General features: G+C 39.4%; 2 protein-coding genes across 3 annotated transcripts; both read left to right on the forward strand.

Moving 5' to 3' along the window:
• Positions 1-19458: 19458 nt before the first annotated feature.
• On the forward strand, positions 19459-20571 carry LOC123314148 (involucrin-like). Its single transcript, XM_044899269.1, has one exon. It carries the CDS (start codon positions 19459-19461, stop codon positions 20569-20571), a length of 1113 nt encoding a protein of 370 aa, XP_044755204.1.
• A 444-nt stretch (positions 20572-21015) lies between these two features.
• Positions 21016-60464, forward strand: LOC123312796 (homeobox protein Nkx-2.5-like). 2 transcript variants are annotated; one of them, XM_044897295.1, is made up of 2 exons: positions 21016-21909; positions 59788-60464. In XM_044897295.1, the coding sequence occupies exons 1-2, from the start codon at positions 21159-21161 to the stop codon at positions 60144-60146; spliced, it is 1110 nt and encodes a 369-aa protein (XP_044753230.1). In that variant the 5' UTR covers positions 21016-21158; the 3' UTR covers positions 60147-60464. The 2 variants fall into 2 exon arrangements, with proteins under 2 accessions (XP_044753230.1, XP_044753228.1); XM_044897293.1 differs by lacking the exon at positions 59788-60464 and adding an exon at positions 58866-59574.
• The last annotated feature ends 5255 nt before the right edge of the window (positions 60465-65719 follow it).

A 65719-nucleotide genomic window follows, 5' to 3' on the forward strand; every position in this document is an offset into this window, starting at 1 on the left:
ATATTCATCCGCAATCATTAATGCTGATCCCATAAATTCCATGTAAACGGTCGTTTCTAAACACCATCTAATCCCCCTTCTAATTTAACGTCCGACCGCTAACACTAATTCGAAAATTATTTATAAGCTCCATAAAATTAAAAATCCATTGTTTCTCGAAGAAAGCGAACCGGCCGATTTATTAAGCAAAAACAAGACTAATAACATTAACGCCGCTATTAAGTCGATTGAATTCGGCTTATATTATATGCTCTCACACGTCGGAAGCTCCACATTGCCCGGTGAAATTATGCTAATCGAGACGTATTATGCCGAAAATTTATCGTAATTATATTTGGCAATTTGCTGCTGAATTAACGGTTCCAAACTTTTCTCCTATTTATACGACCCGCGTTATTCTCGAATTTGTCGGGAGTATCAGGTGGAAAATTCGCTGTTATCGCGAAAAATTTTTGATACAGATTCGAAGAACTTGAAAATTAGGCCACTGTACTAATTTTGGAATAAGTATCATGTATGTACGAGGATGTATTGATATCTAGTTAGCCTAGACCAGTTCCATGCATAAAAAAAATATTGCGTTACCATAGCAACGAACAATAACTCATTAGAAGTGTCAGTGTGAAGTTTGAGGTTAAAAAAGTTTATCAGAGTTACGCAATAAATTAAAAAAAAGAAGATGTCCAACGAAATTGTGAAAATCGAAAAATTGTAGTATCTGTATTTAAAAGGGTTAAGAGGTAAGCAGATTTACGAAAATATGCCTAATACCCTTGGTGATCAATGTCCTTCGTATGCGACCGTGAAAAATTGGACTGCAAGCTTCAAAAGAGGTAAATTTTCCATTGAAGATGAGGACCGATCGAGAAGGCCAGTTTCTGTGTCAGTCCCTGAAAATATCGATGCAGTTCATGACATGATTTTATCAGACCGTCGAATTGGGCTAAAACGGATATCTGAAGCACTGAATATTTCATACGAACGCGTTCATCATTTGGTTCACGTCAATTTGGACATGAGAAAAATTGCTGCACAATGGATCCCCAAATGTTTGAATGTTGACCAAAAGCGTGCAAGGGTAGAAGCATCGCGTTCGATCTGTGCTCGATTTGAAAACAATGTAGACTTCTTAAACCGAATGGTTACTATGGATGAGACTTGGGGTACATTTCTACGATCCAGCGACAAAGCAACAATCGATGGAATGGCGAAACTCTGGTTCTCCAAGACCTAAGAAGTTTCGTGTCCAAAAATTTTGCTGGAAAAGTTCTTGCTTCAGTTTTTTGGGATTGCCATGGATTAATCATCATTTGGATAAGGGTAGAACAATAATCGGAGATTACTATTCGACATTAATGACCACTCTACGGGAAAAAATTAAAGAGAAAAGGCGAGGAAAGCTATGCAAAGATGTTTTGTTTTTGCAGGACAACGCCCCTGCTCACAAATCTCATGTTGCCATGCAAATTATTCGTGATTTAGGGTTTGAATTGCTAGAACAACCCCCTCATTCACCAGATTTGGCTCCATCCGACTATCATATCTCTTCTCAACTGAAAAAAAGTTTAAAAGGTCGTAAATTTTCTTCTAACGAGGAGGTTATAAAAGCATTGGAGGTCTGGTTTGCAGAGCAAGACGAAACAGTTTTTTTGAAAGGACTAGAGACGTTGCAGGTTCGCTGTAATAAATGTATCCAATTAAGAGGAGAATATGTTGAGTAATAAAATATTTTGATATTGAAATTTTGTTTGGTTCTATAGTAGGCTAAGAATTTTTCAATATATCCTCGTACATCGTGTAGACCAAACACATTATTAAATTTTCTCTTTCTTCTTAGGGTTGCATTTTTGTAGAATTTTGATGGATCACTTACCTAACCCTAGGAGTGATGTTCAGAAGAAATTTTTGTAATGAATTCATTAATACTGGGTGATTTGAGAATGATTTACCTAAATATAATTATTCTTGTCGTGGTCGAAGGTTGTTTTTCAGATGTAAAAAGCCAATGAACGAAACCACGCCTTTATAATTGTGATCCAAACTCGTATTGGTAGACTGAAACGTTCAACAATCGCTCAGCAACGTTTTCGTTCGAAAAATAAAAATAAAGTATCATTCGAAAAGACATACCGCCCTGCGGCTTGGTCACAGGAGACGATGACAATAGTACAAGTTGGTAAGTCTCCGTTTTGCAGTAATATTATAATTTTATTACCGGCACTTTGAGTTCAGCGACAATATATCGTTAAATATTTATTGTCACCGTTAAGGCTACGAGCAATTTCAAACAACCATTATTTAGAGCAATTTGTGTTCACTTCGCGCAGTTTGTGGGGTTTCAAAGCATGCACTCCTCGACGACTCCTAAGTCGTAAGATATGAGGACAAATGGGGAATTTCAAACTTTTGTTGTCGACATGTAATTCCAGGGGAATTTACAGAAAGGCACTTGAAGTTTTGTAACTATGATTCTTCTAAGGTCATACTCTAAGAGAGCAACCCTTCTGGTAATAAATCTCTAAATTTCATCGAGCTTGGTGCCATACCTTTCGGAATTGACGAATTTTTAACTGATCCTAACTTTTTTGAGAATTTTTTCCCAGAAAAATCATCGTAGATCTGAATGATACAAGGATATATTGAAAAATTCTTAGCGTACTATAAAACCATACAAAATTTCAATGTCAAAATACCCTTATCAAAAAAATCAATCATATGATTACTCCATGGCAATCCCAAAAACTGAAGCAAGAACTTTTCCAGCAGATTTTTGGATAAGAAACTTCTTAGGTCTTGGAGAACCAGAGTGTGGCCATTCCATCGATTGTTGCTTTGTTTCTGGATCGTAGAAATGTACCCAAGTCTCATCCACAGTAACAATTCGGTTTAAGAAGTCTACATCGTTTTCAAATCGAGCACAGATCGAACTCTATGCTTATGCCCTTGAACGCTTTTGGTCAACATTCTAACATTTGGGGATCCATTTTGGAGCAGTTTTTCTCATGTCCAAATTGACGTGAACTAAATGATGAACGCGTTCGTATGAAATATTCAGTGCTTCAGATATCTGTTTTAGCCCAATTCGACGGTCAGATAAAATCATGTCATGAACTGCATCGATATTTTCGGGGATTGACACAGAAACTGGCCTTCCCGATCGGTCATCATCTTCAATGGAAAATTTACCTCTTTTGAAGCTTGCAGTCCAATTTTTCACGGTCGCATACGAAGGACATTGATCACCAAGGGTATTAAGCATATTTTCGTAAATCTGCTTACCTCTTAGCCCTTTCAAATACAGGTACTTGATGAGGCCCGATATCCCAATTTTTCGATTTTCACAATTTCGGTGGACATCTTCTTTCTTTCAATTTATTGCGTAACTGTGGTTCACTTTTTCGACCTCAAACTTCACACTGACACTTTTAATGCGTTATTGTTCGTTGCTATGATAACGCAATATATATTCTTTATGCATGGAACTGGTCTAGGCTAACTAGATATCAATACATCCTCGTATGTTCATTAAGACATTCGCGGTTGACTACAATTATTGTTTCCATGATTGTTGATTCGATTTAAGCATCCCAGCCAACTAAAAAAATTCTCTTATCATATTCCCTCCCCCTTATCCAATACCAAGAATCATCCACTCGAAATAATCCCAGATTGAATCAAAACAAATCACGAAATACTGTCGAACGCCGAATCGGAAGCCGTTGCCTGTTCTTTCTCCACAACAATAGGGGTTGTTTTCGAATGGATTTAGTGGAGGGCTCGTTCTGTACGGCCTAAAGAGCAACAATATAATAGCCCCGGAGAATTAGTCACACCGTACCTTACAAAGCAAACCTCTAAATACAAGTTAATAGACTGCCGAACAATGCTTAATAGAGACATTGTGAAGATTTGACGTGCAACACCCGGTATACAAGGCTGTGCGGTCCTTTTGGACGTGTGAAAAACCACTGTGAACGTGCGTAACTAACAACTGCTCTCATTTATCAGGTAGGCTCAGTCCGCGTCATCTACAACTGTCACACCTAATAATGCAATAATTATTGGAATATTTTAATTTCGAGAGGTATGACTGATCGGGCCGGTCTGAAATCGCTTCCGCATTCAAACGGTTTTTTTCGGTTGTTTTTTTCCTTTGGGAACTGATTTGAGGCGAGATTTAGGAGGGTCATACGTCATTTTGACGAGGAGAGATTTTCATGTGATCAATTCAATGAAAACTAGTTAACAGTTCAATATGCTACGTAGTTTTTCTCCTAGCGGACGAAAAACTGTAACAAAATGAAGAAATGAGTAATAGATTGAAAAACTTAATCAACAAATGAAGCTTGAAAATTACACTTTGAATTATAAAACCAAATGGATCAGTCCGCTGGCCATTACAAACCAAAATTGTATCAAAAATGTCTGTTCTGCGATGTCACAGCAATAACACCGATTCTTGACCCACCGCAGACATGTTGTTGATCGTAAGCAGTCTTACTGTGGCCATTTAAGACAGTTTAACAGTATGAACATCTTAATTCATCAGTACACCTACAAAATCGTTTAATTTCTTTTCATATACAGGCTGAGTCTTCGACTCTTACAAATAACAGCAGATTCTGAAGGTCAAAAGAAACACTTTTTTCCTTTACCAGGCTGTGAAGTAGTAGTTGCAATGGCTGACAGCTCAAATGATCTGTGTATTTCCTGTGAGCTAAGTTATAAACTTTTTCTTTAAATGCGGTAAACTTTCTTGAGTGTTCTTCTTGTTTGAAATGTTTTAATGACAATGGAAACCCAGACATGATCTGTAACCTGAGTTGTCAGCCTCGTTCACAAGCGTTAATTTCTCCATATGTGGAACTAAAAATACTGTAGAAAAGTAGCGTACATATCTCATTTAGAAAACTCGAAACACGTGCTTGAAAAGAGGACCTGGCGGGGGGATGGTCCAGGAGCAGCGCATCTAAATAAGAGTTGAGATAGCAACGATTAGTTTAAATAATAATTCAACTAATTGGTTCAAAAACAAGAAACAGATTACCGTCGTCGGGGGATTACAGACAGTCGGCTGTGACCGCCAAGAGACAGTCATTTGTCATATTAAATCGGCCATAGCGTGCTTGGGTCTCCTGTCTGTTCAGCTGTTTAGTGATGCTCGTATGTCACTCATTTCCGACACAAGCCTTCTCTGTGATCTCTCGAGTTGTCGTTCGTTGTTCGGACGTTTCTTCGGAAGCTGGATAATCCGGATGATTAGCGGAATACGCCTATAAATTGGGGGCCATTCGTTGTACCGCGTGAGGCAACGAGGTCTGTCGCCGTGTGTGGCATTGCGATCGCAAAAAGTCCTGCCGTAACGGCCGTGTAATTCCGATCACGGTCCTGGATGTGTGCTTCCAATTTACCTGCGGCCTTAAATTGATTGAAACTGCCAAAATCCATCGGCGCAATTTTGTGAGGTTATGGGGACATTCCAAACGTCAAGATTGACGTTTCACTTGGTTGCTTTTGAGACGTTGGTAGACCCAAATCAATTTGATCCCGTATCTTTATCTACGTAGCTATGATATAGTTCGCGAATCAGGTTTTCTAAATTATATACCGTGGGTTACATTGATCGCCTTATAATAACCGTATAATCCTTGACGCAATGAGGAACGTCATACGATGTGGTGGTAATGTGAGGTAAGTACGAAGACTGGCGAATTAAAAGTATGGCGTAGTACCCTATTATGCAGCTATTCGAATCACCTATCTAATAATAGCCACCATCAATCTGCTTGAAAGCGATTGCTTTTAAGCGAAACCTAAATTATTATTAATTAATCCATATACAAGCCTTTAGAGTCTACTCTGATTGGAGCAATTAAGGACATAGTTGTCTCCCATAAGAAATTTCATAATATAGCAACGAAATCATACTTTCAACATAGAAAAACAAATTCATATGCTCTTTTTCTTCACCAATCAGTCCAAACCATTATCGACACCCTGTATATTCCCATCAAGTAATGACCCGGCAAAATTCCATACGGAATTCCGTGCCGTCCACAATAAAACAGTTAAGAATAGCACTAAAACGGAAAATAACAAATAAGAGCTCGTACAGCGACTTCAAATTTTCCAATTTGCATGCCGGCCGCCATTCTGGTAGGAAAATAGATCGTTGAAAGGTTTTACTGTCGGTACTCACGAAACCCAAGGAGTGATCGTCAGGGAAATTGCGGGAAAACTGTATTTTCACGAGAAGTTCCTGAATAATTCGATAAAGTAACGATGGAAAGTTGGGGAAAATTGTTTGGTCCTTATGCCGAGATTACACCGATACAAGGTTATAGGTGGATAGCACAGGTTTACACCATTTGACTTCGACAGAATAATGAATCCTAAAGATTAATTTATCAGCATGAAGGCACTTCTTATGTTGCAGTTTCATGTCGTGCAGCTTATAGTTAAAACGCTATTGAGATGGTTTTGAATTTCAATAGTTTATTCTCAGTTCAAAAGAAAAGGTTGAACAATAATTGAAAAGAAATTGAAGTTGAATCAAATTCTTGATTCTTAATTAATAATTTCGACTTGCATGTGGGAATTCTGAGATATAAGTCATAATTCTGAATTGCAAGTCCAAATTCTGAGATATAAGTACGAATTCTGAATTGCATGCAACTTGAAATTCTGAGATATATCAGAATTCACACTTGCAAGTAGGATTTCTGAGATACAAGTCAGAAATATGAGTTTGCAAGTCGAAATACTGACATATAAGTCACAATTCTGAGTTATAAGTCCAAATTCTGAGATATAATTACGAATTCTGAATTGCATGCAACTTGAAATTCTGAGATATATCAGAATTCACACTTGCAAGTAGGATTTCTGAGATAAAAGTCAGAAATATGAGTTTGCAAGTCGAAATACTGAGATATAAGTCACAATTCTGAGTTATAAGTCCAAATTCTGAGATATAATTACGAATTCTGAATTGCATGCAAGTTGAAATTCTGAGATATATCAGAATTCACACTTGCAAGTAGGATTTCTGAGATACACGTCAGAAATATGAGTTTGCAAGTCGAAATACTGAGATATGAGCCACAATTCTGAGTTATAAGTCCAAATTCTGAGATATAATTACGAATTCTGAATTGCATGCAAGTTGAAATTCTGAGATATATCAGAATTCACACTTGCAAGTAGGATTTCTGAGATACACATCAGAAATATGAGTTTGCAAGTCGAAATACTGAGATATGAGTCACAATTCAGAGTTGTAAGTCTAAATTTTGAGTAGCAAGTCTTAATTATGATATACAATTAGGAATTCTGAATTCTATTCTGAGATATAAGTCAGAATTTCGACTTAAAAGAAGGAATTCTGAGATATAATTCTGAATTGCAAGTCTAAATTCTGAGATACAAGTAAGAATTCTGAATTGAAAGTTAAAATTCTGAGATATAAGGCAAACATGTGAGTAAAAAGTGTGAATTCTAAGATATGAGTAGGAAACCTTAGTTGCAAGTCAAAACTCTCAAAAAAAGGAATCGTTTTATTCCAGCATTTATACTTACATCTAAGAATTCCGACTTGTATCTCAGAATTTCAACTCTAAAGTCGGAATTTTGACTTGTATCTCAAAATTACGAAATATAATGAAGCATTCAACTTGTGGGTAGAAATTATTCTTTGAAACATTCACACTTTCAACAATTGAATACACCAAAACAAATATCATTCTCAAACTCCTGTCTCGTATCTCAGAATTCCGTCTTGCAAGTTGAAAATTTGTTTTGTATCTCAGAATTTCGACTTGGAACTCACAATTCTGACCTGTATCTCAGAATTTCGTCTTGCAACTCAGAATTCTGACCAGTGACTCAGACTGAAATTGATTTTCATGGTCCATATACATTGGGCCACATAAAGCCTCATCTCGAAAAAGTTTCTTCCGTCATCTTTGTCCCTGTCAAAAGATCCATCTCCCGATCCAAGATGGCGACTTAGAATTGGCATCCGGACCAATGGAGGATCGGTTTCACCAAGCCGCGACCACACCTTGTGTCAGAATCAATTACGACACATCTGTCAATACTAATATTCAATTTGGTCGATTTGAAAGTCAAATTTCTACTCGGAAGTCGATTCGAGGTGCATCAGATCAACCATAAAGCAAAGGTGCCGTCTGTTCGATTATTTGGACGGTGAGATGGACTGAAAAAATTAGTGGGGGGCAGTGTAGGTACGTGTGGGCAGAGGCGCATCTGCCAGGCGGAAAAGGGGGTCAACGGAGACAATGTTTGAAAGAAAGTTTGGATGGTCGTGATGTCTAGGAAGTCTAGATCTATTAAATAGATAAAGAAAATGTTGCAATATCGCCTCAATTTAATTGTTTAATGGCATTGGTTAAAATTTCAATCCTTCTTATCTTGGTCGCAGCTTCCAAAAGGTAAAACTTCTCCCAGCAAACATCCAGAGAATTTCAACCGGCCGCAACTCGTAAATCCGCCAGCATCATGCCATCTTAATTGTCCCGCGAACACAAGACCGCGTTGCGTTAACTCATATTTATGTGACGTCACAACGAGCGACCGTCAATTATTTCAAAGACGCCGCCAACCCCATCTGGGTGTTCCGTTAATAAGATCGCCCACTCCGTCAAAGACCTACCGTTCGATGTTGTCGGATTTGCGACGAAGCTAAAATGCGAGATATTGCTGATCTTTAATTTGCGATGACACAGGAATAATGTGGTAGAGGAAACGAGTTGTGAGAGCTGGTAGCAGAGAGTTTTGGTTGAAGGTAAGTTTCGGGCTAGGAGGACCTTTATCAGAGACGGTGCTTGATTTTCGTAGCAAATTCAGTTTTTTTACATGTATATAAAGGGTGAGTCTTTGACTGGTACATGTAGTTCAACAGTAGATTCTTCAGGTCAAAGGAAACACTTTTTTCCTATACCGTTTTTTCCGATTCGGTCCTGATAAAAAGATATAGAGAAAGTGTTTCTTTTGACCTCAAGAATCTACTGTTAAAATATTTGTACGGAAATCACACTGTATAATTATTAAAAATATAAAAATTTCAATAATTTTCGTCCCTTTCTTATGGAAGTGATTTCTACAAAAATGAGGCAAGATCTGACAACGGTGCACCAAAATTTTCCTTCACATGACAAGCCTGGAAAGAAAGCACTATACTGAGTGAGAACGTCCAGAATTTAATTATACACCATACTAACTATGCTGTGCGGCACAGAGGTTTGGTAAATGCGCTGTCATTGTTTGAAGTTTCTTCGACCTTATGTCATTTCATTTTCAACATGGCGGTACGGCGGGGCTAATTACCGTTAATGTGTCGAAAAATCTCACCCTCCTCGAGATGTTATCGACCACTTGGGGGGTGTCATTGTGAAAATGTCCGCCGGCCTTTAATTAGCGACGGGATTTGGCGTGAAAAGTGGCAGTTTGGTTCCCATTGACTCAGCAGAAAAAAAAGGAGATGGAATTGAGTGGATAAAGATCTACTCCGGATATCTTGAACGTTTTGATCCCGCGGACAGAAGATAGTAATTTGATCAACGCCGGCCTCAACAAAATAGTTTGGACCAAGAATGTACAGGGTGTTCATGAGAAGACCATCAAGTTGAACATAATGAATTATGACTTTCGAATTATAACCTATATTTTTATTATCTTCGTCTATTCTTTGTGAAAAAAGAGGAGGGGTTACCTGAATACATCTTGTACCTGATATAAAATATTTTAAAGTTGAAGGAAAAACTAGAAATGGGGAAAAACAGCAATTTCCAAATACTTCAGTAGTCTGTGACAATCAGGAACCACAAAAGGAAATGAATTGCTCAGGATTTATCGATGATCTCTAAGATTCATGAGATACAATTCATGAAATGTCAAAATTATTAATTGAATTTGAGTTTTTTTGTGGTTCCGGAGTCACAGACTGATTCACTAGTTCCAAATTACTATTTTGCATTATTTCAAGATTTTCTTTCATAACTCTCAAAGTTCTCATGTTAGGAACAGGGTTTTCTTGGGTAATCCCTATATTTTTCACGCACGAGCATATATTGAAAAATTCTCAGCCTACTATAGAACCAAACAAAATTTCAATGTCAAAATATTCTATTTCTCTACATAATTCTCCTCTTAATTGGATACATTTATTACAGCGAACCTGCAACGTCTCTAGACCTTTCAAAAAAAAATGTTTCTTCTTGCTCTGCAAACCAGACCTCCACAGCTTTTATTACCTCCTCGTTGGAAGAAAATTTACGACCTTTTAACCTTTTTTTCAGTTGAGGAAAGAGATGATAGTCGGAAGGAGCCAAATCTGATGAATAAGGGGGGTGTTCTAGCAATTCGAACCCTAAATCACGAATTTTTTGCATGGCAACATGAGATTTTTGTGCTGGGGGTTATCCTGCAAAAACAATTTGCAGCTTCATAGCTTTGCGCGTCTTTTCTCTTTAATTTTTTTTTCGTAGAGTGGTCAGTAATGTCGAATTGTAATCATCAGTTGTTGTTCTACCCTTATCCAAAAAATAAATCATGATTACTCCATGGCAATCCCAAAAAACTGAAGCAAGAACTTTTCCAGCAGATTTTTGGACACGAAACTTCTTAGGTCTTGGAGAACCATTACAGTGTCGCCAGTCCATCGATTGTTGCTTTGTCTTTGGATCGTAGAAATGTACCCAAGTCTCATCCATAATAATCGTTGAAAAATCAACACTTTTCACGTGAGGTATTCATTACTTTCAGCTCTACGATGATTTTTCTTGGAGATACGCTTGTCGAAATTTGATCTTCGAAAAATTCCCCAAAAAGATGAGGTCAGCTAAAAATTCGTCAAAACCAGACAGTTGCACTAGATGGAATTTCGAGCTTTATTACGAGAATAGTTGCTTAAGTGTCATAGTTACTTTTTGGGCATTTGGCTACCTTAAGTCTTAAGTTCACCTGCTTGAACAATTCTCATAATCGTTAAAAAATCAACAATTTCCAAAGGTGAGGTATTAATCATTTTTAGCTCTACGATGATTTTTCTTGGAGATACGCTCGTAAATCGTCAGACGATTTCACTGAGGTCCATGAAATTTTTAGAGGATAGAGTAGTTCATCTAACTATGCTGACCTAAACAAATATATTTAAAGTTTAATAAATTCTACTGAACTCATCAATACTACGTGCTCTGTTTTGCGTTCTAATTTAAACCAAATGTACCTATGTGTTATTTTTCAATTTTGAGCTGACAATTGGTCTACAACAATTGGATTAGGATTGTGGGACGCATTGATGTTGGTGGTCATATGCAATTCGGTTAGTATGTAAATTAACCATTCCAAATTCGAAGAAAAGAACCAGGAGCCCAACGTTAAATTTTTGTGGGTAACCATCCTCCTATTTCAGCCATTCATAGAGCAAGTGCTTTTTTAAATTAAAAAAAATTTGGAGATCAATGGAGAAAATGGACAATGTTGTTCACCTACTAATCGAAAGACTCAACAGAAACTTTAATAATAGGTAATAATAACAATAATAACAGACTTCAATGAATACATTTTGGAAGCAAGTAAAAATGAGTTTTTCCTTTTCACACTCGAAAAGACGCCTCAGCAACATGTCCCCTCAATTTCCTCCCCCATGAGCGGTGGGCATCATCATCAGCATTTCCGGCCACGTCCCAAAAATTGTCACCATCTTCTCACCGGCTGCAATATCCGGCCCAATCATCGGCTCCAAGAAGAACGGAATTTAATGGCGTTTTTGTGGATTTTTATACGGGGTCGACAATGTCGCACATCCGCGTCGGGATTGAGATAATTGAGGCGTTTTAGGAAGTGCCGTAATTGAGATATTAACGGCCGTATAGCGTAGGTGTAGGTGGCCCGAAGATAAATTGATTTCCTAAATGATTTTATAAACGTCTGCGTTTTGTCAGTTCTCGAACCGAGAAACCGCAGTTCTGTGCGGGTGGCGTGAAAGAAGAATGGATACGTAGGTAGTCACCCTTAATCCTTTGTTCCCTGGGGTTCCATTCAAGGGTTTTTTATGGGGTGGACGTCATCACGCGAATACCAAATGCTTTTTTTGTACTCTTTGTTATGTATTTGAGTGTTGAAACAAATATAATGGGAAAACGTCTTCATATCGAATATTTTGGGAAAATTTTATGAACATTTTCCACTTGACAACATTAGAAGCTGCTTTTTAATTATTATTCACTGCCTTGAGAGTCGTATCTGCTCTGATTGAGAAAAAGTTAACTTTTTTGTTTTGGGTTAGATGTATGCTATACCAACTGTGAGTTTAACCTCAACGGTTCATGAATTATAAGGATTCTTATGAAGAAAAAGGGTGAAAATGGGAATTCACACATTTTTCAATATTTCTGATGAGGAGGTTTCAAAGAAACCATTTTCAATATTGCCAATACGAGGAAGTATTGATATCTAGTTAGCTTATACCAGTTCCATGCATAAAAAAATAATGCGTTATCATAGCAACGAACAATACCTCATTAGAAGTGTCAGTGTGAAGTTTGAGGTAAAAAAAGTGTCCACCGAAATTGGGAAAATCGAAAAATTGGAGTATCGAGCCATCATCAAGTATCATCAAGCAGATTTTTAAAGATATGCTTAATACCCTTTGTGATCGATGTCTTTCGTATACGATCGTGAAAAATTGGACTGCAAGCTTCAAAAGAGGTAAATCTTCCATTGAAGATGATCGATCGAGAAGGCCAGTTTCTTCAAGGGGACTGTCCCCTTGAAAACGATGTAGACTGAATTATTACTATAGAATTGTTCAAGCTAGTGAACAATATTTCTCGAAAAAATCTGCAAATGCCAAATGACCAAAACGTAAATATGAATCTTTATCTACTTTCGACCATTCTTGACTCAAAATCTGTCCAGTTTTTATCTGATATCTACAGAATGGTTTTTGTGTTACTGTCTGCCCCTCACAGAAAATTCAGTACGAGATGATTGTGTCTTCTGGCCCAATTTTCAGGAAACGTTCGTGATCCTGCACCAAACACCAGTGGCACATAAAACCATCGGTACATGTTTACCACGTCCCAAGCGACAATATTTGCAGATCGGAAACGATCCAATATTTACAACCTCGTTATATTTGGCTCGTACAGAAGTCGACTTCCAGAAGGACACCCTTATCGAGGTACCGAAAACCCCGTCGACTTGTTGACTGTTCTCCGGCAAATATTGAAACCGAGGCCTCTCGTTAACTGCCCTGGCGGCTACCAGACCTCTTTGTCGGCTTTTCGGCACCATTAGCTACCCGGGATGAGCTAATTGTCACGTCGTAAACAAATTCCCGACTTGAATCGGAGGAGAAACGGACCGATTCCAGCCTATGACCACCTATGAGTGCTGCGTAATAAACTGCAGGAATTTTAATGATTCCGAATTTCGAGTTTTTCCACCGGGGTTTTTTCACGAGGGGTTTTATGGTTTGTTTGGCGTTTCACGAGTCCGGAGGCTTTATTGCCGCCACTGGTAAAGTTTTATTTTATTGTGGGTCTGGTGGATTTTCGACTGAGATGGGAAAACTGGTATAGGACGAAGGGGTAATCTTTGAAGGAGATGCGAGTGAATCAGAAACAGGATAACACTAATTTTAATATATCTAGCAAATATAAGTTACAAGTCGGTAAGCTATTAGGGCCATAAAGGCTAAGGAAAAAATTAAAACATTTATAGAAAGCCCATACAGGTCGTGTCTTTGAATCGTATAAATATTTTAACAGTAGATTCTTGAGGTCAAAAGAAACACTTTTTCCTTTAGCATTTTTTCCGAATAAGATTGGTTTAACAGATACAAACTGTTGAAAACACTTTGAATGAATACTGAATACAACTCTGAGAGATCCACAGATGTCGTGTGTGGGTATTTTGATCGAGCACAGATCGAACACGATGCTTCTACCCTTGAACGCTATTGGTCAACATTCAAACATTTGGGGATCCATTTTGCAGCAATTTTTCTCATGTCCAAGTTGACGTTTTAGCCCAATTCGACGGTCTGATAAAATCATGTCATGAACTGCATCGATATTTTCGGGGACTGACACAGAAACTGGCCTTCCCGATCGGTCATCATCTTCAATGGAAAATTTACCTCTTTTGAAGCTTGCAGTCCAATTTTTCACTGTCGCATACGAAGGACATTGATCACCAAGGGTATTAGCATATATTCGTAAATCTGCTTACCTCTTAACCCTTTTAAATACAGGTAATTGATGATAGCTAGATACCCCAATTTTTCGATTTTCACAATTTCGGTAGACATCTTCTTTCTTTTGATTTATTGCGTAACTCTGGTTCACTTTTTCGACCTCAAACTTCACACTGACACTTCTAATGAGTTATTTTTCGTTGCTATGGCAACGCAATATTTTTTTATGCATGGAACTGGTCTAGGCTAACTAGATATCAATATATATTGTTGGGATCTTGGAAAATCTCTAAACAATTAATGAAATGTGGTTCCACAGTCGAAATTGCTGTTTTCCCTTAGTTTGGGTCTAGACGAAATCCTGCATAGCTTTTCATTAATATTTTGAAATCTGCATGATCAAAAACGTGAGCATTTCCAAAATATTAATCGAATAAAGACCCATTTTCCACCGAATCGATAGAATAACGATAAAACACAACGTTTACTTTTTATCGGTCAAATATATCTAGTTATGAAAAGACATTCTGGTTATCTCCTGCAATAATCGGAAAATCGAATTGTTTCCATCGGGCGTACATAGATGGGGTAGATAATTAATAGGTAGAGTGTACAAACACAAAAATACACGTGTAGAATTAGTGGGTAATCTATATTGAATTAGTGCTAGTGTACAATTATCCAGAACGCTCTAATCGCGTCCATTTTTGTCGTTTTATACGGTCCCCGATGAGGTAATGTGGTTTTTTTTCAATACCCCGTAATTGATTACTTCACTCCGATACGGATCGCGGGGTCAATCAGATCATATCTGCCGTTTATGGATACTATTTATCTTCTTTTGTTCTTTTGTGTCGGGGCGGAATCAAGGTTCAGCAAAATGATGGAAACGATATGAAAAATGTGCATCGTTAGTTTATGTTTCACTTCCCGATTTTGTCCTTTTTGAATTGGTGGATTGAAAGGAAAATTTGGGAAGATGATTTCTTGCCAAGCTTCGTTGAGATACCCCCCTGTATTTTCCAAGGATAGGCTTGGTCGAAGAGTTTTAACGTAAATATCGGATACAGTAGGTATATCTGGCAATTATGTTTGCTAACTGCAAAAGCCTTCGAGAAATTATGGTTTTTATTTTAGGGTTGCCATATGCCACCGCTGTGGGCTAAATTTAATAGAATTCTTCAGATCATCTGCTAGAAATTGTGCAATAATTTGTCGAGGGAGGCATTGGTTAGGTCTAGGGAAATTAAACCCAAGATACTTTTTTTTCGGAATTCAATTTAAAGGGTGTGAATTGCGAAAAAATTCGAGGAACGGTTCCTTATCAAAAAATAGTGTGTTACTTTGATATATTTTTTGAGCAGCCCCTGCTTATACAGGGTCTTTGACTACTAGGTATAAATATTTTAACAGTACATTCTTGAGTTCAGAAGAAAAACTTTTTCCCATACAATTTTTTCGATTCGGATAAAGAGATATAGCCTTTTTGAGTTTTCATAATGAGCAGTGCCATTTCTGGAAAAACAAAATTAGCTTCAGAATAATTGGCTGAATCTCTGACAGTACACATCTGTGGATCTTTTAAAAAGAGTTGTATTCAGCCAAAGTACCCAATTTTCCGAATATCACTTATACTTTTAAATTTTTGAACATCAAATTACACGAAAACGACGCATTTTACAAGAAAATATGAAGAACACTTTCATTTCACAAAACGTTCAAATATTCATTAGATATTGTCCAACTTAGTTACAAGAAATGGGTTATTTGAATTTTTTACGTATTTTATGGTACGTAATGGTCATGATGAGAAAACTGGAAGACATGGGTGATATCTTGTGTTCGATGAAGATTAATCAATAAATAAAAAGCTATATTCCGACATTTATGACATTCGAGAAAACCTTTTGGGAGAACTAGAACTAGAAATCATTATTTTCATGGTTTTTCAACAGCCTGTATCTTTTAAACCGAGCCGATTCGGGAAAAATGGTGAAGGAAAAAAGTGTTTATTTTGACCTGAAGAATCTACTGTCAAAATATTTATACGAGTCAAAAACTCAACCTGTAAAAACTTTATACCTATGTAGGTATAATGATAGCACCTGAAAAACCTGTTTTTTTTCCTTATATGGAACTAAAACAGGAATGAAATTGAGCTGACATTCCCTGCTACCGAGGAAATTTAGGAAAAATATTTTGACGAACATATATTTCCATTTTATAACTTTTCCTTGCCAATGTTAGGAATTAACAGATTTCAAAAAAGTCCCATCGTTTCGAATAACAACAAAACCATACATCGCTCCCTTTGTGCGTGCGTAGCCCCATCACGATGAAGTCGTCTCTTAATTTCAATCCTCCTGATGGTCTTTTAATTCCACGCAGTGCTTCAGTGTCAGCGTCCAGAAGGAAACAAAAACGGATCGACTAAACGACTTCCGCCGTTTCGGATCTTCCTCCCCCAATAATTAAACTTTTAACAAATAGTATTTCACCCGGACGGATCCCGAAGTGGAAGAAATGAGGCTAATAAATAATCCTTGATCCCATTAGTCCCATGTCGCTTCGATCTACGACGCAGAACTCGCCTACTGATGAGCTTTTGATGATCGTGTTATTTTTCTCGCGAGTTTTCGGGACGTCTTAGGTGCCCCCATGTGACTTGTGAAGCTGACTAGAGAGCCATCGATGAAACTGTTTGACGTGAGGACAAGACAGGGGTGGATTTATTCCACAAAGCGTGTCCTACAAAATATGGTCCTCATGACACATGGTTTAATGAAAAAACCACGAGTAACTCATTTCTTGTAAGTGTTATGGTGTATGAATTTTACAGCCGAATGAGTTGATCCTCATCTGACAAAATGAATGAGGAATACAATAATTAAAAAAAAAAATCCGAGTGAAAGCATCACACTCTGATATACCCGAAAGCTTGATGGAGATACAGCCGGAAACGTTGTCGAATACAATCTCTAAAATCTAGATTAGCCAGCAGCAGCAGCAGCATCTACCTCTTCGTCTATATACGGTTCAATTAAGTCGATCGTAGAGGGCGCTCGCGGGCCGACGACCAATTGGACGATCCGGCCCATGACATATAAATAATGCCCAGCTAAGGCAAAGGTAGGGTCTGCTATAGGCGTGAGCTAAGTGTGAGGTCTATAGGGTCCGTATATAATTATCAAGACACCTTTGTATGCAGCTGCCACCATGATCGCTTGTGGACAACGGAACGAAAGAAGGTATTTACCGCATTGCCTTAACGCGTAAGGTAATCATATTAGCCTTGCGGAATTTCCCCACTCCTGATGATGGTCCATCCGAAGAGGATGCTTCGAGAGTTGGACAAATCCCACGTTTCGATCGCTTTCTCTCAACCGAATTCATAGGGAAGAAAAGTATATGTTTATCCTAGGTTCTTTAGGAAGAAAGACGGGATTTTCTTGAAATTGCAACGTTTATCAATCGTTTGTTGAAAAATGTAGACTGGGGCTGGTCTTGACAAGTATGCTCTTAAGAAGAGAGAAATGTCTACGTCCTAAGCTCGCTCCTGACTTTTCACCTTGCATACGTACAGGCTGTTCCTAAATTGGAGGTAGATTTGCTATCCAATTTGACATGTCACATGGTGTAAACTCACAATTCTTGTAATTCCCTCAATTCCACACCCCGTATCTCGAAAACGAAACGCTTCTCCTTAAAATTACTTAGGGAATGTCCCCTCTTCGTTTGTCCCTCCAATTTAGGGACACCCTGTAGATCAGATAAGCGAACCTAACCATATCTTGAAGATAATAATGGTACCATCATGAGTATTCATTTCACTCGTCAGTAAAAACGCGAGCTAAAAAATTACGATTCCTCTCACGCAAGTAAACCTTCAATTCAATCAACAATGAAAGCATGATAACGTCACAAATATACTCACCCTCCGCTTTCCTAATTTAATTAACCATATTCATAAACAGATTAATATTTTACCAGTCCTATATATCATACCCTTGAGGACTGGCCCACCCCTCGAACAAGGGTTTCTCGTGGTGGGTACAGAAGCTTTGTTTTCTGGAGAATACGGGCGATAAGATAGGTTATGATAGATTGCGGCCCTGAAGGTGTTACCTCCTTGGGGGTTGTTAATAACTCATGGAATCTATAGGTGGATAAGCCAGATGTTTCAGGTGTGAAATAATGCGATTATTCCCAACACAAAACTGCTAAGGGGGTAGGTAACAACTGCATACGAAACACACAAATCAGTTCGAAGGAATGTAACAAAAACTAAGACACTTGAAACACATCACCACAGGGTGTGCCAAACATAATGCAACAAACTTTGGTCACATATTGTTTCCTGACAGACATGATGATTTGATGGTCAGAGAAAATGAGGTGCACTTTGACAATCGATGTCAGATTAAGATTTATAGGTTAACGTCAGTTTTGTCGGGAGTTAGGTTAGCAGCGTTCACAGAGCGTAGTGTTTCATATCGATAGGACTTGGAATACTGTTTTTGGTCTCGATATTATATACAATAAAATATTTGAGAGCGAAACGCAAGGGCCTCAAGCCCGAGCACGGTGAGAGAACAAAACCCGAGGGCCGCAAGCCTGAGCCCAGTCAGAGAACAAAACGTGAGGGCTGCAAGCCCGAGCCTGGTCGGAGGGCTCATCGGGAGGGCCGCAAGCCCTAACCCGGTGAGAGAACAGAACGCGAGGGCCGCAAGCCCGAGCGCAGTTGGAGAATAAAACATGAGGGCCGCAGGCCCGAGCCTGGGCGTAGATTCAATCGGGAGGGCCGTAAGCCCGAGCCCAGTGAGAGAACAAAACGAAAGGGCCGCAAGCTCGAGCCCAGTCGGAGAACAAAACGTGAGGGCCGCAAGCCCGAGCCCAGTCGGAGAATAAAACATGAGGGCCGCAGGCCCGAGCCTGGGCGGAGATCTAATCGGGAGGGCCGTAGGCCCGAGCCCGGTGAGATAACTAAACGCGAGGGCCGCAAGCCCGAACCCGGTGAGAGAACTAAAGGTGAGGGCCGCAAGCTCGAGCCCACTCGGAGAACAAAACGTGAGAGCCGCGAGCCCGAGCCTAGGCGGAGATCTAATCGGCAGGGCCATAGGCCCGAGCCCGGTGAGAGAACTAAACGCGAGGGCCGCAAGCCCGAGCCCGGTGAGAGAACAAAACGAGAGGGCCGCAAGCCCGAGCCCAGACGGAGAATAAAACATGAGGGCCGCATGCACAAGCCTGGGCGGAGATCTAATCGGGAGGGCCGTAGGCCCGAGCCCGGTGAGATAACTAAACGCGAGGGCCGCAAGTCCGAACCCGGTGAGAGAACTAAAGGCGAGGGCCTCAAGCTCGAGCCCACTCGGAGAACAAAACGTGAGGGCCGCGAGCCCGGTGAGAGAACTAAAGGCGAGGGCCGCAAGCCCGAGCCCGGTGAGAGAACAAAACGCGAGGGCCGCAAGCCCGAGCCCAGACGGAGAATAAAACATGAGGGCCGCAGGCCCGAGCCTGGGCGGAGATCTAATCAGGAGGGCCGTAGGCCCGAGCCCGGTGAGAGAACTAAACGCGAGGGCCGCAAGCCCGAACCCGATAAGAGAACAAAACGCGAGGGCCGCAAGCCCGAACCCGGTGAGAGAACTAAAGGCGAGGGCCTCAAGCTCGAGCCCACTCGGAGAACAAAACGTGAGGGCCGCGAGCCCGGTGAGAGAACTAAAGGCGAGGGCCGCAAGCCCGAGCCCGGTGAGAGAACAAAACGCGAGGGCCGCAAGCCCGAGCCCAGACGGAGAATAAAACATGAGGGCCGCAGGCCCGAGCCTGGGCGGAGATCTAATCAGGAGGGCCGTAGGCCCGAGCCCGGTGAGAGAACAAAACGCGAGGGCCGCAAGCCCGAGCCCAGACGGAGAATAAAACATGAGGGCCGCAGGCCCGAGCCTGGGCGGAGATCTAATCAGGAGGGCCGTAGGCCCGAGCCCGGTGAGAGAACAAAACGCGAGGGCCGCAAGCCCGAGCCCAGACGGAGAATAAAACATGAGGGCCGCAGGCCCGAGCCTGGGCGGAGATCTAATCAGGAGGGCCGTAGGCCCGAGCCCGGTGAGAGAACAAAACGCGAGGGCCGCAAGCCCGAGCCCAGACGGAGAATAAAACATGAGGGCCGCAGGCCCGAGCCTGGGCGGAGATCTAATCAGGAGGGCCGTAGGCCCGAGCCCGGTGAGAGAACTAAACGCGAGGGCCGCAAGCCCGAACCCGATGAGAGAACAAAACGCGAGGACCGCAAGCCCGAGCCTGATCGGAGAACAAAATGTGAGGGCCGCAAGCCCGAGCCCGGTCGTAGGATGAAGCCGTGAGCGTCATTTTTCGCCCTGCCCGAGCAAAACCCTCCGATTATCCAGAAACCTAATCTTTGCGTCTCCATCCGAACGTGCAAAATCGGGAATGCCCGGGAACGGGTCCCCGGCATCCCGGCCCTCCATTAAATAATCGAGATTTATTCGAGCAATAAAGAAGTCGGCACTCGTAAAACGAAATAATTCAAAGTGAGGACATGCTAAATCTCTCCCCTAAACAAAATCTCATTTATTCCCGGGAATAAATGATCGCCAGGGACTCCCCCGGCACAAATTAGACAGATGATTGGTGGGACGTTACGAAAGACGTGAACGCCCTCCGACCAATGGCGGACCACGGCGGCTTTTTTACAAAGAAACGTCAATTTCCTGCGGGGGTTTCATTGGGGATAGAAGTTGACAGATGGGCGGGATCCGATCCGAACCGCTCCTCGCAGCGATTGGAGTGCAGACATTCACTCGTGTCCAGATCTGTGAAAGATAGGGAGGTGTGATATGTGCAGGTAGTGCGTCGCCTAGTGCTGTGTGATTGAACCGTTGCCCAGTCGGACGACTCCAGATGCGATGACGTATTTCTAGCTTCTTTCATGTTGTGGACCCTGGACAGATACTTTAAGATGCAAGAAATCGAGTGTTCGAGTAAGACTGACAGTGAGATGCCGCCCTACCTTGCGAAATACGAGAGTCCCATGTCCTCCAGATCCGCCAGTCCTTGTGTGCCGGAAAAAGACGCCCAAAAATACGCTTCGGACGACGAGATCAGCGTCGGTTGTCCCAGTCCCGTCAACAACTCCTCGTCCCACTTCCAAGAGTCCGAGAACGACGACCAGAATTCCCAAGAGTGCCGGTGTCCAGAGGCCGAAGTCGAGGACTATTTCAAACCCTTAAAAAAGCTCAAAATGGCGGAACCGGACAGGCAGATATCGCCCACGATGGAGGTAGACGAACACTCGAACAGTGGCGTGAAAAGTTTTTCGATAATGGACATCTTGAACCACAAACCGGCCAAAACGGCGCCCACTAGGATAGTCCGACCGTGGGACATCGACACGGACATGGACGCCCAGCAGAGGCTGGAGTCCTTCCACAGACAGTTGACGGTGCAAAAACTGGCCCTCTTGAGGCCCGAGTTCGCGAATTTCAACGCGAGCTACACGTCCGAAACGGCGAGCGACAGGTCGTCTAGCGTCGCGAGCGACTGTTGCTCGCCGGATATTGTGTCGCCGACGGTGCAGAGGCCTAGGCCGCAAGGGAAGCAACCGGGAGCGACGCCTCTGGACGCCCTCTTCCAGATGACGTCCAAGACGTTCGATTCTAGCCAGGGAGAAAGTAGCGCAGGTAGGTTCGAAATTTTCCGATCAGTATCCCTATAAACCATTGATATTGCTGCAAACTCAAGTTGCACGCGACCCAATCAAGTATCTCAAAGTTGTTTGAGCACTGAATATACTTCAGATCTTTTAGTCGTCGAATCCTACTCTACTTCAGTCTAGAATCCTAAGAAAATGTGATCTTACCACTTGTAAATATCATGATAACCTCGATTTTACCTTACCATATTCGCTGTTCTATTATTTAAGGGTTAATCTATCGAAAATAGGGGTGGAATCAAGCCTCAATAGACCCCTCTGTAATGAAATGAATTATGTGAGTACCTACTTATGTATAGCGATAACAGACAGATCAATATTTGAAATAACCACGAACAAACATAATTCATTGGGTTTCACCAAATAGAATCCAAGAAAACACAATAAAAGAATAAAATCTGCTTTCTTCAACATTCTTTTACTCGAACTCAAATATTCTTCTTGTTTTTTGCTATCTCATCATTGAATTTCGTTTGATTGTACAGGGTAATTGATTATTAATGCCTTCCCCCCATCTTTGACTTTTTGTGCCACTGTGTAGTAAAAAAGTTTCGGATTTTTTTTAATCATTACCAATTTCCGAAAAAATCTTTTTTATATATCATAGCTTTCCAGGAAACCTGTGCTTGACCAAATGGTACCCTATTTCCCATTCTCCTGGAAATTGTAAATCTTCTTTATCTGACGTATCTATAGGCACTTCATACATGGGTATAACAAATAAAAAGATATTATCAAATAAAAATCAAATCAACATCATCAAAAATCTTCCTACTATTTCTCGTGTCAATATCTTTTCAAACGTAAAATCATACATATGAGATATGTCACATTGAAAAAAGATTCAAAATTCTCTAAAGAATAAAAAAATCGAATGAAAAATAGAGAAAACATTTGAAATAAGCAAGTAGGATCATTTACTTAGACTTCTTGACCCAGTAAACCTGTATAAAATAGGTGTTTTCATAGTTTTCAAGCATTTCTATGAATTATGAAACTTTTTCACTACATGGGGACAGAAAAAAGTTAAAGGTGAGGGAGGGCATGTGACCCTATACCTTTGAAATAAATGTTTCTTCCATTAAAAATTGGCTCATCATCATGTTCAAGTTCGGAAATACACGGTTTGGTCACTCGGTTTCAAAGCGTGAAAATTCTTGACAACCTTTTGTACCTACGTGAATGGTGGGCAGTACAGACAGTATAAAGTTCCTTTCACGGTGCATTATTACCTATTCTAAACCTCCACTGATCTGTGTTGACATTTGATATGCTGATTTGTATACAAAAAACGTCGAACGAAGTAATATATTTCACTAAATATGCTGTCATCGCTATCATAAATTTTACCTTTTCTATTTAGTATCTATTAATTCGATTTTCAAAACTTGTATAATAAAGGTTTTCAGTTAAAGAACATTTTTCAAAATGATCATCGGCATTCCCGTTCTCACGCCGTGACGTTTCGTACCCGCTAGGAGTCCCCAGAGACCAATTTTCAACGGTCCGCCCCTTTGCCCATTCTCCCCGGTCATTTATCCGCTGACCCCCACCAAGATGATCGACTAATCGATTTCCATTTTTCACTGGCGAAAATTAGGAAAGCGGCATTATCCCGTGCGGGTTCCTCTTCATTGTGGATATTCTTCGCCAGTCACACGCATTTATACCGACACTTTATTCGTGCCGGTCTACGCCTCCTCGTACAATAATTTACTATGATAAATGAATATTAGTATTATACACCACGTTACCTGTTCCGAGGTGAGAGCAGTTCGTCTTTGTCCTTTGTTGTCCGTCCATGCCGCCGCGGTTTGATTAAAACTTTATCAGACCTCACACGGCGGTCTTGCGAGAGAGCCGTAGGAGGCGTTAACGGGCACACCGGAAAATTTTCGGTACCGACCTGTGCGTATCGGGGCTAAAGGTGAGTACGCACTATCGGATTAACCGGACGATTGTCGATGTAGTCGACGTATGTGAAGTTGTATTTGTCCTACTCAAAGGTTGCAAGGTCTGAATACACAGAGCTCACCGAAAAGCGTGATTCTCGTCGAGTATACAGGGTGAGTCTTTGACTCGTACACATATTTTAACGGTAGATTCTTAAAGTCAAAATAAACACTTTTTTCATCCACCACAGCGCAAGCGTTCGATTTCGAGGAAGTTTCAACCATTCGGTTGGTTTTAACTGAACCCAACTTTTTGGGAATTTTTCGCAGATCCTCTTTCGAGTCGATTAATCTTCCAGGAAAATTATCGTAGATCTAAACGTGATACATATTCTGAAAGAGCAACTCTTCTAGTAATAAATCTGAGAATTTCATCCATTTCGGCACAACCGCTCGGTCTTGAGGAGGTTTCAACTGAACCCAACTTTTTGGGAATTTTTCGAAGGTCATCTTTCGAGTAAATTAAACTTCCAGGAAAATTATCGTAGATCTAAACATGATACATATTCTGAAAGAGCAACTCTTCAAGTAATAAATCTGAGAATTTAATCCATTTCGGCATAACCGTGCGGTCTTGAGGAGGTTTTAACTGAACACAACTTTTTGGGAAGTTTTCGAAGGTCATCTTTCGAGTAGATTAATCTTCCAGGAAAATTATCGTAGATATAAACGTGATACATATTCTGAAAGAGCAACTCTTCTTGTAATAAATCTGAGAATTTCATCCATTTCGGCACAACAGTTCGGTCTTGAGGAGGTTTTAACTGAACCCAACTTTTTGGGAAGTTTTCGAAAGTCATCTTTCGAGTAGATTAATCTTCCAGGAAAATTATCGTAGATCTAAAAGTGATATATATTCTGAAAGAGCAGCTCTTCAAGTAATAAATCTGAGAATTTCATCCATTTCGGCACAACCGTTCGGTCTTCAAAAAAAAAATGGAAATGTGAAAATTATTGCATGAATTTCAAAAAGAGTTTTTAAAGTAAGAGAAACGGACGAAACGGTACATGAAAAAAGAGACTGATTCGGTTAGTATAGAGTGTATAGACTATATAGCGATCCACTGCCACAATTTTTCTTCAAGTGGAAGGTTACGAGTGCGTTTATCCTAATCCGACGGAAGACCTTCTGGTCATCGAACACACAGAGCGGTAGCGACAAGGCCATCGTTACGAATAAGTTTGATATTCAAACGAGTTTCCAGATCTTTTTAGTGTGGCTTGTTATTATAACTTACTGAGGGGTTCAACCCGGTAATTATAAAGTGCTTAGACGTATTCTGACACCTCTCTCGTGCAGATAAAACGAGGCGGCCGTGGAAATACTTTTTCATTTTTTCCGACCGGGTCGACGTCATTAAGATAAAGCCGCCGTTATTAGGGGTAGCGGCGGTATTCAATTTCTGCCTTTATCGGTGCCGTTCGAGGAGCTTTTCAGGCTTTTTCGAGCCCTAATGGGAACCTTGTTAAGGCTAGGTCAATACTGCTAGTTTCGACAGAGGCTAGATCGCTTTTTCGATGAATCGAAAAGCCACCAGCACGATGGGGAAATCTTCTCAAAATTCATGTCGGTAAGTTAGTTGGTTGTTGAAAATAGAGGGAGCTGAAGAAGCTAAAGAATGGAGGCCAGACCTCTCTTCATTTGGTCTCTTTTCGACAATGTTACTGCAAATTTTGGCAGTTTCGAAGCTCTTATTTTATACCCCAGATTATTAGAAATTCCTCGGCGATTTTTCGTGCAAACAATCAGCAGGAATATCCATTAAAGAAGCCCATACAGGTGCTCCTATATATCGGGACACCGGTTAAACCATCATTGACTACAAATTACGGGATAGATAGAGATCTACTCAATCAAGCGATCGGCAGTACTGCTGGTAGGTAAGTAGAAGATTGATAGTTAAGATTAGGTCCCATAAGGCTGAGACTAGTATTTCTCTAAATTGCCCTGCAGATATAGTCATAGATCGTTCTCTTATTAAAAAAACGTCCACACAAGTATGTATTAACTTATTGCGGCAGTGTTGCCGCTCGTATAATATCGGGATGCAAAGTAGATTCCATTCTATACCTATATGTATTATACAGTGCTAGTATCTAATTTTGAAAAATCTATTTACAGCCTACTTCGATCATTCTTTGAATCAGTAATGTTTCTCGTTCTAACAATAATATGAAAGGTGAATATCGGCACAAGGAACATGATTTAATAATTCTTTGAATCTTTCCCGGGATTTCAGAAGTTTTGGGCAAATGAACAAACTGTCACCTACAATATAAAATAATCTGACGAATGTTCTGATATACATATTGAATTCTATCAAAAACCAAACAACCAACACAAAAATAGTGAACATAAAATGTTTTACGTTCAGGTGAAATATTCTATTTTTCAGCTGTTTCGTCTTGAGGAGGTTTTAACTGAACCCAACTTTTTAGGAATTTTTCAAAGATCATCTTTCGAGTCGATTAATCTTCCGGGAAAATTATCGTAGACCTAACTGTGATACATATTCTGAAAGAACAACTCTTCTTTTAATAAATCTGAGAATTTCATCAATTTCGGCACAACCGTTCGGTCTTGAGAAGGTTTTAACTGAATCCAACTTTGTGGGAAATTTTTGAAGGTCATCTTTCGAGTAGATTAATCTTCCAGGAAAATCATCGTAGATCTGAACGTGATACATATTCTGAAAGAGCAACTCTTTTAGTAATAAATCTGAGAATTTCATCCATTTCGGCACAACCGTTCGGTCTTGACGAATTTTTAACTGAACCCAACTTTTTGCGAAGTTTTCGAAGGTCATCTTTCGAGTAGATTAATCTTCCAGGAAAATTATCGTAGATCTGAACGTGATACATATTCTGAAAGAGCAACTCTTTTAGTAATAAATCTGAGAATTTCATCCATTTCGGCACAACCGTTCGGTCTTGAGGAGGTTTTAACTGAACCTAACTTTTTGAGAAGTTTTCGAAGGTCATCTATCGAGTAGATTAATCTTCCAGGAAAATTATCGTAGATCTAAAAGTTATATATATTCTGAAAGAGCAACTCTTCTAGTAATAAATCTGTCATCTAAAATATAAAATAATCTGACAAATGTTCTGATATACATATTGAATTCAATCAAAAACCAAACAACCAACACAAAAATAGTGAACATAAAATGTTTTACGTTCAGGTCAAATATTCTATTTTTTAGCTGTTTCGTTTGTTTCCTCTTTTTTCTTTGATTATTATCTACTTGTTCAAGTTGCAAGCTAAACAATTTTCACCACATCTCATTACACCAGACTAAATTGGAAAGAGACAAATTCGAGAATAAACTGCGAAATAAATAATTCCTTAAGGAATAAGAAATAGCAGGTGTAATTTTCTGTTCACTGTTGTAGTTTCATTTGGTTTTCGATTGAATTGAAGATATCAGAATATTTTTGAGAAGAAAACGGTATTTTGTAAATTTCTCCACAAATTTAAATCATAAAGATTGTGTAATAGTTGAAGGACTTAATCCTCAAACATTGTTTTCTCTTTCTGGAATTAATTTTGGATTAGAGGAATTCTGAAGAAGAAAAAGGATCTTAACATCCTTCGAACATCGAGGACGTGCCCCACCAATAAAAAAAAATCGAAAAGGCCCGATTAGCCACGTCCGCCTCCCGCGATCCGCGGATAAAATTAAATTTCCACGTCGAGCGTGTCCGATTGGTCGGACCGCCAAACCGCAAAAAAATTCCCGGTAGTAGCGCGGCCAACTATTCCCTTTTTCGCCGACGTTCCGAACGTGGAAGAGACATTGTTTTACACGTTTCGAAATTAGTCTCGACTTAATCTAACGTGTATCATTCGCTGCTCCGAGAATGTGATTAATTTTAACCGGCCGGCTCGGTTAAAAAAGTCCCGGACGGTCAGACTGTGACCGTGTTTGGGCGTCCGCGACCCGATGGCGCTCACAGTCCGCCCGTCGCGCAGAGAATGGACCCGGACTGCACGGTCGGGTTCTGGTCTTCTCACATTCTGAACGATAACAGGTATTTTCGAGATCAAAGGGGCCGCTCGCGCCTCCGGCGACGGTTCACACTAATTGGAGAGTGGAGATGGTCAAAGAAGCCGATGGAATCAAATATTGAGCGCTTAGAAGGTAATTGAGTGACCGACAACTTTATATTATGCAGTAACACACACGTAGGTATTTTTCGTCCGCGTGCTCTTCTCGTCTGGTACGATTTTCGTCGTTTCGAACGTCGGTGGTTCTCTCTGTGATTGTCGTTCGAAATTCTGGATGAACTGTTGAAATCGTACTGCCTGGAATTTTCACAGTTAACGTTTTGGGCTTGTAGATTGAAAAAGAAATGTTATTTTTCCAATATTTCCAAAAATGCAGACGCTATTACGTTGAAAACTGGTACTCGTCTCTAGAAAACATTTCTAGTGTAAATAGGTACAGGGTGGGCAAAATTCGTTGTCTACTGAGGGGATCTCGAGAACTCTACCAGCTAGAAGAAAACGGATAGCACATTCTCGAGCTCTTTTTTCATGACCAATCCAAATCTGAGAACAGAATCGGCCCTTCATTTTTAGATTTCGAGTTATAAACAAAAATTGAGATTTTGACGATTCCGAAAAGTTCTCATAAATTTTTTGTCTTTGAAGTTACAGATCTGAAACTTGAACCTTCTTAGGCACTTTTACACGCAGAATCTACTGATAAAAGATTTTTCTTCCAATTCAAAAATAACAAATTCAATAAAAGTTTGCATTTGAAAAAATTAAATTTGCCTAATGATTCGAAATGAAAAAAATATTTTGATGTCATCAGTGGGTTCTACGTGAAAAAGTGCCTGTAGAAGGTTCAAGTTTTAGATTTGTAACTCCAAAGACGAAAAAAATATGAGAACTTTACGAAATTGTAGAACTCAAAATCGTAGGAGGCTGCGGATTCACCATTCTTTGTTTCTCCGAAAAAGAGCTCTCAGTAGACAACGAATTTTGCCCACCCTGTACAAGTTCTAAATGGTGTTTGAAAAATAGATTTTTTTCAAAATTTGCTACTGAAACGATTTCCATAAAATTTGGCAGTACCACTCATTCCTCAATGTGTAGCATCGAACGTGATAATATCATAAGTGACATGAAAAACAGAATATCCAGTATCAAACAATTTATGAGAAAGAATTTCAAAAAATTTACAGAGTGGGCCATTAAAAACGAAACAGCGGCTGTGTAGGTCATCAGAACCGAATTGCATAAAAATGCTCGAATTTTGATTTCAGAAGAGCAACTTCTAAGATCCAATTCAAATCCGTATCGCTTCAACCCTTAGTGTTACAACCCCAACCCCTATATTTGGTTAGGGAGGATGGGGTAAGTGATACCTCATTTGGAAGCCCTTTCTAGTCTGAGTGAAGCCTATTTAATTTCTTGCCATTCAATCCAGTCGTTTTCGAAATACATTCATAGTTGAATTTCAAACAACTTTGATTTTTCTTTTGAAGCATCGAATTTTTCCGCAACTTCGATGCTGTACGGTTTCAGAAGTAGTTATTTCTGAAGAATATAGAAATAATGTCAATCCTTTCTGCCGATGAATGACCTATTTTCACCTCAATTATTAATAACAGAAACAAGCCAATATTTAGTTGTTACTTTTTGATTATCGTCAAAACCACAGAAATCATAAGTGAAAATTTGATTGATTCACACAACATATTCAACAAAATGACCAATTATGAACAAAATTCACTCTACGGGATGTTCAAAAAGTATTCACATTCACACTTTAATTTTCTACCCTGAAAATGAGTCGCACTTGATTATGGGCAGATGCCCATATAGTTTTTACCCCTTCCTTGAAAACTGCAGGTCTGGGAACGAAAACTGATGTGAAAATTTCAGGGAAGACCGCAGTTTTTCCCCTGCTGAATCCCAACGGCTAATTATCGGAATTAATGAACCAAAAAACGCAAACCGAATTGGTACCGTCCGTTCTACCTGCATCAGGAGCCAGCCAGCTACCCGTCTTTACTCCGACCCCGTCCAAAATTCGGACTATCAAAGAAAATCCAATTAAAATACGGCAGGAAAAAAGCTTGTTAGTTATTTGAACCCCGTCCATACAGAGTTATGATTTTTTACGCGGTCCGCCAGCTCGGTGATGTAAAAGCCAGTTACTGCACGCTCGGTTAAGCAGTGAGTAAAACGTTGCCCTGGTTGGTGTTTTTTCCTGTCGCAATCTCATTCGGGATCTTGGCCGCTTCCTCCCGTCTACACTACTCTGACAACTCCACTATGGGAAATATCGTTATGAGCTGAATATTATTGGATTTGGTCGGTGGATATGGTCGCAGTGGAGCATCTCTTTGTTCTCGACAATGGATTATTCGGATTGGAAACGGTGCCAGTGCGGGCTTTTTTGTCATCGTTCCTTCTTTTTTATCAATTCACATGCTTCTTCTTAGTGCATAAGTGTAAATTTCTCACATAAGCGTTCTTTTTGAAAGTATTCATATTTGTATAGGTAATTTGAAACCAGATCACCCAGTATTGCAACAGTTTTGTTTATTATGTCTCTGAGCGAAATATGTCGGGGTAAACACCTAATAAGATGGTGGATTTCCTCTTGATGAAGGTGACCTACTTCCGACAGTGTGTTTTTCCACAAAAAATGGAGGATCTCTTGTTTCAGCTTCTCAGCCTTGCAGAGTATCATCAAAGAGGAGAGAACTTTTATAAAAAACGAAGGGTATCTTGTTAAATCTCTCAAATTTCAAATAGGGGAAAGTGGGGGAATTGGGAACACTTAATTTCACACGCTGAAAAATTATACAAAACATCAATGAAAATATTGAACTTCCATTAAAAAATGAAGTTTGCTCATTTATGTACTAATCGGAAACAAAAAACTATAAAAAATAAACGTTTCCTAATAAATATCAACGAAATAAAAAAATACTATCGTTTCTATTTACCCTACACCATATGGGGTAATTGTGAACAGTCCCGGGGCAAATAATAATGAAATGTTATAATAAGAAATGGCACATATCACACAAGTATCCACGTCTTGTTTCTCTTACAGTACATTTTTCATGTGCCCAGAGTTTACAGGTATCTCACATGATCCAATCCTCCATTGGTGAGGCTTCATACCGTGAGGTATGAAGCCACCAATAGGGGCAAATTATGCAGTAAAATTCTTTTTTTCTGTGTAACCTGGGTTGAATTTCTCAGTCCTTTGCTTTTGGCGTGGCTTTTTGTACCCTTTTTATGTTGGTTTTAGGTTCTTTATGTTAATTTTTTTCCTTCTTAACATTTCTCTGTATTTGCTTTTCTTCGTGTTGATTGTTCGTTAGTGAAGTTGATAATATCTTGAATTCATTTTGTTTCATTTTCGGAACAGAGTATTTAGTTGCATGCAGCTTAGCCTAATGTGAGCTTTTCGTTTCTTAAATCTTCAAACACACAGCAGGGATATTCGATTTTATATTTCGTTCCGGTCTCCTTTTCATAATTTCCTGGTATCTAGATACAACGCATTTCAACGTTAAAATATTTTTTAACCATCAACCACTTCAGCACAGAAGTGATTGGGAACGCAAGGGATATCAGGAACGTTTCCAGTTACCCACCTGACTTCGTTCCTAATTACCCCAAGTTATCAAAAGAATTGAAAATGGCTGGCACATACTTACCCATTTTCTTTCAACTTCAAATCACGTAGGTTTTGGAAACACATAGTACCAGTATGGAATCAACAAAATATTGCACCTCTAAATTTCAAAATAAGATAGTTACATCTATTACAACACACGAAAAAATTATAGTTGAAATGCGAAATCCATTCTACGACTCACCGTAACAGGAAATATGCAACTTATCGTCGCAACTTTTGACTAAGCCCTTAGAATCGCTAGATGCATCCGTTGAAAATGTTGAAGACAGTGTCGCACATGAGGAAGTATTTTTTATCTAGCTGTTCCCAATTACCCGCCGTTCCCAATTACCCCACTCTCCCCTATATACCTACTTAAATGAAAGAATTTATTAATAGAATCAAAAATTGAGAAGATTCTGCGGACTAGCTTTCATAAGAAAAACTTTTCTTCGGTAATATTCAACACAAATCCACCATGCTCCAAATACAGCTATCAAAACGTTAAATACTGAACCAGGAAACGTTCGTATGATGGATATACCGCCAACGGTAATTATACCATTTTAATTCTCGTTGTATATGTGAAAAACACGAGACATGCGTGTAATAAGAATCTTCATTTGCTAATTCCACACACACACACACACACAAACAAGTAATGAATATGCATGCCGCGTTATTAAGAGAGATTTATTAACTCTATAATCTGCATTTCATAACGATAATGAATTGAAGTACCTCACACTGCCTGTAGTAACTTATCCACGTATGGTGTTGACGATAAAAAGCCATTATGGTTCTCACCTTTCGTGGGTTTATGGCTAGACAACATGGCGTCGACACGTTCGTTCTAGTATTCTCATTTTCAGCGAGGATATTTCATGACGAAAAATTCTTTCTGATCGAAATGCTCAGATCGAGAAAAAATATTAAAATATTCATAAACAGCGGTTAGTGAGTTCGCTATCTGGATAGGTGACCACAAATTTTGATTACCCCGATAAAACTCTCAACTTTCACTATAAAGTCTCGAAATATTGTTCTAGCTCGCTTGATCCTTTTATATTGAGCGAGTTCTTGAGAAAAAACAAGTACGTTGACTCCTTCTGAATTGCCCTCTATATAAAATCATCAAATAACAGAGTGGAAGCCGATCAAATGAACGGTTATAAAGGCTGAAAAAGCGAAAATCGAGTACATGCAATGATTGTACCCCTACAAGGGGTATAATTTACCCTTTCAGTCGCGGAATTCGTTTTTGCATAGCAATGAACGAGATTCCTATATAACTGAATAATTTCGTTGTTGTGCTAGATCGCGGTAGATTCAACTATATCGATTCTTTTTATTTTCTCCAGTTCAAGATACACTGCGCAACAATCGAAGTGGATATACATACTGACTTCCCCACCGAATGGATTTGCCTGCTACTTCTCCATTCCAAAATTGTAATGAACATGCCTGCAATATACCGCTTACCTGACCCACCGCAGACATTACAGCTTAAACGGAGATTCGGCAAAAAATTCGTCAAAGTTTCATTGATTATCTCACTGACAAAATTCCGAATAGGGTAGGAACAACACAAAGAGTTGGGGGGAGATATTACAGCTTGATTTCGAGGTATTTGTAACCTTCTTTGAGCCCGAAGACAGAGCAGTCTAGTAGAGTCTTCATTTTGTGGATTTCTCTATGTTGTCGCTCTGAAGAAGTATTGCTTACTCTTGCTATATCAGGCAGGTTAACCATATGAAGATACCTAACCTAATACATCAAAACATATACTAAATGATACAAGAATATTGTTTATGCCAGTTGATACGTGAATTGTTCACTTTAATTTTTGAGCAGCGTATTCATAACGATCGAAATCAAGCTTCTGTTTGAAGCCTTATTATACGGGTTCCTTTCAAGACGAAATTCAATTATTTGAGAAACGTCAAAATGACACGCCAAACGCCAGAGTGTGATTATATAGTTTGAGAGACAGCTCACGAGTTTGGGCGTGAAAACCGACACGAATGCCATCGGAAGTGATGGGTAGAATTAATTTCGGAGGTTTAGAAGTAGAAATCGATTCTGTGGGGCTAGGAAGTCTAATAAATGAGATTATAGAAAACGTAGGAATTCCGATCTGTTCTTCAAACTTCTCCTCATTTTAGCTTACGGTCTCATTTTATAAATTTTTATTCCATTTTCAGAGGGGTTTTGAATTTTAGAATCTAAATTCTTTTACTGATTAGTCGGTGATTTTTCTAGGTCCAGTATTTATGTCGAAACAAAGAATGCACTATTCCCTCGTTCGATCTCAATCTAGATCGCATCAGAAAAACAGTGCAGCTGCTTCTTACGTTCGTAATTTTGTCATCGGATATTCACATCGTTTCACAATGAAGTCGTCCATCAGATTCGTCTCTTTGAAGGTACCACCAGGTATTTCGCCATGTTGCCTTTCACCTTCCCAGGGAAACGAAGCGTTTGAAGATGGGGGAGTCAGATATAAATACAGGAATAATATACTACTCGACGCTTAGCCACTCGATCGTTTTTCGCTGTATCCGAAATAGGATGCTACCTCATGATTTCAATGTCTATTTCTTGGACCCAAAGTTGAGATATAAAACAAGAAGATTTTTTGCATTTCTCCCCATGCGTAGCCATACGAAAAAAAAAACCAGTCACAATTTTGGTCAATTGTCCCCATTTATTCATTTACTTTTCTTGTATTTGTTTACAACTACACTTCTTTTTCTTATTTAAGTATATTTTTGCTTACTATACACCTTTTCCTGGTTGTTCCAAGGAAAACAGAAAGAACAACCATTTGATAGAACCATCGATCTGTCAGAATTCCTATCAATCATCCACCTGTCTAATTGTAATTGCAAAGACCTGAATTCGACGTAACCCAAACACGGATGGTTAGAAATCGGACTTGGCGGCGTTGAAAACGATATTACAGAAAAAAAATTAATAGATTTTAATCGGCGGTAATTACACGCTCCGCGATCAAACAGAAACATGATTTCTCCAAGCCGTGAATGCTGAATTATTAGCCAGAAATCGTGTTGCAACATTTAGCAATATCGGACACACTGTTCCTACTCACAATTAGCACAAATCACCATTTGCAATTCAAACACAGTAGAACACACTCGGTCGGGATCGCTAGAGTTGCTATTAATCAGAAAAGTAATTGACTGATAGGTTATTAGCGTGAGTTTCCTATCATATTTAGCGTTGGCCCCGCGAGCTAGAGGTCGACTAGGTTATGAGGGGTGGACTCGCGAAAATCATCACATTTCGGATCACAATCCAAGGAGACCCATACAATGATCCAGTACGAACAAAGAAGGTTGTGACACGAGGATAAACAAATTATCATATTTTGGTCCTTCGATGAGGATACCGTTTTTTCAATTTCATCGACCAAATACGGTTTTTCGATGGATACGGCCCTGCGCCCGGCGTAGGAGGCTCGCCAGCCCCGTAAAGCAGTTGATTCGTATCCGTAAGGCAGGGGAAATGCCACAATTTGCATGGAATTCGCATGACTCGAGTGGCACGGTTGAAGGGTGGGTTAATAGCGTTTATTTACACACACACAAATCGATAATCGGCGACTTCAAAGGGATAATCTGAGAATTTCACAGTGGAACGCGTTTATCTTGACCCCATCGCTTTTTCACCCTGTATACGATCCCCCCAATCGGGGATCGTGTTTTCGCGTACTTATATGAGATGTCGACCAGGACTTTTGAACGAAAGTTCATCATGAGAGCACACCTTTTGACCAGAAAGTGAATATAAACCCTCTCTGGTCTCTGGTTGTCTTCTTCTTCTGGTCTGTAGGCCTCCGTGGTCGGCGTAAACGTTCTGTGAGAAAGCGGGGCCCGGTCGGAAAACATCATAACCGCCGTTATATAATCAGCTTCTCATTGGAATCGACGATTCGTAATAAGAGAACCCGAATAATCACATAACCAAATCGCGTTCTCAGACAATTTAGAAATGATTGCGGCTAGCTGACGTACGTGGTTCGCTACCGATCCCTGCAGACCGACGATGCGGAGCTCTACGTACAAAAAATAAATGGTACGTGATGGCCAGGGAGCCTGTAATCTGACCGGCTACCGTCTTTAGCATCAGATCCGGATGCTGCGGAGATGAACGCCGATCCTAATTCGCCTAACTATATGGGATCCTCCGAAATCGTTATAGATATCGGGATTTGCCGGGTCTTGGAAGGATTATGTCTATACGGGGTGGGGCCGTTAACAAAGCATAAAAGCGCTCATCACGTTTCACACTAGGTATTAAGCATAAGTGTGAAAACTGCAGTGATAAGACATAATTGTTCTTCCAAATGTACGCCGCAGCTTTAGCGAGCCGTTGTAATGTCTGCGGTGGGTCAGGTAATTGCTGTGACATTGCAGACCAGACAGGCCGAGCCAATTCATCCGGTTAAAAAGTTAGTTGACAATTCCGTAACTGTAAACTCTGTTTTTATATTAATTCGATGGCGTAGATTACGATGCTGTTATTAGTTTTCCTCTAGCTTTCCTACTTTGGAAATAAATCGACTAAAACCGGAAAAATCCGGAAAAATAGGTCAACTTTGGAGGGCTGTAGCTAATAGAAAAATGATTTTTGATACATGCTGATTTTTTTGTTATAGATTGATTCTTTGCGAATACAACGAGTCATTTTTTATGATCCTATCTCTAATACTTTGGATTTTATGATTTTTTTCGCGAAGGTCCAGTTTTACGGATTTTCCGTGGCCGATATCTTGGAGAATAATTTTTTTTTCAAATATCTGTTAGCAGAATCGTAATCTACGCCCTCGAATTAATAAAAACACCAAGTTTCATCGAAATCGAAGAAGAAAAATTTTTATCGAAAAATCGAAATTTTTTAATATATATGTACCTATGGAAAATTTGTCAAAATATGAAATTTTTCAGATTTACATGAAAACTTGTTTTTTGGGTGATTTGAGGGCGTAGATTACGATTCTGCTGGCAGAATATTCTTAAAAAATTTATTTTTCGAGTTATCGCCTCCGGAAAATCCGAAAAATTGGACCTTCACGAAAAAAATCATAAAATCCAAAGTATTAGAGATAGGATCATAAAAATGGCTCGTTGTATTAGCAAAGAACCAATCTATAATCAAAAAAATCAGCATGTATTAAAAGTTATTTTCCTATTAGCTACAGCTCTCCAAAGTTGACCTATTTTTTCCGATTTTTCCGGTTTTAGTCGATTTATTTCCAAACTAGGAAAGCTAGGGGAAAACTAATAACAGCATCGTAATCTACGCCATCGAGATAATATAAAAACAGAGTTTCATCGAAATCAAAGACAGAAAAAAATTTTGTTGGGAAAAATTTTTACAATTTCCCTATGACGATCAAAAAGTCCCAACAAAAATTTTTTTTGTCTTTTCTCAATATGACCATTAGGTACCATAAAAATACTAAAAATAAATACATAATAATAAATAAAATAAGAGTATTCTTAATATTTTCTCGTAAAATGCGCCGTTTCAGAGTAATTTGATATTCAAACATTAAAAAGTATCTGTGAAATTTGAAAAATTGGGTACTTTGGCTGAATACCATTCTGTTCAAAACATCCACAGATGTGTAGTGTCACAGATTCAGCAAGTTATTCTGAAGCTAATTTTGTTTCTTCAGGGGTGGCACAGCTCATTATGAAAAAATGGTATGGTAAAGAAGTTTTTGTTTTGACCTCAAGAATCCACTGTTGAAACATTTCTACAAGTCAAAGTTTCACCCTGTATAGAAATGCTAAAAATTCGATTTAAGTGCCGAATTTCTTCCAGCAAGCCCCTCACTGAAGAAGAATTCATCGAGCATCCACATCTCGATAGAAAAAAAAAATGGACAAAAAATCGACCGCTAAACAGCCACTCTGCGCGTTTCGTCCGTTAAGTGGAACAACGACGTTGTTCGGATCTCGTTAACGATGCATTTTCTCGCTTTAACGTTTCGATTAGTACGTCAAAGAGGATTTTAATTCCCGGCCTTTCAACCCACAATGGCGGGCACTGATGTATCGAACGATGGACTCTATTCAGCGCCAAATAGAAACATTTCGAAGTTCGAAAATTGGCCGAGTGGCTTGACAGATGCCGACCGTATCGTGTCGTTTTTGTGGGCCTCTTCAACCCTGAATGGGACCGGGATGAAGAGATCAATCTTTGCTGCCCATTATCTGTCGACTTCTGTCATCGTTGGAAGGATCAAGTTTGGCCGCAGATGACCCGTTATTTGACAAGCTTTTATTCAAAAACTGGACTGGAATTTGACGTTTAAGAAGAATTTCTACAGTTGGTAGTCTTGTCGATTGAATATTTTTTAATTTCGATGACATTTTTTCATTATTTCATGTTTTTCTTACGTTGAAGTCTTCAACGGATTCACCTGGCAATGAAAATTATAAAAGGTATCATTATCTCGTCCAAGGAACAATAAATCTTATCTAAAAAATCCAGAAGGTTTACAAGGCACCCATTTAAAACAACACCCAATGCCTTTCGCGCCACAAACCGAAACCTTATCTTCCTAATTGTTACATTTTCCTGATAACTTTTATTAGAAACAATAAATCCCTGAGTTGCCAGGTAAAACGACTCAGATAAGCCCTTGATAAGCGATGGACAGTAGTTGATTGGGCGACAGATAGACTGGAAAACGCAATAAAAAACCTACGGTTGTGTGCTTTATTCACACAAACAAATTTATATCTTTTTTTTATGAAATATAAATTGAGCCGTAGACGGATATATTTAGGACAGGTATATTCTTGAATAGTCGGTACTAAAATAAACAAGTCGGAGATCTTTCAGGAGTTGATTGAAGCGGTTTTTGTTTTGCCATCTCGAACGAGCGTATTAGGGTGATTATTGTTGAGTTTTGATAAGATTTATAAACGTGATCGTTCCTCTCATTTTTATTATATTCAGTTTTATAGTTCGCCCACTTTTATTACGCTTCCTCGTCTCTCCCAACGAAAATATTGCTTTATTGTTGACTGCTGCCCCTGAACCAAAACACTGTGACTCGAAACAGAAATAGTGTTTGATTTGAGAAGCTCAACCTAAAAAGAAATTTTGAATAGTGAATTCGAAAGGTGTATGAAATCGCTAAATTATCAAAAATTCACCGTTCGAACCATGAAATTGGTCAGATTCATGTCCACCTCTGGCGTTGACGAAAAACAATTTTCGAGATGCCCAAGCCTACGCAGTGTTTGCGATGACACACGCGTCAATAAATTAGTTAATGCATCCTCAGTTTCACCAAAACGATATATTATATTCAAATTACAAGAGGACCGTAATTGGCTCTCAACCTCACAGGAATATTTTAATACTAGATGAGCACAAGAATAGAAATTTCGTCATAGGGTGTAATTTACTCTGTACCGGAACGTTCTTAGAATTGCTATTCGAAAAATAGTCACTAATTCGATATCGGGAATAAGTGATTCACATCTATCTAGTCTTCGGCTTACAGTTGTTTTTTTCCTCTTAGCAAAGCTGGAATATGAAAATATACTTCATGCATGAAGATCGAATTTTAATATAAGGAAACAGTAAAGCTCATCAAGGCTAGGTGAAGTTTCAGAACTTAAATATATCATAAAAAATTTAATAATCAATATTATCTTGGGTCACCAGAACTAAAAATTATCAACGTAATATACATACCTCAAACTTGATAGGATGAAGTTGAAAGGACGAAGGTTATCCTCCCTCATGAACAAATGGAAATTTGAATAACCGGTAATGCCGATATAGCTGAAGATTTTCGAAGTATAATTGGTAGATATATGTATGTGGAATCAATTTGATTCCAACGATGCGGCGTTTTGATTAAAGGAAAACAGATATAGACAATGAACATCGCATTGTGTTTTGTAATTGAAGAATTATATGATATTGGCTCTCTATTACTTTGAATTGAAAGGCGCCTGTGAGAGGCTGTATAAGGAGTGTATTATTGATGAATAATTTAAGACGATTTTATGAGTCACCAATAATGAAATAGTACATTTCACATCCTGCGAAAATCGTTTATTGAAAATTCCTGTTATCTCTTGAAAAATAACATATTGAATGATTTTTGGGAGTTCACCTTGGTTTGTAGGCGTATATTAAAGTCCTAATTAGACAGATGTCCCGAGTAACATCCGCTGAAGGCGGTCAATCTTGGTCGTGCGTTGCTTATCACCGACTGTGATCTCTTTTCGATACAAACAGAGCTTGGGCATTAAGCCTCGGATCAAAGATAACTCCCACAGACGTTAAACAGACCCCTAATGTGGAAGCCATGTTGATTCAACACTCCGACACTTGTTCTTTCATCTGCGGAGAGCGACAGAGTAGGCGGAAATCGTCTCAAAGAGAAGTCTAAGTGACTGCGATAGCTAACAAGTAAATATTTTCGGTTTTAATTATGTTTGTCGGCTCTCGAGTACCCTCATGGTTTATTGGCGGTGTGCAGATATCATGTCTTCCGATAATAGACCACTTCAAATCGTTCTGCTATGAATCTGGAATGAGATCTTGGACGGTCTCTCTTCTAGGTTATAGAGGTGTAGAATAATCATCGAGTTCTTTAGGTTTCGAACTAGATAACTGCCCTATGATCGTTACAAACTCTACAAGGTTAGTCAGAAATCATATGTAATGATATTCAACAATATTTTTGTTATACTTAAGAGAATTAAGACCAAACTTTATTCCTTGGTGAACAAAAATTAAGAGATTAAGTTGACTTAAACAACGGAGAAGCGGAGCCAGTAACAGCTATGATGATACATTAGTTATTCAACGATTCCTGCCAATTTGGCGTCGAACCTACAATTTGGCAAAAGAAACCGTGCGACCTTGGACGGTAAAAGTTAGGTTAAGACTTAAGAGCGTAAATATAGAGCGCTAGACAGGAAACGGTACCATCAAGACCATTTCATATATCTGCGAAAGTTCAAGGACTGACACTGTGATTAAGAACTGATTATACGAACCGAAAAAAGGCACAACATTGTAAAATCACCATACAATCGAGCCCCATACGTTGGAGCCGACAATTAGTTTGAGTCTAATAGCCTTATTAGATGTAATGATATCATGTACTAACCAGGTGAGTATCGACGATGTTTACATGTAATTACTTTAATGGTTCGAAAGGGTATCATTAGAGTTTTTGTCGGGAAAAAGCTCATAAGGTATAGCGGTTCTCTGGACGAACAATCCGTAAATTTCCAATTCCTCGGTAATGGCCATAGGATGACAATGGACGCGCTGTAAACATCGACCACCCAGCTGGACACTCGGGGTATCTAGGGATGTGTCACTTCAGGCTTCTGTAGGAAGAGAATGATACCATTTCCTACGTCAAAATGATGATAAACGAACCTTTCCTTTCTTGCCAGATTATGTTATGTTGGACTTGTCAGATGTAAAACGTATTGGTCGTCTGATGGTAACTATAATGTAACAATATAACCTTGTGCTGTAAGAGTCACCGTATCACTACCACGTGATTTTTTCGTGGCAAAGTTTTGTGTCATTTGTGTGATTTACTTCTACAACATGAACAAGTTTTCACCTCTGGTATGCCCTAGCTGTCAAATTCGATTTCTTGTTTTTCGTCACCTTCTTCTGAAGGTTAGGAGCCATCAGTTAAAAAGTTCCTCTATCGAATTTCGTACGGTTCCGAACTATTAAATTCTACGGCGATTACCAAGTCGATAAAAAGACTCTGGTCAACCATCCTCCTCTTTTATAGCAGTACTCGGCGAAGACCGCGGCCATTAGTTGACATTAGAAGAACTAAAGTTGCTTTGTCGGCGTTTCACGCACAATACCAACCGGTTACGTTAAAGACACAAGCGCGGGCATAAAGGATCCCCGTTTTTATTGCATCTCTAAAAAATATCACTTGCGGACACTTTTATTGGCGATTTACGGCGGCAACGGGCATTGTCTTCGATGGAAAACCGACTTTCTACGCCAAAGAACCATTCCCGAACCGGCGAGTAGGCAGATACGGTCATTTAATTCATTAATTACGATGCAACAGCGAGAACTAATTCAATTATCTAATAGTGCGGTGATTGGTATCAATTACAGAACAGCCACTCTTCGCTTAACCCGATTTTTCGAGGAAGTTGCTAATTGGTAATGGGTTTTTTGATGCTTCGAACGTGGTCTACTTTCGATTTTAATAACTATCCTAATCATTGTGCTCTCTTTCATTATCCCATCAATTTTGGGAAGAATCTTCTCTCCGTCGAAACGATTAATTTAATCATTATGGGATATATTAGGGCATTCTTCTAGCGTCAGTGGAGAATAGAGAGTTCTGGACACAGTTCCGGCAATATCAGCTTGAATGCTCAATACAGCCATCTTGGCTACTTGCCGTCGCTTTTCTTCACTAACAGGCATCTATCTCATACAATCTCAGCTATAAAGTTCTCCTAGTTATTGATGAATAAATAGTAAAAATATGGCCTGAAGGATACGAACGCCACTGGAAAACCCTTCTGCAGGTTTCCTAACGGCGTTTGCGGGACACCCTGAATCGATAGGACCAATATATATTCGTCTGCATCGTTCATCAATCCATTCGATGTTGGACAGAACAATAAAAGGTACCGCTGAACGCAAACAAATAACGCCTAATCCAGATTAAAGGGACTTGTCTACCGTAATAGTGACATATTGGCTACAGGGCACCACAGTCGGATAAATCACTCTCCCAGCCGTCCGTCCTGCTGATTCAGACCTTATTTGTCACCTGATCCACCCCCTCGATTTTCTTACGTCACTTATATATCTTCTGAACCGATTCTGGTCCTTCGAGACAGATCGATAGTTGTCGACGAGGAAAAAACTGCACTAATCGATAAGGTCGGCGCGAGTTGTCTTACAACGTTAATTATTCACCTCATCATCAGATGAATTTCCGATAAATCGCATTCATCATCGAGCAATTCGAGTGGTAAAAGAACAATGGTAATTTTTTAATATAGAGGTCACTAATTACAAGTTTTCACCCAGGTCGTAATGAGTACATCAAGTTTCCTGAAGTATGCAGTTAGTCTGTGAACATTAATCAAGTCGTTGCTTAATATGCATAGTAATTAATATGCTGTCCACTTGGTAAGTACCTGCGTATGTCCAGTTGAGGTTCGGACCGCGAGGAATCCAATTTATCGGTTGTCATTTTTACGGATTGCCGAACGACGTTGACATTTAGATTGGCAGATATCGAACCGAGGTAGGGCAAGAATCTGAGTCTTCTTATTTCATCGATTTAAATCCACGGGATTTTCCAATAAAACAACTTCGAGCACTCAGTTTAAGATGAGTGAGCAAAATCGTGTTTTTGAAAAATGCTGGATGAATTCTCCAAAAAACCTTTTAAAATCTTGGTGACAAATTCCAACGTCATAGCATATCGTAAACAACGAATAACGTCTGGAAAATGGATAAACTATTCGACGAACGCTTGGAGCAAATTAATATCTAACTAAACACCCGTAATTCTTGCGTTTAACGCAGTTTAATAACGTGGAAAAAATACCTCGAAGATGACTCTCAACGACGTGTCGAGAGAAATACGGTCGCTTAAACGTTTACTCGCTTTTCGAGGATGGCGATATTATGGGAAAGTCAGGGTTGGACTGGAGTAATTCCGACAGAAATTCGGCTCTGACATATAGATTGGAATTGAACTTTAGAGGAGTTTTCCCAATCTCTCGGCAACTGGGATCGCCTCAAAGGGTTCAGAGAGTTCGAAAATTGCTTGAGAGATGGAAGGAAGTTGCAGTCGACTCTATTCATTCATTCTGTCCTATAATGAAAGCATTTTTGACCATACAAACGGTCCCATAAGAAGCTGCGGGTCATAAGCTCTCACTGGAAGTCTTGGAAACGATCGTAACATGTTAAATTTGTTGTAATCAAGGAGTAAGTATGTTTCTCTTGGATATAGGTTGATATTTGTGGCTTTTAGTGATTCCATTAGGTACAAAACTGGGAAAAACCTGTGAGAAGGCAAATTAAACTTTCTGAGCTACATATCTGCCTCTTCTTCGGTATGTGCTGAACCTACACCCTTCCAAGTGTTGTAGAAAAAAGGAGAACATCTCACTCATATGTATCATGAGCGTAAGGGTGCCGAAGGTGGTTTGAGAGGCTTCTTTCAGGGCTCCGCCTAGGTACCATCATCCTCCAATTCCACATGCATGCGTCATTCCTGCCTCAATCCGAAAGAGCCTTGGTCGACAACCTTATTAACGGTGTCATTGTTGATACCACGCGCGCGCGGCGGTCCGGCTTAATTAAAAAGCATGCCAAATAATTTAACTTGTAATGAAATCATAGGCGGCCACGGTGCTTATTCGGATCGCATTAAATATTGTCCAGGTGTGGGATAATGACACGTTGAGATAGAGCACCCAACGTGGTCGTGGGTCCCATCCGACAATGCGGTAATTAACTTTTTTCCGTCCTCTCTATTGAGACATATGTGCGACGTGGTCTCGCGAGATTTGTAATTGGCGTGCAGAATCGTCGACGGACGCGAGAAGGAGCGTCTTATTCGTCGAAAAAGGTGGGTGACGTCAGTGGGGATTTTCTGACGGCGAAGACGGTCCTTTTCCTTCTCAGAAATGCCTTTGGTTTACGAAAACTCTGTGTTTATTATTATAGCTCCACCTCTCCGATGGATCCTTATGAATACTGAGGCTAAAAACAGTAATCTTCACTATATGAGTTGAATCTAAGAGCTTTATCGGGCTCTGTGACTTGTGCCAAATACACTTCCTTCAAACTGACGCTAACCTATGTCAAAATACCGCTATTTCATCTGATCATCGATAACTGCTAGACATGAACATACGAGGATGTATTGATATCTATGTAGTTAGCCTAGACCAGTTCCATGCATGACGACGAAGGTGAAATATTTTTATGAGAAAGCCGCATTCCAAGAAGAGTTCATTATTCCCAGAGTATTTACTACTTTAATAGTCATATTTACTACCTTACTACCTTTGAAGAGTCATAGTGACAAAAAGTAACTATGACATCTGAGGTAGCCAAATGCCCATCGATGGTATCGATGCAGTTCATGACATGATTTTATCAGACCGTCGAATTGGGCTAAAACGGATATCATAAACACTGAATGTTTCAGAACGCGTTCATCATATAGTTCACGTCAATTTGGACATGAGAAAAATTGCTGCAAAATGGATCCCCAAATGTTTGAATGTTGTCCAAGAGCGTGCAAGGGTAGAAGCATCGCGTTCGATCTGTGCCGATTTGAAAACGATGTAGTCTTCTTAAACCGAATTGTTAGTATGGATGAGACTTGGGTACATTTCTACGATCCAGAAACAAAGCAACCATCGATGGACTGGCGACACTGTGATGGTTCTCCAAGAACTAAAAAGTTTCGTCTCCAAAAATCTGCTGGAAAAGTTCTGGCTTCGGTTTTTTGAGATTTCCATGGAGTGATCATGATTGATTTTTTGGATAAGAGTAGAATAATAACCGGAGATTACTATTCGACATTACTGACCACTATACGGGAAAAAATTGAAGAGAAAAGACGCGGAAAGCTATCCAAAGGTGTTTGGTTTTTGCAGGACAACGCCCCTGCACACAAATCTCATGTTGCCATGCAAAAAATTCGTGATTTAGGGTTCGAATTACTAGAACACCCCCCTTATTCACCAAATTCGGCTCCATCCGACTATCATCTCTTTCCTCAACTGAAAAAAATTTAAAAGGTCGTGCATTTTCTTCCAACGCGGAGGTAATAAAAGCTGTGGAGGTCTCTGGTTTGCAGAGCAAGAAGAAACATTTTTTCGAAAGGTCTAGAGACGTTGCAGGTTCGCTGTAATAAATGTATCCAATTAAGAGGAGAATATGTTGAGTAATAAAATATTTTGACATTGAAATTTTGTTTGGTTCTATAGTAGGCTAAGAATTTTTCAATATATCCTCGTAGATGTCGAAAGTGACGTCTTATTTTCACCTGAAATTGCTTGAAAATAATCAATGACCCCCGATTCTGACAAGCAGATATCGTCGTGTAATTACATCCTCAGATCTGGATTAACGCAGAGGAAATGAAGCTCCTCAATCCGTCGTATCCCCCAAAAAGTCCCTTTCTATTCCGAGAACCGTGTGCGGAGCAAGCCGTAGACACGTCAACGTTCCCGATGTCCTGTCAACAATCCGCGTCGTCTACAGAACTCAAATTTACCATAACGAACGTTCAGATAGACGCACAAAGTAATTTTCTGTTCGTTTAGCTATCATCGCCCGTGGCATCCCAGACTATGAAGTTATACATAGGACGGTCCCGTTCCCCGTGCTCCCTCAGGAACCGCAACGTGAGGAAACGACGTAGGTAACCAGATATGAAGAACTGGGAATAGGCGACGACGTGTTGACGACGCGGCAGAAATGACGTATTATTTCTGTCGTCGTGGTAGGGTGGTAGAGGAGCATTGTAAAACGAGTGTTCTCGATAATTGTCACGGAAAAATATATACAAGGTGTAAATAGCTGAGGGGTAATTCCTTGTCGAAATATAGTGTGCGTGTTTCATATATTTTTTTTTAACTGCTTAGATACAGCCAACTAAAGATGGCACCTGGAACGCTTAGGAACTAGAAAACAGACAGACCTAGACTAACAGGCTATAAGTAAGCAAGTTATTCGCTTACTAGGCAAGTTAGAGTGCGAAGATAAGTCACACTATACACCTTTCGATAATAAATTTTCCCAAAAAGTCAGTTGAAACTTCCTCAAGACGGAACGGTTGCGCTCAGATTTATAACAAGAAGAGTTGCTCTTTCAGAATATGTATCACGTTAAGATCTACGTTAATTTTCCTGGAAGATTAATCTACTCGAAAGATGACCTTCGAAAACTTCCCAAGAAGTTGGGTTCAGTCAAACATTTGCCAAGACCGAACGGTTGTGCCGAAATGGATGAAATTCTCAGATTTATTACTAGAAGAGTTGCTATTTCAGAATATGTATCACGTTTAGATCTACGATAATTTTCCTGGAAGATTAATCGACTCGAAAGATGACCTTCGAAAACTTCCCAAAAAGTTGGGTTCAGTTAAAACCTCCTCAAGACCGAACGGTTGTGCCGAAATGGATGAAATTCTCAGATTTATTACTAAAAGAGTTGCTCTTTCAGAATATGTATCACGTTTAGATCTACGATAATTTGTACCACGTTTAAATCTAGATTTTTTGGGTCAAAAATGAGCAAAAAAAACATATTTACGAAATTTTCCAGCGAATTTCGCCATTTTCGTACTGAATTCAAACAATTTCCATTTGCTGTTGAAGCATATATCGTCCCGTTTTTATAAATAGTAAAATTTGCAACGTCGTCATTCAAAAATTGACAGGTGTTGAAAATGACAGCCATCAAAAATCAAATGAAACCTCTAAATCGAAAATCTATACTAATTCAAGGTGAAAAAGCTTGATAATAATAATATAATGTATCTGTTTAAATTGAACCACCGAATCTAGCACTCAAAATACCCTTCATTTCCTTCTTGAACGTGTAACTTCACCTGTCCAATCGAATTCTTTCAAAATACCAATTTGTCGAAGTGTACACCAGTCGAATTGAAATCAAACAACCGCGACAGTCGTGTTTTCATTTATGATACAAGATATCCCATTGTTATTTATGACAGTAATACGTTGAACGTAGCCCGGGGGTGCGTTGTCCTAATTTTCACACGGACAGGAAATAATTTATTCGTTTTATTAATTATGAAGCGGCTCCCTTTCCCTTTAATGTTCTACCCGACATCAGGAGATGGGGTTGCGGTTATCAGTGTGGGTGGGTGGTTTTCAACGGAACCGGATTATACGATTGGTCTGCAATCGTAGAAATGAGGGGGTGGATTGATACGTCTATCGGCATATGTCTCACCCCTTCGGGTAGCGTTTTAATTAAATTAGGACTTGGTGTAAGCCTTCGAGTGGCTTCCCAGCCAGCGACTGTTCTTTCTCACGAACTTCGTCTTTCAGAATCATGTCAGTTGCGCCTCAACAGCTTCCAGAGCTCCAGCGTCTCACACTTCTTCAATCGTCATCAGATATTACCACCTATGAAGACGTATCCCCAGGGATAGCGCTGTCATTCATGGACACACTGACAAGGCACTCCTATACGTTTGTCAATTCAACTTTAAAAACAAAATAAACCTGACAAACGGTCGCCAATTTAACTAATTCCTTCCGTAAACAAGAGGAGATGGCCCATAAATCAAACTCCGGCGCCTAACACATGTCCGGTGATTTCCTGGAATCGAAACTGGAGATCTGACCTGTCGGAAATGTGTCATTTCTGCCTTTCTTCCATTCACCAACTTAAGACTTCATTCATGTTCGTAGAGAAGTGGACTGATGTGCGAAAGTACGAGGATATATTGATATCTAGTTAGCCTAGACCAGTTCCATGCATAAAAAAATATTGCGTTACCATAGCAACGAACAATAACTCTTTAGAAGTGTCAGGGTGAAGTTTGAGGTGAAAAAAGTAAACCAGAGTTACGCAATAAATTAAAAGAAAGAAGATGTCCATCGAAATTGTGAAAATCGAAAAATTGGAGTATCGAGCCATCATCAAGTACCTGTATTTAAAAGGGTTAAGAGGTAAGCAGATTTACGAAGATATTCTTAGTACCCTTGGTGATCAACCCTTCGTTTGCGACCGTGGAAAATTGGACTGCAAGCTTCAAAAGAGGTAAATTTCCCAATGAAGATGATGACCGATCAGGAAGGCCAGTTTCTGTGTCAGTCCCCGAAAATATCGATGCAGTTCATGACATGATTTTATAAGACCGTCGAATTGGGCTAAAACGTATATGTGAAGCACTGAATATTTCATACGAACGAGTTCATCATACATTTCTCGTCAATTTGGACATGAGAAAAATTACTGCAAAATGGATCCCCAAATGTTTGAATGTTGACCAAAAGCGTGCAAGGGTAGAAGCATCGCGTTCGATCTGTGCTCAACTGAAAAAAAGTTTAAAAGGTCGTAGATTTTCTTCCAACGAGGAGATTATAAAAGCTGTGGAGATCTGGTTTGCAGAACAAGAAGAAACTTTTTTTTTTGAAAGGTCTAGAGACGTTGCAGCTTCGCTGTAATAAATGTATCCAATTAAGAGGAGAATATGTCGAGTAATAAATAATTTTGACATTGAAATTTTGTTTGGTTCTATAGTAGGCTAAGAATTTTTCAATATATCCTGAGGGGAGTTGTTCCTGTCGAATTTTCCTCGTCTGAGGTCAGTCCTCCATCGTTAACGACGGTGAGGGCTCGGAAAAAAGTTACAAGATAAGTATATCGAATACCGACAAAAGATCTGGAAGCACGTAAACTTACGTTCTGCATCAAGCCCAATAATTATCGTAACGTAACACTCAACCCTCTGACATAGTTGTTATCCTCTGGTTAGATATTACTCACTAATTGCGAGGTGATTATTTGGATGAAATCAGAGCCGGAATACATCTTTTCGTAGATACTCATCATACGGAATGAACTCGAACGCAATTCCGAATTCGAAAACTAAAAGAATTTGTCAAAGACAGTTAGAAAAACGAGGAAAAATCCTCAAATTATTTGCCTAGGCACTTCTTTGGCAACTGTTAAGTACCTATGAAACTTGATGAAGAAAGAAGTTAAGAATAAAGGAGAAAAACGTAGAAGAAATCACATCTCAGAGCCACTCCAATAAATTTCACACTGAATGTAATTCAAGAGGACAAAATGTAGAAGAAAAATCACATCTTAGACTTTGTACCTACCCTTTAGAAGTGGCAGTTTGCCAAGGCTTTTGGATGAAACGAATATGTATCAGTGGCGTGGATAACTAGTGTGTTTTCACAAAACTTTCACAGTCTTAAACATGCTGCTCAAATCATATTTCTCGGTTATATCAGACTGTAACCTCTAAAATTTCTTCATTTCATAAACACACATCAGTACATCGTTCTCTATTGCACCGTACCTTGTTCACGCCCAAGTATAACAGTGACAATAAACTGTAATTACATTACGAGATTGGCATCTTGATTTATTATATCGCAAATTGCTCATCCCACACATGCACAAGCTGAATGTCATACCGTTGTGAATGAAATATCGTACCTCAATGAATTTTTTTTCGAAACCCAACCGGTTCGCAGCCATTCACACACACATCCCATTATTTCACTTACGCCGAGGATATGTACGGAAAAATCGAAAGTGGAAACACTTGTTGAGAAAATTTCAAACTGCCGTGCCCGGTCCGGTCCTGCCGTAACTACAACGGTCCTTATTTGTTCGTAAAGATATTACCGTCAAACTTTACAAATTGGACATGCGATATGTTGAGCCTTCTTGAAATTTGGAACGTAAGTGATACGACCATATCGATGTAAGTAATCGTATTACATGCGATGTTTCTCTGTACATAACTGATTTTGTATCCTCGTTAAGGATAAGATTGGAGGAATGGAATACTCGCTGATTCGGGATAGTTGAGTCGCTCATTTGATCCTGCACAATAGCGTGGGCTGGGATCGATGATACCATCGAAATATAGGACCAATTAGGTGGGACAGTCTTTACCCAGTTATTCATTCATTTCTAGGAAATATTTGGGCTGGAAATGTAGTTGATTCCAGGTGGAAAAATGAAAAAGAACACTTTTATATTATGACACCATCTGATCAATCCAATGACATCAATCCAAAATCAAATTTCAGATTGATTCATTAGAAATCTAAGTTCTTATGAAGATTTTTCACTGTACTATGATCCATAGTCATTTCGATCTCAAAAATAAACCCACAATTAATGACTGTACCCAGCCTCATTACGAACGAAATTGGTGTGAACATATTTCTTCTTCTACGTCTATTTCTGTGCAGCAGTTATATTGACCGTATTAAATATTTTCAGTCTCAAATAAGCGGTAAATTTTAGGCATTTGTTCTGAAAATAGACTAGTTCTTGTTACTCCATCAAGAAAAATGGTTAGCCTACGCCTGATGATTCCTGAAAATACTAAGATTATTCTTTCGAATATTCTTCAATCTCCTGTTTCCCATTTTTAGAATGTCTCTACGTTGGTTTTTCCCTCTCAAAGAAGAACAAAAAGTTTGATTCACTTTACACATGAATTAATTTCGATATGCTTTTCCTGGATCACTCGTTTATTGGTTACACCGCAAATTGATATTGTAACAAATCGAACGTGCTTTTCGAGCGAATTCAGAACGCTATACTTTCCAATTACCGACAGGTTCTTTTTGCGTAAATTGACAATACCGCAAATATCGAACGAGCGATATTTCTGATGTTGCGTGAGAAATCAGTTTTGGCAGTTCGAATATAAAGACCGACATATACTCCATTCGCATTTATTTTAGCAGTCGGTTGGCCATGAAATAATTTTCTCAAGTTTTTGTTACTAGAACGGAGTAAGGTTGGCACTCATGATATGTCGTTAATGTCATAACGCCGTTGCCACAACTAATATCGATTTTTATTACGAAAATGCCGAAAGTGATTGAAAAAAGAGACAGGGTTTCAGGAAGTGCTATTTAGAATTCACGTCCGCTCGTTCAAATACTTATACACAGATATTCTAAAATCACAATCAGAAAGATTGTGAATGAAGAGGATGACAAAGAATTTCCTTCTATTGGGAGACCCAAAAAAAAGGTGGCATTTGAGAACTTTATGTTTGAGCGAATAATGCGAAAAGTTTAGTACTACAGGATTTTCGATGAATGTCATCCAGCCACAAATACGCACCAGTTGACAGGACGTTAATTGTTTATTCATGTGAAATTTTTGTTCAAAGGTGAAGTTAATCTTGACTTGAAACTTTTTTTAATTTCTTTTACTTATACTGATGCAAGATTTCTTCTGTTGAAGAATTTAACATTCTTGTAATTATCTGTTAATTCCTTCGGGAGATACCTATTCCCAATCACTGCGTCATATGTATTTCATCTTCTGGTTAATATTTTTGGAATCTACAACTGATGTAATGTATTCAAACTTTAGCCAAAGAACATAACGAACATTAACACTCCTCAAACTAGTGCATATTATGATATTATACTGATCCCTTGTATTTTCCATGCAAATAACTGGATTTGGTATGCCTTCAATCAGTTTGTATAAACTTCAATTATGTTCGTCACATATTTTCCGAAGAGATTCGACATTGTGATAAAATACGTAATAATAGAAACTTTTACGTAGAACGGGCAACATAGCGTTGATTTAAAACCCAAAAATGTTTTGACAAGCTTCATAACCCCACATTTTCGTACTATACAGGGTGAAATGTGTCAAATTTCCATGGCCAACCGAGTGCTGAAATAAAAGTGAATGGAGTATGCTCGATTTTATTAGAAGCGACCAAATTACGGTGATAACTTTTTTTTCGTCGAAAATACCTCGAAGTTTTGGGAGTCAAGGTGCGAAGGAAAAAGGTAATCGATATCCACCATTCCAGCGGCATGAAATCCACGTGAACATGAATACATTAGGGCCCGGACAAGAACAAAGCCCAACAAAACGCGCTCAAGGAGGTAATCTAATTATTCCTGATCAATAAGAATTGTGGAATCATGTTGCTAATGGAAAGTTCCGGTGGTTTCTTAAACGAACCAGGATGAATCGGCGTTTTCTGTCTGATTATCTTCGTTAATTAAACGGCAGCTAATGAAAATAACCCCCCTGATTGATGCTCAAAGGGTTGCCAGTGCTCCGCTCCCCCGAAGATGGACACAGTTCGAAATCGACTGATTTTTTTTGTAGAATGTTGTTCTCGTTTTGAAGGAAAACATTGTGTAGTTTTCAGGGGAGGCTTCAATTTTTACTTCGCGCCCCATTTTAAAGATTCTCAGAGTCGTTCTCGTGAAACTACAGTCGACACGTCAAAAAATTGAGTAATCGACGTTTCTGCGCTGTCTTAAAGACATAATGAGACAGTTGCCGGGTTCGGATTTCGAACGCCGTAAGATCGTGGCCATTCCCTGAGAAAACAAAGGTAATTTTGCCGTCCGGATTCCTATAAATCAAGCGAGGCAGAGAAAAGCGCGCCTCTTGAATCGGCTCTCCGAAACCAGAGGTGGGAAAAAAGAGGTTTATTACAATAATTTAACGTCTTTATTTGTGTGTGTGGGCCAATTTGGGAGAGACCCTTGGGCCCCGGCTCTACAATGAGAAGGAACATGATCCATAATTCGGGGACTCGGTTGGACACGGTGCGAAGTTTTAAATAGAATCAAGTTAGTAGATGCAAATGCAAGAAGTGGCTGCAGAGTCAGGTAAGCTGAGGGAGATGGAAAGAGAGACAGAGAGAGTACGGTTATTAATGATATCGCAAAATCACCCAGTTAGGTTGGCTGTCCTGTTGGTTAGTTGGATTGGTAGTAACTGGCAGGTGTGACTAATACGAGTTCTTTGTGGTCAGTCGCCGACACCGGACCATCTGGTTGTTGGTCTTGGTGTAGGTGCGCCAACCGCGCTGGGCTGCATTGGTCGGCTGTATCCTAGTGCCTCTCTCACCTACAGCGTAGACGTTCGACACAATGTTTTAAACTGTAATCCTGCACTTGATATTAAATTTTTTGGGAAAATTCTTCGGATGTTTTGATCCATTAACAACTTGTTGGTCAGTTTCACATCGGTCGGACCTACCTCTGGGTATCTCGAGGATAGGTTGATTCGTTACGAGAGGGAATTGAATGGTTATGTGCCTTTGGCATGAAGGAATTTCTTCTATTGCCTCATTCTTATTTGTAATACACCCGAAAGTTTCAATGAACTTTCTCCCTAAAATATTTTCAGACCTCTGCAACGGGTGTTACCTTATTTCAAATGGCACACAGAGTACATCTTGGCATCGTTATATAGCTAATTTGATGACAATTCATCAAATGGTGTACCATTTAGAATTTGAAAGCTATAGGCTCTTTCCAAGAGCCATAAAAAAACTGTTGTATTCGTCGTTTTTCTCCTGCCTCTGGAGAGGGCAAGGCTTCCAGTTTCCCTGGATCCCTGCTACTGCGACTATCCTGCGCGAAAGTGGAGAGTGGGGGGAGGCGCTGGGAGGAACCAAAGCGCTAACAATAACTCTACAAGGGGTTGACAGTGTCGCAATAAATACTCTCTCTCTCCCGTTCGCTATTTTCCACCCGATTTAGTTCTGATGAGAAAATGAGCATTCCTAGCGACCACGGGTGCGAGAAAGTTCTCGTGTGACATCGTAAATTTCGGCTCTCGCCGTTTTGCGAGCATTCCATTTCGTTTTTACCGTATTTATTGCGAGCTGGATGGAGGTGAGGTACGTAGCAAATCTGGGGATGCTGATTTGGACGTTTTTCCTGGGTTTTTCTCTTTCACTTCGCCTGTTCTGGACCTGGATGTTTGTTTCGAGCAGAGGAACCAGAAGATTCTTTTCAGATAGGGTATGAATGTTACCTTCTACTCAAGGTGTCAAATTTTGTACAGTTCAGGAGATTGAACGTTATCTGGCTTCATCTCTGTAGGCTTGCTTTACTTTTGAACCCTCCGAAAAGAAGATTAACTACATATATCCAACAAGATCAGAGAGGCTATGTTGTCTTGAACTCGTCATCTAGTTTCAGAGATCCAATGAACACATTCATAGTATCTGGGATGGCTTCAAGGATGTAAGCTTCTCGCACCTTATGAAAGTTACTCGTCCAAAGCATCTTTTGCGTTGGCTAGCAACGGCGAGACATTCTGTCACTAGGTGATCTTGAGTTTCGTTACTCTTCCCACAGTATCTGCACTTGTCATTTAGACCCAGTGCTTTCTGAGGCTAGACAATGCCTTGTGAGGAATCCAATAAGGATGTGCAGAATATTCTTGCGAAGATCCAGATCTAAACAGTGTTAAAATGTGGATAACCTCTGGTGGATGATCAAACTTTTTTTTTCGAATATTGTTGGCCTTATTTGGAAGATATCTGAAGTGATTGCATACGTTCACAGAGGCTCAAACCGAACCATGTTCTGAAAAGTTTTTTCGGACCGTAGCTTCTTCCTCCTCCATCGGTTTTTACAGCTCCCCCACAATATAGAAGGGGGAGACGGGAGGAGCCCGATACGGGCTATATATCTAAATCGTCAATTATGGCGGTGCTGTTCTTCTTTTGTCGAGAGGCCATTTTGTTGCACGAACAACGAAAATCCACTTTCACAGTCGAACTGTTTTTATTGCAGGAACATTTACGAGCCAGTTTGCGTTCGTATGGGGAAATTTATTTCCGGCCTAGGCGGTTGGCAACACTCAACCGATAATTCGATTACAGGGTGACTCGATAAAGTTCGAGGTTCTTCCTTGAGAGAAACAGAATATGCAGTAGCGATCTAATGCAGTCAAAAGCAAATAGAAGCTCCTCCAAGAAGTTTTATGCTTAACAAAACGAGCTATACGCTATACCTTTCAAGTTTTCATTAATTAAATTGAATATGTACTTCATTGAGCAGCGAGAAATTCTTTAAAACCACAATATTAATCCTTGAATCGTATATCCAGTCAAATCTTCACGCCCAACAGCCTAATTCTCAATTGTCTATGACTGCATAACTGCGGTCAACAAATTAATCTACCGGATTCAAATCCGCAAAAAATTCCACGCTTTGACGCGTAATCACTGCCATCTCGATTTTTCCGCTCTGAATGACCCCCAATGAGGCTTTCCGACCAACAGCGGTGGTAGTACCTGTACCACACCAGTTTCCGATGCGTTAAAGCCATACTCGTCGATCTTGATCGATGTTGCATCAAGTTAAAACCTACAAACGCCTTTTATTCAATCATCCAATGATGTTTGACTGGACACCTTCACCTATTGTAGATAAGATCCACAGATATCAGCACCAGTTGAAAACTTGGAACAAAAAGCCACTCCCTTTACGTAGTAGGTGATTGAAATTAAGGTTTCGGTGTTCTAAGACTAGTGACCCATCTCGATAAGGTCTTATCGTGTGTGTTTTGGACACCAAACGTTGGAGAATCGACTTTGAAAGGTCTGCCGTGAGTTGACCAACGTTTGCACTCAATCCCAGAATGATATTTCATCTGTTGGGCTTGCTGCTCAATCGTGGCATGCTGGTTTTGCAACAGCTGATTGGGCCGAGGCTGTCCAAACAACATTTTCATCCTGAAGCATTCGTGAAAGCTGGAAAATGCATCCAAGAAGACGTCGATTATGCCGTTATCAAAATATGTAATTTGGGAGCGCCAAAAACGTTCAGATTATTGTTGTTTCCCTTCCGAAGTATGATTTACGAGCGGGCGCAACCGTCGGCTACTTTCATGTGGCACTGCACCTTCCACAGAACTGTCAGATGAATACGCAATAAACGCTCGGAAGATGAGAAGCAGCGATGGATGTTGATTTAAATAGTTCCTGTCAACCGGCGACTTCGATTTAATACGTCGAATCAAAGGCGGTAAAAATAACGCGGTTATACTTCTCGCCTTCTCACCCTATTAAATATAGAAATGAGGGAATTACGACCATCGGTTTCGGCAAACTAGACTGAGTGGTCTAAAATTAAGACGTGTACTATACGAAGATACGACGACGCGTTCAGTTTCCGTTCGGTCAATTTGTATCTTCGTGTTTTGATGTCTTGTTTGTTTTTCTGACGGCTCGGCGTTCAAAGGAAATTGATGTGTGTTGTTTGTATGTATGTATCACTCTATCAATTTCTCCCATGGAGATTTGTAGAGTGGATCGTGAAGTGACTCAACCATATGCTTTTTCAGGCTCACGCTGATTATAATGTAGTTTTTCCTTTGTTTCTCTTCGAATTGTGGTTGATTCCTCTATCCATTAATTGTCATGAGGACCATATTTTGTGTGTGCGTAATACGCAATGTATTCTCCTATTTCTGAGCCGTGTTATTGGGTAACATCGAAAATGACTTGACAATGGGGCGTTTTATGAGGGTATCTCAGTGTTCTGTAATAATAAAATCTCACCACCTGCATCGTAATCATATCAGCAATTCATTATGACCGATTCGTCTCGTCTTCAGTCCAACAGTTCCTAATCCACCTGCAAGCATAACTGTGGCTATATCGAGTGGAAAAACAAATGAAATCCCGTCCGTATATTAATAAAAACTCACGTTATAGAAGCTCACCCCCAAATCTCCCTTCCGACGCTACATTAGACGGAGTTTATTGGATGCGCATTCCCGAACCTACCCCTCAATTTGCGTCATTAATACGTATTATGTCAACACACACGTATAGACGGCCCCAAGTGTCTCCGCTCTGTCCCCATGCTGGGTAAATCGCCCGTGATAATTGCCAGTTTTGACGCTCAGATTCCGCGTTATATTGCCCCGGGGCGTAGGAGGCCAAAAGGGCAATTTTGATGGATTATTTTCGCGATCCTCCAAATCGGTTTAGACCCTCTTCTCGGCCCGGAGAAAATTGATTGTTCTTATTCGGTGATTTGGTTATCTACGACCGGATAATTCGAAGCTAAATCAGTGTTATGAGCCCTTCTTACTGGACTAAGTTTTTCCCCGCGTTGTCTTGCCCGTAAACATTTCAACTTTCTATGAGCCTCTCAGGATGATTCAAAAACTTCCCTATCTCCTCGAATTCAGGCTTCTCGAGTGCTTACACAACACCATTCAGAGTTTTGTTTGTCCTTGTAGTAGCTTCTTCGAAAAACAAGTCCCTCTGAGATGCTGGAATTTGTCATTTTCCTCCTTTCGGTCATAATAAGGAGCCTTTACTTATTTTCTCACAGTGTATGGCAAAGGAATCGTTATGAGCACCTACTATGATTACTTCATCGAAGTTACTGAAGATACGAGGATATATTGAAAAATTCTTAGCCTACTATACAACCAAACAATTTCAATGTCAATTTCTCAACATATTCTCCTCTTAATTGGATACATTTATTACAGCGAAGCTGCAACGTCTCTAGACTTTTCAAAAAAAATGTTTCTTCTTGCTCTGCATACCAGACCTGCACAGCTTTTATTACCTCCTCGTTGGAAGAAAATTTACGACTTTTTAACCTTTTTTTCAGTTGAGGAAAGAGATGATAGTCAGATGGAGCCAAATCTGGTGAATAAGGGGTGTTTTCTAGTAATTCAAACCATAAATCACGAATTTTTTGCATGGCAACATGAGATTTGTGTGCAGGGGCGTTGTCCTGCAAAAATAAAACACCTTTGGATAGCTTTCCGCGTCTTTTCTCTTAAATTTTTTTCCGTAGAGTGGTCAGTAATGTCGAATAATAATCTTCGGTTATTGTTCTACCCTTATCCAAAAAATCAATCATGATTACTCCATGGCAATCCCAAAAAACTGAAGCAAGAACTTTTCCAGCGGATTTATGGACACGAAACTTCTTAAGGCTTGAAGATCCAGAGTGTCGCCATTTCATCGATTGTTGCTTTGTTTCTGGATTGTAGAAATGTACCCAAGTCTCATCCATAGTAACAATTCGGTTTAAGAAGTCTACATCGTTTTCAAATCGAGCACAGATCGAACGCGATGCTTCTACCCTGCACGCTTTTGGTCAACGTTCAAACATCTGGGTATCCATTTTGCAGCAATTTTTCTCATGTCCAAATTGACGTGAACTAGATGATGATATCCGTTTTAGCCCAATTCGATGGTCGGATAAAATCATGTCATGAACTGCATCGATATTTTCGGGAACTGACACAGAAACTGGCCTTCCCAATCGGTCATCACCTTCAATGGAAAATTTACCTCTTTTGAAGCTTGCAGTCCAATTTTTCACTGTCGCATACGAAGGACATTGATCACCAAGGGTATTAAGCATATCTTCGTAAATCTACTTAACTTATAACCCTTTCAAATTTTTCGATTCTCACAATTTCGGTGGACATCTTTCAGTTTATTGCGTACATCTGGTCTACTTTTTTGACCTCAAACTTCACACTGACACTTCTAATGAGTTATTGTTCGTTGCTATGGTAGAACAATATTTTTTTTATGCATGGTCTAGGTCTAGGCTAACTAGATATCAATACATCCTAGTATTTCAGCAAAATCGCCAGAACTTCCACAAACATCTCTGAAGCTAACAGTTCAAGTTTGCGTTTAGCCTCCGAACCAAACTTTTAATTTGCTTCAGCCATATGACGAAGCTTTTCCCTTGTTACAGATGGACAGAACCACCTTAACCTCTTCAACAACAGGCAGCAACCGAAGAAAAAGAGAAAATCTCGCACTGCCTTCACGAACCACCAGATTTTCGAGCTGGAAAAGCGGTTCTTGTACCAGAAGTACCTCAGTCCAGCCGATAGGGACGAGATAGCGTCTAGTCTGGGCCTGACCAACGCTCAGGTGATAACGTGGTTCCAGAACAGAAGGGCCAAGTTGAAGAGGGACATGGAGGAGCTGAAGAAAGATGTGGAAAGCGCCAAGCTGTTGTCCGCCCATAAGAGTTTCTTGGAAAACGTCCAAGACTTGGGTATTTTAAAGAAGAAAGCCGTCATCTGCGAGGATGATTGTCCAAAGAACCTGGTAGTGGCGCCTGGTAAATAAGGCTGAAAAATGCGAAAGACTTATGTGTATATAAGTGAGAATGTTCTTCGAATGTCGAATTTTCTCTTGTCGCTATAGTTCAATTGTAAAAATTCTCGTGATCGTACTAATCCCATTCAAACCATCAGTGTACAAATTGTAAAAAGTTAATTTAAGTTTGAGATGGAGATTGATGTATTTATAACACTTGTATCATATTGTTAAGTTGTACGCAATATTTATTTTACGTCTCATGACGGGTCTCTGCAATATTTTCCTAATACGGAGGAGCTTTAGTATCAGATTTGTCATTATTGTCATTGTCTTATTAAAATTCTCTATAAGAATTTCCGATTTTTATTGCGTCTCCCACAATAAAGTTTCCATCATCCCAAACTCACTTCATCTCATGACCAGAAGGTAAGTCATAGGAGCAAAGAAACGATAAGATCTGAAGTAGATTCGGTTTCCCGAAAATCTCCACCCCATTAAAACAGCATCACATCTGATCCTTCCATAGTGACATTTGGTGAATATCACAAGTTTCTCTCTTGTTACAGATGGCCAGAACCTCAACCTGTTCAGCAACAGGCCGCAACCAAAAAAAAAACGAAAGTCGAGAACCGCCTTCACGAACCACCAAATCTTCGAACTGGAGAAGAGGTTCCTGTACCAAAAATACCTCAGTCCTGCCGACAGGGACGAGATAGCCAGTAGTTTAGGACTGACCAACGCCCAGGTCATCACGTGGTTCCAGAACAGAAGGGCGAAGCTCAAAAGGGACATGGAGGAGTTGAAGAAGGAGGTTCACAGCGCGAATATCCTGTCGGTGCATAAAAGTTTTTTGGAGAACGTTCAGGATATCGGGATGCTCAAGAAGAAGAGTAACGTGTACGAAGACAGTCGAGCGAATAGTTAAAATTAAATTGTGAGATATAATGAGATTGTTGTGATAAAATGGACTTGATGAAATCGAGTGGCAACGTGCAAACTGTATATTATAGATGAAAGATGCAAGATTTGATCATTCTTCACTATCGTCCCGCTTAACTTGACTTGAACTAGGCATCAAAGATCTTTTTGTAAATTATTACTTCGAGACCGTAATGGCGTACCTCATTTATGGTATATTAGATGAGAAATATGTACCTACTTATTAAATTATTATAGTTTATCGTATCGAATCCTATGTAGAAATTGTAATATATGTTTAAATGTAAGTAAAATTTTTCGTTCATTCGCAGTGTTTGTTTGTGCCTTCAACGACATAAATGACGAGTTCAGTTGGTACCAGTTTGAAGAAATGAAAATGAAACATATTAAAGGGTTCGGAATCTGAAAGACATGTTGGGAAAGCCATTTAAACACATTTCAATTCTTTTGGTTGCACTTTTTTTTTACTGTTTCGCAGCTCTGAAATAGGTCTTCATATAATGGGGAAAAAAAGCAAATTTTTCATTCGATTTTCAAACAGATAATTAAATTCCTATATAATGGCTTGTGACATCTGAGTGGGCATCAAAATATGTTCATTTCAATGACTTCTACGGTCATAAAATTCCAATAAGTACTGAGAATACAATAGTCTTGGACAAAATAAAGCAAATCATTCAGAAAATTCAGGAGGATAACTCATTGCCATCATGCAATACTCCAAGGCTCGCTCAAACGAAAACGACAGAAATTCAAGTTAAACTAATGAACCATTGTAGAAAGTTCACGAGCATAGAATGACATTTCGAAGATAATATCCTCTCCCAGTTTCAGCTTTTTTCCGTATGACTATTAGCGATCCCCATCCGCGCAATTTACAGAGTACACTGTCATTAGCGGACAAAAACGAATACCAATATGCTCTTAACTGGTGCTGATTTCCCACTCAATTAGAGCTGAAATAATCTGGCCGGGTCCAGGCAGATCTTTCAACCTATAATTAGGAATAAAAAGTGTGGTAATTGATAACAGTCAGGTAATTAAGAAAATATCAAGAACTGAGAGTGAGAGACTTATTAATCATGAGGTTGCCGACTGTTATTTTACCTTTCTACCGTTTATGCTCATCGGGTTTTTTCAGGTTTCTCGAAATACGTGGTGCGATGGGTAAGTTTCTGTTAAAAATAAGGCATACATTGAAACTTTTCAATATCATCATCATCATCATCATCATTGCTGTATCCCGTTGCCGGGAATGAATCCACAAAAAGACCAAAAAAGGAAAAAAAAAAAAGAATAATAAAAAAGAAAAAGACAAAAAAAAAGACGAAATAAAAAGAAAAATACAAAAAAAAGTGCGTCTATTACCGAGCCATTCTGAATTAGGTTAGTTATTTTCCCAAAATTTCAAAAATTTGGCTTCTGATCAAGTTAAAAACTACTTGTGGGATTTAAAATAATGTTTTGAAGTTGCTTGTACCATTGAAAAGTTATTTGGGGTATAGTTTCTTTATTTAAAAAAAAATAAGATACTTCACTCAACTTTTGGTCTATAACAAACTTAATTTCGACTATTATCGACTCAGAATTGAAAAATTCAGACATTTGAGCGGATAAGAAGTACTGAATGTTCCTGTAGGATTTACTGCAGTTTGTCCAACAGTTTTCATGATAAATATATTCCTTATGCTCGTCGTTTTGTTTCAAAATGCCGTAGCCATATGAATATATGCACAAACGCTGCAACAATACGTCATTACGAAGTTTGAAACTCTGTGGACAATGGTCTCGGTAAGTTAGAAATCTGTCATTCAACCGTTCCGAATACCGATCAAGCCTTTCCTTCAATCTACATACCAAACACGCCAAAATGGGTGCGTCTCGCGTATATACGGCCGTAAGAAATTACCCCCATCCCCGTACGAAGGACCAGTTAAATGACGCATCGGAAAAATCATTTGTCGTTTAGGACAAATGTCTGTTTTAGACGTAAATTAGGGTGGTCTCACCTTTGGCGGTGCCTATACCCGAATTAACGTTAGGAGGCTGTCATTAGGACGCGCATAACGACATAACTAGACAAATGGGCACGGGTTGGATTATATCCCACGGCCGCCCTGTAATTTGGCCGTGCCGCCAAACACCTACTGACGTGTGATTTTCGATACTCAGGTATGCGGTTGCCACGTTGGGAGATATGTCGAGGTTTCTACCGATTGTCAAATTACGGTTTTTCCGCGTCTAGTTTGGCCCGCCGCAGGTCGATTAAATTAGCATGTACAATTTCGGGTTCGAGACGGGAGAAGTGTGGATTTCGATAGTGTAATTGGGGTGCGAGAAGGCGAACAGATCGGAAAAATGTGGTTTCTCGTTTGACAGGTCGTTGCTTCAGAGGAAGAGACTCAAAATTCTACACTGAGATCAATAGTTTTCGAGATTGGAGGAGAGAGAGTTGACATCGAGGATCTGGAAACAACAATTCAGCTCTTAAGCTGTTAAATTTTACTTTGGACGTCTAGCAAGGAGTTTTATTTCATTTCAACTATCAGCTTTCGACATATGACAAAAAAAACTATGTCATTTATACATATGAAACGATAAATGCTTCTTCACAACAAAAATAGTAAAAATTTAGTAGAAACAGAAAAATGAAGATGGTTAAACAATTTCATTTCAGTTGAATGAAACAGTGTATACACAGCCATTTTGGATGTAAAGAATTGCCCATTGTGCAAGAAATCTAGCAAATTTTGCACTTTCTTTCATACAGTGGTCAGGAAAACCCAGGTTTGTCCATTTCAGGCCTTCCTATGGAATTAATCATATGGTAAATGATTCTTCACTGGATTTTGCATGAAAATTGAGTATAAAGACTTCAAAAAAGATTTCAAGACCAATACTTACACCTGTTGAGTCAACAAGGTCATGAATTTGCTGGCAAACAACACCACTATCGAATGAAATAAGATTTGAATCATTTTTCAACAAATTGTCAACTAACAACCCCTGCATTTTGCATGTTGAAGGAATTTCTCATGAAATGAAATAAAATTGAATTATTCATGAAAAATTGTTATTCGATGAACTGAACAAAATGATCTCGTGTTTCATCAGGTTACCTTACATCAGTTCACGCAATTTCATTAGATTTTTGGGTTTTGGAGGATGCTTCACGATCTTGAATGTTTCTTAGTCAATATTCAGATATTTTAAACAGTTTTATCTTCTCTAACAAAAGAATCGCGTTCTGAGATAGCCTCCGCAACAATCTTAAGCCTTTTGTGGGTTTCACGATGCTTCGCAGAACTGAAATACCAATTTCTGCTACTTATTCCATCTCTTGACCATTGACAACTTTGAAATTGCCTTCGCGAAAACTCCGCATATATACAGGGACCGAAGCCACAACTAAATTATCGAAGACGTTCGTGAAGATGAACATAATTCATCTCGCAGCTCAAAGCAACATTGTCCGAAAATGGCCATTAAAAGTGCCAATATCGGTGTTTGGCACCCCAGAGATTTGGGACTCCCTCTGCTAATACCTCCTGACACTAATGGTCGATCATTTGGCGATCTATAAATCAGCTATCATTTACCGTATCGGGAATCGCAGTTGGCCGGGTGACGTTGCCGGATCACCCGGGTTTTTACCGGATCTGGGGAATTTTAAACCAAACTCTTTCGCATTTTATCCAATGAACTGAAAGTATACAGAGTGAAGGTGTCCTTTTGATACTCAAATTGTAATACGAGGTATTGATTTGTAAGATCCCACTATCTCGACGAAGGGTGTCAATGAATATGGGACACTTCCATAGAATGTTGGCTCAATTTGTGGTTTTTGAGAAAATGTCTCTTCAGATGCCTGAAGATGTTGTTGTCAAAGCGTATTTGGCGTATGAATGTGTCCATGTGGCCATATTGATACAAAGCCATTTTTTATGATCGTATCTCTAATACTTTGGATTTTATGATTTTTTTCCCGAAGGTCCTATTTTACGGATTTTCCGTGGCCGATAACTTGAAGAATAAATTTTTTTTAAATTATCTGTTAGCGGAATCGTAATCTACGCCCTCGAATTAATAAAAAAACCAAGTTTCATCGAAATCGAAGACAAAAAATTTTAATCGAAAAATCGAAATTTTTCAATACATATGTATGGAAAATTTGTCAAAATATGAAATTTTTCAGATTCAAATGAAAACTTTTTTTTTGGGTAATTCGAGGGCGTAGATTACGATTCTGCTAACAGAATATTTTTAAAAAATTTATTTTTCGAGTTATGGCCTCCGGAAAATGCGAAAAAATGGACCTTCGGGAAAAAAATCATAAAATCCAAAGTATTAGAGATAGGATCATAAAAAATGTCTCGTTGTATTAGCAAAGAACCAATCTATAATAAAAAAAAATCAGCATGTATGAAAAGTCATTTTCCTATTAGCTAGAGCTCTCCAAAGTTGACCAATTTTGTCCAATTTTTCCGTTTTTAGTCGATTTATTTCCAAACTAGGAAAGCTAGAGAAAAACTAATAACAGCATCGTAATCTACGCCATCGAATTAATATAAAAACATAGTTTCATCGAAATGAAAGTCCCAAAAAAATTGTTTTTGTCTTTGAATTCGATGAAACTCTGTTTTTATATTAATTCATAGCCACGAGGCCGTATTTGTAGTTTATGAGAATTGTGGCAAAATTCGATATCCAATGTGTATCTGTATGGGTGAAGGTAATGCCTGAGATGAGAAATGGGTATAAAGAAAAATATTCTTTTTTTCAAAAAGGTTGATTCCTCTGTTTTTTTCCCTCTGTAGTGGGAGGTGGGGAATCGAAGGCGTCAGGTCCGGCAACGTCGCTTCCGCTCGAAAAGTATTTCTCTTGGGCCTTAACCGCGTCATGACGTCACGGGCTTTCATTAGGCAAGTGGCTAGATTTATGTTGTCGGCGAGATCAAAGGCGGCCAAGGTGTGAGACCAATTGTTCCCGTGACAAAACATTGCCACGTAATTTACTGGGCGATTTCAATGGACCGAAGGCCCCTAGAGAAGAACATTCCTCTACGGTCTCGAGGTTCACGAGAAAGGATAAACGAAAGATTATTATTAATTCTATTAGTCCGATTCGATTATTTATCGCCGCCTAGACGCGGGGATCGATTTCCTGCGTTGATTTGTTCATCGCGGAGTGAAATTTCGATGGATCGAGAAATGGCATTTGTTATCGCTGATGCTGAATGCAGGCAGCGATTCCGATGCAATTTGCAAGATTACGACTGTTCAACGAAGGTGGTAGAGGGAATTATTGTCTTCTGATCGATTACTCTGCGATATACCAGGATATATTGAAAAATTCTTAGCCTACTAAAGGACCAAACAAAATTTCAATGTCAAAATTTGTATTACTCAACATATTCTCCTCTTAATGGGATACATTTATAACAGCGAACCTGCAACGTCTCTAGACCTTTCAAAAAAAATGTTTCTTCTTGCTCTGCAAACCAGACTTCCACAGCTTTTATTACTTCACGACCTTTTAAACTTTTTTTCAGTTGAGGAA

The sequence above is a fragment of the Coccinella septempunctata genome, chromosome 5 (assembly GCF_907165205.1).
Source record: "Coccinella septempunctata chromosome 5, icCocSept1.1, whole genome shotgun sequence".
In the NCBI taxonomy this organism is placed as follows: domain Eukaryota; kingdom Metazoa; phylum Arthropoda; class Insecta; order Coleoptera; family Coccinellidae; genus Coccinella; species Coccinella septempunctata.

Excerpts from the sequence above, each read along its gene's own strand:
- LOC123314148 (XM_044899269.1), top strand. The coding sequence starts at position 19,459 with ATGCACAAGCCTGGGCGGAGATCTAATCGGGAGGGCCGTAGGCCCGAG.
- LOC123312796 (XM_044897293.1), top strand. The coding sequence starts at position 21,159 with ATGTTGTGGACCCTGGACAGATACTTTAAGATGCAAGAAATCGAGTGT. Across the intron at positions 21,910-58,865 it reads CCAGGGAGAAAGTAGCGCAG|ATGGACAGAACCACCTTAAC; the intron begins GTAGGTTCGAAA and ends CCCTTGTTACAG.